Source organism: Phodopus roborovskii, unplaced genomic scaffold, assembly GCF_943737965.1.
Source record: "Phodopus roborovskii unplaced genomic scaffold, PHOROB, whole genome shotgun sequence".
Taxonomy (NCBI): domain Eukaryota; kingdom Metazoa; phylum Chordata; class Mammalia; order Rodentia; family Cricetidae; genus Phodopus; species Phodopus roborovskii.
This window is the reverse complement of record NW_026125283.1, coordinates 16,606-87,336: the sequence shown is the minus strand read 5'-3', so window position 1 is coordinate 87,336 and position 70,731 is coordinate 16,606. Positions and strand designations below refer to the sequence as shown.

General features: G+C 42.8%; 2 protein-coding genes, 11 non-coding genes and 1 pseudogene across 13 annotated transcripts; 11 read left to right on the top strand and 3 right to left on the bottom strand.

Moving 5' to 3' along the window:
• The first annotated feature begins 2,741 nt into the window (after positions 1-2,741).
• Positions 2,742-2,836, top strand: Trnay-gua (transfer RNA tyrosine (anticodon GUA)). The gene is made up of 2 exons: positions 2,742-2,778; positions 2,801-2,836. It is a non-coding gene; the product is annotated as a tRNA-Tyr (tRNA).
• An 825-nt stretch (positions 2,837-3,661) lies between these two features.
• LOC127233834 (small nucleolar RNA SNORD22) lies at positions 3,662-3,781 on the bottom strand. The gene has a single exon (XR_007835528.1). It is a non-coding gene; the product is annotated as a small nucleolar RNA SNORD22 (small nucleolar RNA).
• A 530-nt stretch (positions 3,782-4,311) lies between these two features.
• Trnay-gua (transfer RNA tyrosine (anticodon GUA)) lies at positions 4,312-4,400 on the top strand. Its single transcript is given in 2 exon segments — positions 4,312-4,348; positions 4,365-4,400. It is a non-coding gene; the product is annotated as a tRNA-Tyr (tRNA).
• A 793-nt stretch (positions 4,401-5,193) lies between these two features.
• Trnay-gua (transfer RNA tyrosine (anticodon GUA)) lies at positions 5,194-5,278 on the top strand. Its single transcript is given in 2 exon segments — positions 5,194-5,230; positions 5,243-5,278. It is a non-coding gene; the product is annotated as a tRNA-Tyr (tRNA).
• Positions 5,279-7,375: 2,097 nt separating this feature from the next.
• LOC127233812 (activator of basal transcription 1-like) lies at positions 7,376-10,138 on the top strand. The gene is given in 5 exon segments (XM_051200448.1): positions 7,376-7,688; positions 8,169-8,365; positions 8,518-8,607; positions 8,609-8,761; positions 8,763-10,138. Coding segments are annotated over 5 exon segments (873 nt in total). The 3' UTR covers positions 8,883-10,138.
• An 8,548-nt stretch (positions 10,139-18,686) lies between these two features.
• Positions 18,687-18,759, top strand: Trnaa-agc (transfer RNA alanine (anticodon AGC)). The gene has a single exon. It is a non-coding gene; the product is annotated as a tRNA-Ala (tRNA).
• A 794-nt stretch (positions 18,760-19,553) lies between these two features.
• Trnav-cac (transfer RNA valine (anticodon CAC)) lies at positions 19,554-19,626 on the top strand. Its single transcript has one exon. It is a non-coding gene; the product is annotated as a tRNA-Val (tRNA).
• A 4,872-nt stretch (positions 19,627-24,498) lies between these two features.
• On the top strand, positions 24,499-24,571 carry Trnav-aac (transfer RNA valine (anticodon AAC)). Its single transcript has one exon. It is a non-coding gene; the product is annotated as a tRNA-Val (tRNA).
• A 6,782-nt stretch (positions 24,572-31,353) lies between these two features.
• Positions 31,354-31,427, top strand: Trnav-aac (transfer RNA valine (anticodon AAC)). The gene has a single exon. It is a non-coding gene; the product is annotated as a tRNA-Val (tRNA).
• Positions 31,428-31,638: 211 nt separating this feature from the next.
• Trnaa-agc (transfer RNA alanine (anticodon AGC)) lies at positions 31,639-31,711 on the top strand. Its single transcript has one exon. It is a non-coding gene; the product is annotated as a tRNA-Ala (tRNA).
• Positions 31,712-32,434: 723 nt separating this feature from the next.
• Trnai-aau (transfer RNA isoleucine (anticodon AAU)) lies at positions 32,435-32,508 on the bottom strand. Its single transcript has one exon. It is a non-coding gene; the product is annotated as a tRNA-Ile (tRNA).
• Positions 32,509-36,271: 3,763 nt separating this feature from the next.
• LOC127233817 (chromobox protein homolog 3-like) lies at positions 36,272-36,737 on the top strand (annotated as a pseudogene).
• Positions 36,738-57,560: 20,823 nt separating this feature from the next.
• Positions 57,561-58,809, top strand: LOC127233807 (zinc finger protein 322-like). Its single transcript, XM_051200436.1, is given in 2 exon segments — positions 57,561-57,668; positions 57,671-58,809. Coding segments are annotated over 2 exon segments (1,197 nt in total). The 5' UTR covers positions 57,561-57,610.
• Positions 58,810-68,157: 9,348 nt separating this feature from the next.
• Positions 68,158-68,230, bottom strand: Trnam-cau (transfer RNA methionine (anticodon CAU)). Its single transcript has one exon. It is a non-coding gene; the product is annotated as a tRNA-Met (tRNA).
• Positions 68,231-70,731: the final 2,501 nt, after the last annotated feature.

Here is a 70,731-nt window from a genome sequence, read left to right as displayed (position 1 = left end):
AACATGGCAACTCACAATTGTCTGTAACTCCAGTGCCAGGGGACCCGACACTCTTGGAAAAACACCAGTGCATATAACGTAAAAATAAACTTAAAAAAGCAAACCTAGAAATGTGAAAACAAAAACAAAACAAACAAGCAAACACCAAAACCCAAAAAACAAACAAACAAACAAAAAAGCAAAAAAAAAAAAAAGAACTTCATATGAAAACGAGAAATAGGTGAATAAAAAAGATTAACTATTGGAAGTGTAGGCGTGCAAGTTCCTTTGAAAGTAACAAAACTCCAGCTCTCCAAGTCGTGAGAGAAATCTCTAAGAACTCAGCCATTTTCTATAGAAAAGCTTGTGACAACAATTATGCTTTTCCGGGTTGCTGAGGGAACCCGCGAACGTAAGAAGCGCCTTTTGAATGAAGTCTGGTGTCTCTAGTAGGCTGCTCTTGCAAGGTATTATGGGAAAAGAATGACCCCCCCCCCAAGAAAAATTGGAGAATGCGGGCATCGATCCCGCTACCTCTCGCATGCTAAGCGACCGCTCTACCATTTGAGCTAATTCCCCACCTGGTGTCACGTGGCTGCTGCCTTGCTCCCCTTGATATCTAGATTTAACTCACTACCAGCAGTTTCGATCCACCAAGTAGAGGTTTTGTTTGCTTGTTTTTTTTTTTTTTTTTTTTTGTGGGTTTAATGTTTGCTTTTAAAAGCCCAATGAAATCTGGACAAATGACAAAACTGAAATGGAGAAGGTGAGATATCGTATTCAAGAGAGTTTTTTCTTGGGCTGGGTGTGGTGTTCCGTAATCCCAGAGCTTCAAGGAAGGAGGAGTCCTGAGTGAGGCAGGATAATTGCCCCTCTTTGAGGCCAGTTTGGGTTACAAAACAAAATGAAGCTCAGAGGTTGTGGTTTGGTAGTCGCGGGACAGCCCCGGGTGACTTCCACCCTGTGCATTAGACACAGCACCGCCTGTTCTGCGCAGGTCACAGGGATGCGGACAGGGGTCCGGGACTCGCAGATCGCTGAAACATCAGTGCTGGGATTGGTAAGAAGTTAATTCCAGAAGCCTGTGTATAGACACCAGATGCCAGGTGGAAATTAAGCTTTCAACGGAGAAAAACACTCTAGTTCTCCCGCCGTCGAGGCTGGGCTTTGGCTCACTCCTGTGTCCTCATCAATCCTCAAACCCTCTAACTTCTAAGACTGTGTCCAGACATCGATCGACTCTTCCGTCCCTACGGTTCAAAACAAACAAACAACAAACAACAGCAAAAACAAAGGGCTGACCTTAAGAAGCGAGCCCTTTGTTTTTTGTTTTTGTTTTCTTTTTTCAAATCACTGTCGGAGGTCACATAGCCAAGAGTGCGTCTGTATTGGTTAATTTCTTAGTTAATTCCTTTTGGTTTCTTTAGGCACGATTTCAAGGATTTTCAAAATTAGTGTTCCAAAGTAAATGCTGAAAAGCTGATAACTTGAGGTAGCCCTCAATGACCTTAAATTCACTGTGTTGTCGAAGATGATCCTTAAATCGTGATCTTCCTGCCTTCTTTCAGGAATATTTCACCACCTTCGGCTAGAAGTGCATACATATACGGGTTCAGACTAGAGAAGTCTTTGTAGAAAGAGAAAAGAAGTAATTGCTTTTTCATTCTGGAGTGCTCTCTTTTGGTGAACTTTCCGGAGAGTTCACCAAAAGAGACTTCCTCTTGTGAGCTTAAGGTTTATTTTTAAAATTCAATAAAATCGGAGCAAGATATTAAAAATCTAAAGGGAGAAAAGGCACGACATATTTAAGTCAGTGATTCTAGAGCCAGTTGTGACTGAATTGGAGGCCTGCGTGGGCTACTTCATGAATACCAGGCCAGTTGGAGCTAGAAAACCAGATCCTTTAAATATGAATAAATAAATAAATAAATAAGCAAATAGGAAAAGAAAAAGAAACACACTCATCCTAAAACCTGATCCATGTCTCTCTGAGCTGTTCAAAGTGCACACAACACACAGGCCTTTTCAGAGCCCTAGACCCCAACACAGGCCTTTCCTGGCTCTTTATACCAACCTTAACTTTTGCTTGTTCATTATAGTCAGTGTTGACACAAAGAGAATGACTTTCTGCGAAAGGAAGCTCCCCCCACATAAAAGATTTTAAATCTCAGATACTAACCTTGCATTCCTATTTTGCTGAACTATCATTCCTCTCTTAGACACAGTCAGAAGGTGAGCCCATTCAGAAGGCATAGATCCACATGCTGGCATGACTACACTCAAGGTATGAGATCTTCAGCAGGAACAAAGCTTGGGCTTCTAGTAACACTGGATGGGGGGTTAACTTTCCAAACTGTCAGTTTCCAGGGGTACTGGAATATTTTACAATTCACACTGAAGTTTTGACAGTTGTTAAATGGTGCCACTTCCCGACTTTCAGGAAGAAATGCCAAGCTACGAAAGTGACCAAAAGTCATTGCTGTCCACAACCCACAACTGTCTTCCTCAGTTGTTTTGAATTTAATGCAACCGTATCATTTATCTAGCAAAACTCGACAGACCTAAGAGAAACAGGGCAGCACAGAACAAATCAGACAGGAAGGGCAGGGTACAGGATATATATCCAGGATATATACCCATGAAACTATCAGTCTCACTATATAAAATATGTCAAATGTCTGAAGGGATTACTTTAAAAAGTTACACCTTTAACATAACAAAATCGAGATCATATAGTATTACCAAGGAAAGGTGTAATATCTCCTTCGATAGCTCAGTTGGTAGAGCGGAGGACTGTAGTGGTGCTCCTCATCTTTGAGGTATCCTTAGGTCGCTGGTTCGAATCCGGCTCGAAGGACGAGTGTTTTGAAGGAAACGTACATGTAATTTCTCAACAACTCTCCTGAAACGTATAAAGGTTAAGATATAATAATCTGTCCCACCTTCTGCGTTTGCTCTTTAGACCCACCAGAAGTGCAGAGTGTCAAAGGTCTCCCTAACCACAAGTCTTCACCTTTTGCCAGGAATGAGGACATAGGTGACAGACTGTGGTGGTCTCCTGTGGTCGGCATCATCGGTCTCGACGCAAAAAGAATTTTATGAGTCCATAGTAAGCCTTCCCAAAAGCAAAACGTCACGAACCATTTCCCAGGTAAAGCCATCAAGTTCAGCGTGTCCCCAACACACTCTGCCCACCTCTGACAGTTCTGCGAACACAAACCTAAAATGTGCAGTCCTCTCACTGGGGGCGGCAAAGGTTCGAGTGAGCGAAGACGACTGAAGGAGTCTTTCAAAATGACAGGTGATGGATGGAGTTTCACGCTGGAATCCCAGCAACTGGAGAGGTTGGAGCACGAGAATCTAGACACAGCTCGTAAAAATCTGAAGTATTTGTTTTTGCTGTTGATGTCTGCGCTTTGGTTTTTCTTTCTCAGAGGCTTTCTGGTACACCTGGGCTGCTCCAGCTCCTTGCAGCCTTCCCCTCACTCCCCCACCTTCTCTTCTCCTAGCCGAAAACTCTCTGGAACCATCGATGTTGCTGTAGGAGCGTGCAGACCTCCAGAAGCTGCCCACTCAGCCCCCCAGCTCAGCCCACTCTACCTGCAAAGATGCAGCAGCTTCAGTAGACGAGCGGAGGATCCTCATGAGAATGGTCTTGAAGGTCTCTTCAGAAAGTAGGGTAACCCCTCAGGAAATTCCTTCTGGAACAAATATTCTCTTTTTCCGCCAGCCCCCGTACGTTTGTCTTCAAAAAGCTCTGGGGCTAGAACAGGAATCGAAGTGCAAGAATTCTTCACTTTAATTTTAATGTGATGATCTTTCAGTTAAAGTACTAGAAATATTTCCATAAACGTTACTTGCTCTCTTTACCTTTTATAACTAATACACTTTAAAATCTGTAAATCCCCACAAATCAATAAAAGCTTCCCTAGATGGCTTCCTATGTTTTCCCCACGGTACTCATTGTTCTGTCTTAGGCACCAGAAAACTGAGTGGCACCGTAGGTGGTCGCTAGCCAAGCATAACAGCATGCTTAAACATGCAATGATTAAAATGTATCACCTTTGAGGTATATGTTATGTTTTGTTTATTTGTTCCAGTATAATTGTTCAATATAACATGGGCCACTCCATTCCTAAACACATGCAGTTTTTGTCAACTTTATACAAGCTAGTCATCTGGAAAAAGGGACTTCAGTTTTGAAAATGTCTCTGTCAGATTGGGCTGTACCTTAAAAGACTTTCCTGGCGGTTGTCTGCTTTTTAAACTTAATCACAAAGAAAAACCACCAGCTATTTTTTATTTCATAAATCAACAAGCTGTTGACGCCTCCCTTCGATAGCTCAGTTGGTAGAGCGGAGGACTGTAGGTGAATTTCTCTGGGTATCCTTAGGTCGCTGGTTCGAATCCGGCTCGAAGGAGGAACATTTTGGTTTGTTCCAATTAACAAAAGATAGTATAAAATACCAATATTTATTAAATCAATGGTCTGAAGAACTTTAGAAGTTCAGACCTACAATTTAAATGATGGTCTTTTAGAGATAAACATAAAAGAAAAATTTTCATACATGTCATAATTCATATATTCCATAAAAAATATCCCTGGATGACTTATTTTCCCCAATGGTACTCATTTTTCTTAGTATCAGGAAGCTGAATGCACCACAGGTGCTTGTTAGTCAAGCATGACAGCATTCTTATAAATGGAATGGGTAAAATTACTTTTTGAGTGTATGTGTAATGTTTCATTTATTTGCTCCACTACAATTGTGCAAACTAGTATGTTCACTCCTTTTCTAGATCCATGATAAAGGCATCTCATGCATTTGTATTTTCCTTGTCCAGAAAGGAGAATCATGCGCTTCTCTGGTGAAAGGGGCCTATGTTATCACTGTGGTGCTAAGGAGACTGGGAGAGTACAGCGGGGAACGTCAATAAAAGAGAATGGATGGTTCCGTCTGTAAGGATTCAGTGCATGAACATTCCTAGGAGCATTATCGGGGGGGGGGGGGGAATCTATATGAAACACTTATACATTAAAAAGCACACATCTCAAGCATGTTCTTAATTACCTGTTGTGTGATCACTTGCTAATTTACTTTTAAAATATCCTCAAAAACATTTCCTAAAAACATCAATTTTTTAGATGAATCAGAGGAATTGCAACAAATCCATCAGCTATTTTATAAGCCTTAAAGAAAACAACATTGTCTTCCTTCGATAGCTCAGTTGGTAGAGCGGAGGACTGTAGGTTGACATAGTGATCCTTAGGTCGCTGGTTCGAATCCGGCTCGAAGGAGAGGCACTTTTGAAACAATTTCACCAGCGCTAGCTAGACTTCCAAGATTTTTTAAGAACCCTGTGGCAACCAACGTCATGTGAATATATACAATTATCAAAGTTGGGGTGAAATAAGCAAACATAATTCACAATCAAGTGCTGTTCAAGTTCAAAGAAACCAAGCAAGGTTTTCTTCAAGTTTCGGGAAGAAGTTTCTCTTTTCGAAATTCAGGAGTGTTCACAATGGGCTAAACCACGATTTTGCATGTTCATTCATTGGCTAGTCAACGATTCTTCACGATCCTTTACTATATCCATATTTTTAAAGTTAATTAAATTTTAAAAGTCTCTTGTAGCCCAGGCTGGTCTCCACCTCCCAAGAACTGATGATTACATGGTTGCCACCACTCGCAGTTGACTTGGTACTTAACGTGTATTTCCCTAACAATCCCAAGCACACACAAAATAGAGAAATAACGTCAGGTGTTGCCATTTAGCTACAGCGTTGAGACACCCTGGCATCGTCTTCACGTGTGTTCCTCCTCCAGCTCTCAATGTTTTGTAGTAACTCCAGCGTCGCCACTGCTGTTAAAAATTAAAAGCAGGGCTCTGTTCACCCCACACCCGAAAAGAAGCAGAGGTAGCCAACAGAAAGCCCTCTCCAGTGAAAGCAGCAAAACAAACTCACGATAAATCCAGGCTTAATTATTAGGCCTTCAGATGCACCCGAGCTTTACAAATAACACCCGGGGCCTGACGACTGTTGTCCCGGATTCTGTCTTCTATAATTTTCGTGGCGATGGAGGATAAGAAATTATGTGGGGCCTCGGCGAGAGAACACTTAAAGCCTGGGCGGGCTCCCTCCGCAAAGCAGGATACTGGTGGTTCACGAATTGCAGCAGCATCACTGGAGCCTCACCCGCTGGCCTCAGCAGTCTGGGGCACAGAGCTGCGCCGGCGCATGGCCCGGCGCCGCAGGGCAGGTCCCAATAGCAACACCTGCCGGCCACTTAGCGGCGCCGGCGACCAGCTGGTATGAGGACGGCGCCCCTGGCGGCAGTGCCGAGGCTGAGCAGGCTACTGATCGAAGCGTGGCCAGAGAGCAGAACTGAGTGTTGCTACCCCACACCCTTCGCTCATCAGCTAGGAATAGAAATAGATTCGAGCACAACAGTAGGCAGAGAAAGTTCTTTAAATAATACTTTTAAAGATTTAAATACTCTGCCGGGCAGTGGTGGCGCACGCCCTTAATCCCAGCACTTGGGAAGCAGAGGCCGGCGGATCTCTGTGAGTTGGAGACCAACTTGGTCTACAGAGCTAGTTCCAGGGCAGGCTCCAAAGCAATACAGATAAACCCTGTCTGGAAAAACAAAACAAACAAACAAAAAAATAAATAAATATTCTCAGTTTATAATCACTAGAGGCGCGTTTAAAATTTAAAAGTACAAATCCAATTAAAGTTCCAAAATTACATGTGCAAATGTATAAACTGCTTCAAAAACTTTAACTTTAAAATGTTTAAAATTCAGTTGAAATTTCAAATAACTAAAAATTCAAAGCTCTGACTGAAATTTACCAACTGAACTTCATAAAGCTTTTAAAAGAGGGGTTCTCCTCCCTCAGCCGCATTCGCACCATCGTCCTGGAATAAAATACTGTTTTGGTCTCCACAACATAAACTTTCCCAACAAGTTCTCCAAAAACCCCGCGAGACGCACCAGGACACGCATTTGGTGCATGCAGGCAGAAACATTCATATACATTAAAAAAACAATTTAAAAAAAAAATAAGAATATTCCCCCAGAGCTCGCCTGAGGTCACGGTTGCACCTGGCGGAGGCGTTTCACAGGAACCTGTGGCTCCGCCTTAGTCCAGAGTCGTCTTTTGGCCTCGCCCCGCCCCGCCCCGCCCCGCCCCGCCCCGCCCCAAACCCGGACTCTACCTCTGAACGTCCATTCTCGTTTGCATTGACTGCTCCGCTCCCCCAGCAACTGACCACGCCACCTTTTTATTGGTCTTCACGGGATTGTCCCATCCCCCACGCCACAAAACAACACACAGGAATTACGTCATAGGCCACCTTTAGTCCCTTTCCTCTTAGATCGGCTCGCAGGATATGCGTCATCGGGTGGCGACGGGTTTACGGCTGTCGTGCTCCCCCATATCCGCCATCATGAAAGCCGCGGAGTTGGTGGGAGAGCAAAAGGCGCCGATGGAGGGAGAGCGGCAGGAAGAGGCAGAGCTGGATGCAGAGGCGGCGGAGGAGCAGGAAGAGTCCGAGGAGGCGGCCTGCAACAGCAGCAAGAAGAAGAAGGTAGTGCCGGGAATTGTGTACCTGGGACACGTCCCGCCGCGATTCCGTCCCTTGCACGTCCGCAACCTGCTCAGCGCCTACGGCGAAGTGGGACGCGTGTTCTTCCAGGCCGAGGGTAAGCCCCGCGATGACTTATTGCAGGCTGAGTACGGGTGAGGCGTGGGTTGTTGGCTTTTGGAAGGTTCCGACTCCCTACTGGCTGTTAAATTTGTGGCATTGATGTCTCTTGGAAGGCTGGGGGCGGGGTAGGAGAATGGAGAGGGTGGGCGGATAGAGTGCAGTAATAAGGCCCGAAAGATAGCCCTGATTTTCAGATAATCCCTGAAACAGCGTGTGATAGCCTCCGTCAGCCTCTTCCACCTCTTGACAAACACAGTTTGGAAACGGAGGTGGGAACTGGTGCGGCTATTGGTGTTCAGGGAGCTGTCATTTGAAGACAGGAATGAGTTAAGGAAAGAGTCTGCACCTTACAGGTAGTCCTTTTCCATCCACAGCTGTGAACTAACACCCGAGCTAACAGGTTTGAACTTCTGGCCAAATAGAGGTGTGTCTCAGTGGATGCTTGACCAGGATGTTCGTTGTTTTTGGCCCACAGACCGCTTTGTGAGACGCAAAAAGAAGGCAGCGGCGGCCGCAGGAGGAAAGGCGGCTAAATACAGCAAGGACTATACAGAAGGCTGGGTGGAATTCCGTGACAAGCGCATAGCCAAGCGAGTGGCAGCCAGTCTACATAACACGCCCATGGGTGCCCGCAGGCGCAGTCCCTTCCGTTATGACCTGTGGAACCTCAAGGTGAGGTTCTGCGTTTCTCTGCCACACTTTGATTACTCCCTCCAGCCCTAGCCCAGGCACATTGTCTCTCTTGCTAACTCCTAACAGCTCCCAGTTTCTTCTCCCGTTCTGGCTTTCCCTGTCTTGACCTTTTCCTATTTTCTGGTCCACAGTATTTGCATCGTTTTACATGGTCCCACCTCAGCGAACACCTTGCCTTTGAGCGCCAGGTACGAAGGCAGCGCCTAAGAGCAGAGGTTTCCCCAAGCAAAGCGAGAGACTGACTTCTATCTTCAAAGTGTAGAACGGGGACAACGCTTCCTTGCAGCTGATGGGGATGCTACTCGCCCTAATAGCTCCTGGACATTTGCACAACGTCCCACAGAGCAGGAGTTGAGGGCCCGGAAGGCAGCACGGGCAGGGAGGGCGGGAACGAGCTCGCCTGGCTCACGCCCAGGACCAGGCCAAATCCAACAGAGGGCTCCTTGCCAGGATCTTTGGAGCCCCTCCACCTGCAGAGAGCAAGGAAGAATCATAACCAGCAAGGGACTCCTGGTGGAAAAAGAAGCTGCTTGTAGTTACCAGCTCCGCTCTCTTCAGGTCTGCCTCCCGCAGAGTGTAACCGAGTGTCAGTCCAGGCAGATGTTTTCATGTTTTCTCTCTATTCCACAGATCAAGAGTTTGGTAAAAGACTTTTTTTCCCCCTTGGCCTCTTTTACCCACCATGATCAAATCCTGTTACGTTCCCAGCTGAGAACTTAGGCTTACTATCCAAGATGATTACTGCTGGAGGAGCCAATTGTATTTTGTTTGACTTCTGGTTGCCTGCCTTTCTCAGTGTGCTCCTAACGGTTTCTGGCTCCAGGAGTGGATTTCCCTTCTACTAGAGCAGCAATGACACACCCATGTGGTCTATGATGTTCATCCACTGTGGTGGGGGCAGAATTAACAGGAATTGGGTTAGTGGCCCAATTTGAAGTTTTTGTTTGAAAATAAAAAAGAATTGTTATACACGTTTTAGTTTTCAGGTGGGAATCATTGAGTTTCAGTTTCTTTTGAAGCGAAGCGTACTACTCAGTTATTGTAGCAGATATGTTCCCAGTGCTCCTCATACCTTTTTCAAGTGTCCAGGCTAGCCTTGAGGTTATTCTGTAAGTTGCTCAAGTAAGCCCTGAACTTGAAATCCTGTCTCAGCCTCCCAAATAACTGGGATTATAGGTTTGTGTCAGCCAACCTAGTTTCAATGTTCTTAAATAAATAAACAAGTAATTTCTTTGTTCAATAAATTTCTTATCTTGAAAAGATGTGTACAAGCTGTCATGAACCCTGTCTCTTAAAATACTCATTTTGGTTCATGTCTTACGTACAAAAGTTGCATGTGTGTTAAGAAATTTGCTACTAGATCTAAGGCAAAAAAAAAAAGACTTTGCCAGTGTATAAGCTCTTCATGGATCCATTCCACCTGCCTTTGCAGTCACTGTTCCGTATCTCCATTCCCCTTCCCTCAGTCCATCCCTCACTGTGGTTCTATCACATATACTACCTTCTTCAGCAAATTCTGAAGTTCTTTTCCAATAGCCTGACACCCTGGCCCCTCATTCCCTTCCCTACAAGCTCAGGTGCGTTCTTTGAGATCAAGTCAAACAGCATGTCAGCTGTCTGCCCCACCTAAAATGGGTGCTCTGTGGGGTTGATATTTGCTTCTCCGGTGTTATCAGGAATGAAGATCGAACTTTATCTTTGACTCCTTATGGTTTCAGTTTGTTTGGCAATAAAAATTCACTAACTCTTTGAGTTACTGTGAGGAGAGATTTTATAAAAATCCTAAATAATATGCTCTGGACTTTACCCATGATGTTTACTTTGACAACCAATTTGGGAACTATCATCTATTTGTGACAATGATAAGGAGTGGCAGAAAGTTCTTTCTCTAAAGAGTCATATAACTAATAAAAAAGGAGAGTTAATCTTCATCTGGGTCTTGTAACGAGTATGGTTTTTCTGCCTGCCGCTTGGTCTTGTCCTGCTGCTGCGCCAGCCCCAAATAACACACAGAGACTCTGTATTTTATACAATGCTGTTGGCCCTGTTACTTGTTTCTTATCGGCTAGCTCTGCCTTAATTATTAACCCATTTCTGCTGATCTACGTATTTCTCTTACCAGGGAGCCGGCGGCATACTGCTTTCTTCAGACTCTCCATCTTGATTCCTCCTTACTACTTCCTCTTCCTCCTTGTCTCCTAGTCCCTCCTATCTTCCTTTCCTATTGGCCAACAGTGCTTTATTTATTAACCAGTATGAGAAACATATACAGAATGACATCTCCCATCATGGGTCTCTGTTTAAACATACTTTTTCCACATTAAGCCTCTTCTACAGGAACAATGGTAAGAACAGAGAGTAAAAGGTTCTGCTGTATGACTAGAGCCAAGTAATGAAACACTGACAAAACCAAGTGTTAGTGGGGCTTTGTCAATGTAATCTCAGTACTTGGGAGACAAGTGCAGGCAGGTCTCTGTGAGATCAATGCCAACCTAGCCTACATGATGAGATCCAGGACAGCCAGGCCATATTGTCTCAAAAAACAAGAAGAAAGAACCAGATATTACTGGAAATGCTTCAAAAATAAGATTGGGAAGCAATAAGTATTTTCTATTTTGTAGATAAATTTCTGACTTCCAGGGCTGGGTATTTAGGGCCCCTACCCTGTGCTGTGGTGGAAAGTAGAGCCTGTTACCTCAACTGACTTAAAAACTGCAGTGTGGAGTCATGTGCATTGTGCCCCAGCTGAATCTCAGCTGGCTATACAGGATATGGACTGGCTTGCTTTTGCTTCTATGATGGCTTTCCCTGGAAATTAGTTATAACCTGATGTGTGATAAATGTAAGGAATAGTGCTTTCACTTTTTTAAAATGATCTTTTTAAAAATAAATTATTTTTATTTCATGTGTATTGGTGTTTTGCCTGCATGTATGTCTGTGTAAGGGTGTTCTGTCCCTTGGAACTGGAGTTTATTGCCGCAGACTGCTCAGCAGACCACTGGTCTGTGGGGAGACTTAACTCAGATACTTAGGTCAGGAGTGAATTCGGCGCGACAGACAGTCAAATGCAAGAGAGGTTTGCTACTGCTGCGAATCTTTACTTCAGAGCATCAGAATATATACAATCATTTTAAGGAACAAAGTCTTTGGCAGGAGTCCAAAAGATTACAGTCTTCAGAAATCATTAGTGCTGAGACAATGGGAACATGAGAACATTAGACATAGACTACACAGGAAGAGAAAATTCTATTTTATGCCTGTCAGTGGTCAGCTCACCAGACATCTAGTTTTTGCTAGTTTTGATATTTATGATGCAGCCCTGCATCTCTACCTAAGTCCTGACTTATAATTTTTAGTATTTCTTCCTAGGTTCTGGGGTGGCCAAAAATATTATATTTAAGATGATCATGACAAGGAATTTCCCGATTATTTCCAAATATCAAAAACTTATATACTTGCCACCTCAGTTGCCATTGCTGTTCAGAGAGGGCACACCATGGTGCTTGAGCTCTCCTGATTCTTTCCCAGATAGATAATGTATTGAACTTAACTCGATTTCCATTCACCATCACATCTAAATAGGTCCTTTATCATAAACACCTGTCCAAGGGAGTGGAGCATCTGTGGGACTGTAAATGTATGGGCCTCTATATCTGGGAGGCTGTCACCAGGAATCCTTAGTCAATATTTCTAGGGAATTGTTTATTTGCCTGTCTGTTAATCCCTTTTTCTGTAAATCCTCCGTTTCTAATTGCACTTTGTCTTTACTTTTAGTTTCTCTCTTATTTCTAAATTTTCCTTCTATTCCTAACTCAAGTTTTTGCACAACATCTATAATCTTCCCAAATGATTCATTAAAACTTTGAAACAATTGTAACAGCAACTGCTGCAGGTTATGATTCCAAAGACTAATAGAAAAACATAGATCTATGCACTCACGAACCCAACACCCAAGCCAAGCTGATTAAAGACCTTTTTCTGGGATCATGCCAGGGACCACCAGGAGGGCTAACCACACGTGGCGTGAACCTCGGGACAGGCAGCCACAAGCTCTTTATGCTCCATGCTGCACTGTCTCCACAGGAGCGAGTGTGGCAGTTTATAATCAGTTACGGGCTGCCATGTGGGTACTGGAAATTGAATACTGGGCTCTCTGGAGGGACAGCTCATGCTCTTAACGGCTGAGCCATCTCTCCAGCCCCTTAGATTGATATTTGAAATCTAAGGCTACCTTCATGTATGTCTGTGCACAGAAGGAATTACATCCCCTGGTGCTGACAGTTGTGAATCGCCATGTGAATGTTGGGAACCCAGGTCCTCTGGAAGAGCAATCGGTGCTCTTAACCGAAGAGCCATCTCTCCAACATCAAGTACTAGCACCCTAGTTTTGATAAGGGGATATGATATGATAGGATAAGGGCATAGCACCAATGCTTGATTACATCATCAATTACCAAAACTTCCCATTCTTCCAGCAAAAAAGTGATTTTATTCCAGTCCTTCCTGTCCTCACAGACATATGCACAGCTCCAAAGATGTTATTTGATTAATTAATCTTAGGATTTCCTCTTGGTAGTAGTTGGATGAGGTGTGCAATCAGATCTACACAGCGATAGAAGGGAAATGCACTCAGCATGTAATTGTTCTCCAGATGTGCAAGTGAGAGGTCTGTTGCTTTTCCTCTGGACTTTGTCAAGAGCTGGTGAGGGTTAGAGGAACTTCAGGCAGCACAAGAGTGTGAGGCCGGTGTTGGGGATGACAGCAGAGACATTATGTATGTCTGAGTAATAGAGGGTGCAGACATCTATGAATGTTGGGAACCTAGGTCCTCAGCAGCAGAGAATGACATAAGAAGGGCTGGTGGGACAATAGGCAGCGGCCCTGGCTATGGACCAAAAAAATTCTTCCTATGGCTTGGATGAGGCCAGTTGAGAGCACTTGTCTATCAAGAACACGTTCCTGGTTTAAAATGTTCCCTTTTGCCGGTGAGTTGGGGCTTTGGATCTGACCATTATAATCTACTCAGGTCAAGAAAATCTTCAGAAAGCGTCTTTCTGAAAAGTTCCTCAAAAAGCTCGGTTATAACTTTCTTTAGGTCACCACCCACTTAGGAGGTGTGCGGGGAGGTGCAAAAGGTTGCCCAAGGAGAAGATAAGAACCTGCCACTGGTCCACCAGCAGCAGCTGCTTTACCACCCCACTTTACAAGGAGAGCGTCCATCTAAGGACTCTAGGCTCTGTTTTAAACCTCCCTCCGGGAATGGACACTAAAACAGCGACGCATCCTGCCCAATTTTCTTTGATAAACAACTGCAGTCCACATTGGAACAAGCTACCTCGGCCTCATAACCAGTAGGCAACTGGAATGCACCTGGTCAGACCCAGTTGCAGCCCAACTGCGGCAAGTAATCGTCCCTTCTCGCCGCAAGGGGGCAATGTAGGTTGTGTTTGGGCCCAGTGATTGGGGCTGAGGTCTCTGGCAAGATGAGCTGTGCTTTTCCTTGATCTCTTCACCAAGGCCCCGTGGGTCCGGAACCCTACCCTACTCTGCAAGCGCCACGTCTGCAATCTGGGTTCCCACAGCTGGAAGGACTCTGGATTTGTACTTAGGGAGGGTTCCACACCTTGAGAGGATCACCAATGTACGGGAGATCGGCTCCCTCCCAGTACTCACAGGACATGCCCAGACCAAATTCTCAGCACAAAGGAGGTTTATTACCCCGAGGGTCAAGCAGGGGTGGGGATAGGGGTGGGGGTTGCAAAGGCAGCAATAGCAGCAGCAGCAGCAGCAGCAAATGCAAGGAGAAAAGCAAGAGAGCAGGAGCAGATTTTTCTGCAGGAGTGAGTTTTTATGAGAAAAGGGGCGAGTCTGTGCCAGCATGAGCTGGAAAATCCTGGTTGGTCATATTAGCCAAATAATGAATTTTGATTGTTAGACGTTGGTATTTTTGTCTCAGGAATGAGTCAGTGGCCAAATATGGGAATGGGTCTTGGGGGCTAGCTTTAGGAATGGAACAGTTTTTAGCAAGGGAGAGGAAGAGGTAAAGGGAGAAAAGATGCCTGCAATTTGCTGAGTTCAGGCCTGTGTTTGGCATGCTGGAGCCTGCTTGGGCTCCTTCAACCAAGGCACATACAGGCCAGAAAAGGAAGCTGGAGTTTGGACCTCTGAGCAGGTCTTCTCTCTTCCGGCTGTTTTGTGACCTTGTAGGGCGGGATAGCTCAAGATTTATTTTTGTTTTTTCAATTGGGAAGACTTTTAGATTATTTTTTTTTATTGAATGTTTCTGTGTGATGTAGTTCTTTGTACTACAATAATGTATTTTATTATTTAAAAAAGGCATCTTAACAGTTTGAATTACATATTATGAAGAGTGTTGGGAGTGTGTTAAAATGTCAGAATTTTGAATATTTTGATGATACCTGCAATATGTTGTCCTGAATCTCAAAAAGTAGCATGCCAGGAATCTATCTGAAAATTCTGAGAAACTTTGTTTTTGTAATTCTAAATTGTATCGGTGTTGGTGAATAAACCTACCGTGTGTGTGTGTGTGTGTGTGTGTGTGTGTGTGTGTAGGGGTAGAGTGGGGGGGCATAGTCAGGTAAAAGTAAGATTGGAAGAGGAAATGTGCTCCTGTGGTAGAGATTCTGAGATCAGTGCCATTGCTTGGAGCTGTCTACTCCCATCTTTCTACCAGCCCTGGTGTGGCTGGTCCAGGGGCAAAGATCTATGAATTGACACTCTTGTTCTCTAATGTGTTCAGACACATTGGTACCAGGTCTTCTGTTAGCATTATGCCTCCACTGTCTTAGAATTGCTATAGTTAAACATGGCCTGACCTGTTGAAAGGAGGCAGGTGAGCCTCCAAAATCCTTCCATCTTTGGATCTCTAAAGCAACATGATGGATGTTGAGCAATAGCCCTGCATTTAATTCCGTAGTCCTCATATCCATTAGGACGACTCCTAATATAATCTCCTCCTCCTTTTAGCCTGAGACTTCAGCCATTGTGAAACTGTAGTGAGAAATTCCAGACGTCACCACCTGCCTGGGGATGACTCATGACAAAATGCAACTTACCCTGTGATGTCTCTCTCAGGGACACAGTTTCAGGGACACTCTTCTGTCCCTTGAACAATTTCAGTATTAATGCTTCGTGACCTCAGAAGCTGACTGAAGATGGCATTATCCCTTCATCAAGACAACCATGTTTAACAAATGTGGAAAGGGAAATTATCTCAATTGTCCCAGCCCTCTGCTCCTGACCCCCTCCCCTCCCAGCCTCCCCTGCTCTATGCACAGCCCAATGTCCCGCCCTCACCCCATTCTCAGTCTACCTGCATTCAGTTTTGCAAGAGGAAACAATGTTGATTCTCCTGAAATGTGAACTGACCTCAGGGGTTACCCTCAAGTCTTCTGGGTGTGGAAGTGTGTTTCAAGGTGTTTCCATTGATTTAGATTCACTTTCTTCTCTGTGAAGTAAAGTATGTACACACATTAAAATCAAATTCACAGTGAAGACCCACATTAGAACTTTCAGTAGGAAAAGCTTAACCATCTCTCTATCAAATGGGAGGGGAAATTGTTGCAATCAAGTTAAAAAGCTTAGTGGGAACAAGCATTCTGTTTTTAATTTTATTTTGTTGTTTCACTTATTCTTTTGTTTGTAGAGATACATGGTATATTCCCATGACTATCCTGGAGCTGGCTACATAGACCAGGATGGCCTTTATATACCACAGTTCTGTATGTCAATTAACTCATTTATTTTATAGAATAACTTGTGTTCTACTCTCAAACTGGAAATAGACACAATTAAGACTTTTTTCTTTCCTTAAATTTACTTTTGAGACATGGTTTCACTATGCAGCTCTGGCTGACTAGGACTTCACCATGTAGACCAGGCTGACCTTAAGCTCACAGAGCTCCATCCCCCCCTTCACCCTGACTCCTCTAAGTATGCCCTGCTATCCCAGTGTTGAGATGAAAGTCATGTACCACCACACCAGACCCAATTAAGATCTCTATTACTTATTTCATAGTTTTATTTATTTGTTTATTTTTATTTATTTTTGGGCAGGGTCTCACTCAGAAAATCTGGCTGACCTCAATCTTCAGATTTTCCTGCCTCAGCCACTTCTGGGAACACAGATCTGGCTGCTACAATAGGGGAAGTTGATGAGGGAGGCCAGCCTCTTTTCTTGGTCTTGTCAATAAAAGAATTTAGAGAGAGACAGGGAGTCTAGCAAGCAAAAGTGTCCACCTACAAAGCTCAAGTACATGCTGGGTAGAAGAATGGCAACCTCGGTGGGGACTGAGGAATCCAAAACACAGTGAAACAGACAAATTCAGGTAGGCTTTAGCATTAGCACAGAGACTAGCAGCATTTCTAAACACTAGCAACAAAATGTCTGAGAGAGTGTCAAAAGTTCCAATTACAGTAGCTACAAAATAAAAACAACACAATTATCCAGCTATGAAGCATTTGAAATGATATGAAAGTGGAAAAAAAATGATAGAAGTTTCAGTTAAAAAAAAAAAACAACAACAAAACTAGATTCATCATACTATCTGACTCAACAATATATTCTACAAAGTTCTAGTGACAAAAACACTATGGTACTGACATTAAAAACATATGCGGACCAATGAGATGAATAGAGAACCCAGAAATAAGTCTTATAAATGTATAGTCAGTCCATTCTTCAAAAGGTTGTCAAGCCCCGGTTGGGGAAGGGATTAGCTCGTGTTTGCAATCCCAGCACTCAGGAGTCTGAGGATGGAGGACTGACAGGAGGTTCAGACAAGTTTTGCCTATACAGTGAGTTCTAGGCAAGCTTGGGATGTAGGGTAGAACCATTTCCAAGGAAAAACAAAACCTAAAAGAGAATAAAAATCCCAGAGCACAACAGGGAAGAATGCTCTCTCCAATGCACAGTATAGGGATAACTGGATATCTGCATGTATAAGAATGAAACTGAATACATCTCACACATCAGGTGCAAATACCAAGTGCATTGAAGACTTTAATATAAGACTTGAGACCCAAAACTATCAGGAGAAGGTAGCAGGGAAAGCATAATGGCCTGAGTCTGGCTGTAATTTTGGATGCAGTTTTAAAAGCACAGACTACCAACGCAAAGACAGAAACCCAAGCTTCTTAGCCTGAAACACAAACTTCTGCACAGACTGGAAACAGCCAGCAGAGCCTCAGGCTGCCTACAGAGTGGGAAACGTTTGCTGGGACAATCACACATCACATGAGGGTTTGCTGCCCTAATACACACCCAGCACCACAGCTAGAAAATAAATAGCCTGACAAAATGGAGCTAAGGACCGGAATAGGCATTTTTCAGAGAAGACACATGACAAACTGATCTATGAAAAATGTGTCCCGGGAATGGAGACTCAAAGCCCTATGAGGTATCCTACCAGAAAGAAGAAAGAGCTGGTGTTGGTGGGGTGTGGAGAAAAGAAGATGCTTGCTTAGTTTTGATGGGATGTAAATTATCACAGCCATTAAAGGCACTGGCAGAAAATTCCTTTAGAAATTCAGCAATTGATTGATGCACATTGCATGGACTCACGATTGCTCTGAGAAACTGGTTTCTCCGCATTCACAGCAGGGTTATCCCCAACAACCAAGATAGGGAATCAAGCTACTCTCCTTCAGTGGACAGATGAAAACACAGCGGACTCACATAGAACGGAAGCTACTCGGCCTTTCATAAAGCGGCTCTGTCACCTTCAACATCTGGAATGAAACCGAGGTCATGGTGTTAACCAGCCACCGGGGACAAGTTCCACAGGACTTCACTTATAGCGTGGAATCTGAGTGCTCGGCTGTCAGCAAGGTCACCAAGAGCGAGGTCACCAACGGCTGGGGATGGAGGAGGTCAGTCACCTTAGTTACTTTGCTTTAACCCATGATATAAGTCTATACAACAAATGCTATCATTTCAAAACAAGTTTTGAAACTAGGAAACCGAGGCTAATAGAGGTTTCTGTAGTGTAGTGGTTGTCACAATTGCTGGACACACGAAAGGTTCCCGGTTCCCCAGTTCGAAACAGGGTGTTTTGTTTGTTTTTGTTTTTTCTTTTTTTCCACTTTCTCCTTTGTTTTCAGACTTTCAGCTCAGTCCACTCCCTACATTTTGTAGCAGTTAGGACATAAGAATCTCGGCTCTTTGTTTCTGGCTTTGACTGTCTTGTTTTCCTGGGAATTAGATACACGGGGTAGCTTTGTGAGGACCGGTTTGATACAATAGCCACACAAAAACTTCCAAAAAAGACCATGTAGTGTCGGGGGATTAGCTCAAATGGTAGAGCGCTCGCTTAGCATGCGAGAGGTAGTGGGATCGATGCCCACATCCTCCAGTTGTCAATTATGTTACCTCCTACTGAAAATCTGGAAATGCAACTCCACTACATTGAGGAGTAAATTTCATTAATCGTACACTGTCCTGTATAAACTTAAGTACACCCTTGAGTTTCTCCCACACACATCGTTATTCTGTGCTAAATTTTAGCAAATGTTTTTAAGCGTCCCTATTTGTTCCTCCACTCTCCAGACATTGAGTCAGAACCTCTGTTTGCCACCACCATTAGGATTTCCCATTAACCCACCTTAACCCACGCCGTCCTGTGAGTTCTCTGCCGGCCTCTCTGGAATCTTTTTCCCCGGTCTATTTGCCCACTCTCGATTTCCCATTTCTAAGCTCTGGGATGGGGGTACGGCGAGGGGGGGAGGGCGCGACTTTCCTTAACTGATTAACGCATTGCTTTGTGACGTTTTGCATCACCTGTCCGGGCTCTCTCAAAAGCTCTCCAGCCTGGACAACATTCTCCTCCAGCGTCTCCGGGTGATCAGGCTCTTCCGTTTTCCTTTCCTTTCCTCCGTTTCACACACGCGCGATTCCCCTGCGATTCACGGTGCGTCTCCATGCGGAAATTCCTACTCCCGCGCTTCACTCTCGCTAGAGCTCTCTGCCCTTGGCGCACTGCCCAAGCCACCTCGGGCCATATCGCCTCTCCACTACGGCTTTTACCTTTAGCTTGGTTGCATTCTCTGCGGTTCTCTCTGCTCGTGTGGATCTTTAACTCCCGGATGAGACTTAGCAAGAGTGTGAAGTGTCTTGCATTGTAAAGTGACATTAGAGACACTAGGGCAGGTTTCCGTAGTGTAGTGGTTATCACGCTCGCCTCACACGCGAGAGGTCCCCGGTTCGAAACCGGGCGGGAACAGTGGTGTCTCATTTTTCAAGACTCTGAAGTTCTCAGATTTTCAATAGAGCCCACACCCTGAGGTACTCCTGGAGGTAGTCTCTCCAAGACTGTTATCATCGAGTGTTATTTGATACTATCAAACATCCTTTATACATATAATGCAATGGTGATGTTTTTGTCTTTCAATTTATTTGTGGGTGGATTATGTTTATTGATGTACATATATTGAACTATCTCTGAGTCTCTGGGATGAAGCCTTTTTAATCATGGTAGAAAAACATTTCATGTGTTCTTGGATCTTGTTCGCAAGTATTTTATTGAAAATTTTTGCATCTATAAGTGATATTGGCCCTTAATTTTTGTTGGGTCTTTGTGTGGTTTTGGTATCAGGGCCTTACATATCTGGCCTTTCATATTTGTTTTGTTTTGCTTGATTGGGGACTTCTATTTTTCTAGAGGTTAGGTATATGTCTAAATTGATTTTGATTTAACTTTGATAGGTCATATATACCAAGAAATTCATCCATTGCCTGTAAGCTTTCAATTTGGTGAAATACATGAAATACATGTGAAGTATGTCCTTATGAGTCTCTGAATTTCCCCAGAGTCCACTGTAATGTCCCCTTTTCATCTCTACTTTTGTTAATACGGATCTTCTCCTGAATATTATTTAATTTAGCTAAAAGTTTGTCAATCATATTGATTTTCTCAAAGAACTAACTAATTTCATTGATTCTTTAAACTGTTTGTTTCTATTTCACTGATTTCACCCTGGAGTTTCATTACTTCTTGCCATCTACCTTGCTGGGGTGCTATTCCTTCTTGTCATTGTCTAGAGCTTCCAGTGCAACACTGTGTCACTGAGTTACTATTATGAGATCTCTCCGGTCTTTTGATGTAGTCATTTAGTGCTATGAAGTTACCTCTTAGAACTGCCTTCCTTGTGTCCAACAGGTATGGGTGTGTGGTGCTTTTATTTTCATTCAATTTTTAAATAATTTATTTTCTCCATTTTTCATTCAGTAGCGAGTTATTCAGTTTCCATCACTTTGTATACTTTCTGTTGCTGTTGACATCCAGCTTTAATTCATGGTGATCAGGTAGGAGGCAGAGTTTTTCAGTTTTCTTATATCTGGGAGAACTTGCTTTGTGTCCTGGTATGTGGTCAGTGTTGGAGCAAGTCCCATGAGTTGCTGAAAAGAAAATGTGCTCTTTAGTGTTCAGCTGGCATGTTCTGTAGATGTCTGCCAGGTCCATTTGACTTATGATGTTATTTAACTTCAGCATTTCTGTGGCTTCTATCTGGATGACATGTCTATTGAAAGTGGGGAGTTGAAGACATCCATTATCACTGTGTGTGAATAAATATGTGATTTTAGCTGTGTAGTATTTGATGGGGTGTACCCTTGTGTTTTGCGCATAACTGTTTATAATTTCAACATCTTCTTGGTGGGTTATTCCTTTAAAGACTATGTAGTGTCCTTCCCTATCTCTTCTGGACAGTTTTGGTTAGTGGTCTATTTTGTTTGATATTAAAGTAAGTACACATTCTTGCTTCTTGGGCCCATGTGCTTGGAATTCATTTTTCCATTCTTTTATCCTGAGGGGATGTATATCCTTGATATTGAGGTTTGTTTCCTGAAAGTAGAAAGATGAATTCTATTTTCTAATCTAACATGTCAGTCTATTATCAATGAGCAATGTTTATTGATTCCTGTTTTTTTTTTTTTTGGTTAGGATGTGACACACACCCCCACACACCACCCACCCACCCCCGTTTTGATGAACTGTTCTGGGATTATTTTTTCCTTGTGTCTTTTTGGATGTGGCTAATCTCCTCAGACTGAAGTTTTTCTTTTGTTTTGTGTAGAACTGGATTAGTAGGTAGAGATCACTTAAATTTGTATTTCTGTCCCCACTGATTGTGGTTGATAGTTTTGCTAGGTGCAGTACTATGGACTGGCATCTGTAGTCCCTCTGAGTTATGGAACTTCTGTTCAGGCCCTACTGGCTTTCATAGTGTTCACTGAGAGTCAGGTGGTATTCCAGTGGACACATGCTAATGTGGATCTTCTCCTTGTTTGTTATTTAATTTGGCTAAAAGGTTGTCAATCATGTTGGTTTCCTCAAAGAACTAAATCATTTATTCTTTGAACTGTGGACAGAAGTTTCTGTCCCACCCTGTCCTCAGTCATCAATCCCAAATAAATACATAGAGGCTTATGTAAGGAGTAAGGTTTTTTCCACCCGCTGCAGGTCTTATCCCACCGCCGCCAGCCCCAATTAACACACCTAGACTCTGTATTTGATATAATGTTGTTGGCCAGGTACTAGTTTCTTATTGGCTCTGTCTTAATTATTAACCCATTTCTGTTAATCTACATATTTCCACATGGTCTCACCGGAGAGCCGGCTGGCTTCCTGCTTTCTCCAAACTCTCCATCTTGACTCCTCCTTACTACTTCCTCTTTCCTCCTTGTCTCCTAGTCCTGCCTATCTTGCTTTCCTATTGGCCAACAGTGCTTTATTCAGTAACCAGTATGAGAAACATATTTACAGACTGACATCTCCCATCAGGTTTATATAATTTTTATGAACTATTTGGCCTGCTTGCTCAGGCTTCTTATTGGCTAGCTCTCTTAATTATGAACCCATTTCTACCTCCCCATGGTCTTGGCTTACTGTTGATGCCAGGTTCTTTTGCTTTTCAGCAGCTACATGGCATCTCCCTGACACCACCTACTATGTTTCTCTACCCGTTTGGATTTCCCACATGGCTAAATCCTGCCTGTTCATTGGTCGAAACAATTGTATTCATCAACCAATAAGAGAAACATGTATTCACATCATACAGAAGGACATTCATCATCACCTTTTTAAGACTGACCTTTTCCCCTTAAAATTTTTAATATTGTTTCTTTGTTCTGTATACGTAGTGTTTTGATTATTATGGGCACTTTCTTTTCTGGTCCTGTCCATTCGGCGTTCTGTATTCTTGTATTTGGAGACATCTTTAGATGGGGGAAATTTTCTTCTATGATTTAGTAAAAAGTAGGACAAACATGGTACTCATTTATAAGTAGATAGCTGTGAAGTAAAGGATAATCATGCTGCAATGCATAGATCCAGAGATGCTATGCATTGGTGAGCTCAAAGGGGGCATGGATAGATCTCCTAGGAAGTGGAAAGAGAATAGATTTTTGTGGGTTGACAGGAATGAACAGGTAGTGGTGAGTATGGAGGAAAAGAGCCCTGGGTGGGGAACTATTGGAATTCCAATGCATTTCAGCGCAAGGTACAACCCTAGTGCAATGGGAACTCCCAAGATTTTATGAGGGTGACCCTGGTGAAAACTCCTGGTAGTGAGGAGATACCGAGACTAAACAGGCCATCTTCTGTAACCAGGTAAGGATTCTAATGGAGGGATTGGGATATCACCCCACCCCAGCCACAAAACCTTCACACATGGTGCTGGGAAAGGAGCTGAGAGTTCTACTTCTAGATCCACAGGCCGCAGAAAGAGAGAACGAGCCACTGTGCCTGGATTGAGCTTCTGAAAGCTCAAAGCCCAACCCCAGTGGCACTCTTCCTCCATTAAGGCCAGATCTGCTACCACAAGGCCACAGGTCCTAATCCTTTGAAATAATGACACTCCCTATGAGCTTTTGCGAGCCATCTTCAATCAAATTACCATGTTCATTCAACTGTTTGTTTGGTGAGCATTCATTCAGATCCTTATTAATTCAGATCCCTGAACATATTCATAATGGCTCTTTTGAAGTCCTGGTCTTCTGCTGCAGTTTTATTGCATTTCTAAAGCCTATTGCAGTAAGGGTTTCTGGCTTCCTGGGGAGACATGACGTCTTGCCTGTTCGTGTAGGCAATGGAGATATGATATTTGGTGTATTTTTTGGGGGGTAGATATCTTGATCAGGTCCTTGTAGGATGGGTATTCTGTTCTTTGGTTGCTGCTGACCACTCTGGATACTAGGCAAGTGTGGTAGCTGTGGGGGTTACTAGCAGGGAGGACTTCTGTGGGTGGGTACTTGACACAAGAAAATGGAGATCTATGAGAAAAGGCTCACAGGGGTAGTGGAAAAGAACTAAGGAGAGTCTGGATCCCCACCAAAAGACAATGTCCCCAGGGTGGAGTAGGAAGGAGGGACTCCTGTATTTCAGCCCAGTGAGGCCAATGGAAGTCCCTGGAAAAGGGGGTTCTGTTTGTCATTGGCTGACACAAAGGAAGGGAAGGCTGACAGGATTCACAGTAAAGAGTGTGATTATTGACCATGTACGGGTATTTGCATGCAGTGCCCCATGTAGCCAAAAGAGGGCGACAGATGCCCGAGTATAAAATGCCTATGAGTCGCCATGTGGGGGCTGAGAATCAAAGCCAGGTCTCTCCAGCAGGACAATCCCTTTAGAAATTGAAAATAGATCCACAGAGCCATCGCTCTAGTGGACACGTGGTCACAGTAGTAGAATGAAGTAGTTCGGCGACATTTGCTTGTTCACTGAAACGGATCCCTGTCTTCTGAGATTCTCACCCCTTCACATCCACGGAAAGATGATTCCGAGGATTATTCGCGGGAGGATTAATATTATAAAGCAGGTGTGTTACTCGAAACCAAAGAAGCTTTGGACGTTGTGTTAAGTGAAGTGAACAAATCACGAAGGAAAAACTCTTCAGGACGTCCTTACAGTGTGGAAACAGCGTTCATCTGACACTAGCAGAGTAGAGCAGGGACATGAAGGGCTATGAAGGTGGTAGTCACCTTAATTATTTTGATTCATCCAGCCTGTGATAAAAGCATCTTCAAAGAATGCCATCATCGAACAATTTACGTTGAATATATGTCTCCAAACTAAGAAAACATTGTACTGTCAGGGGTTTCCGTAGTGTAGTGGTTATCACGCTCGCCTAACACGCGAGAGGTCCCCGGTTCGAAACCGGGCGGAAACAGGTTCGTTTTATTGACACTATTATTTTTTCAGATTCTCAGTTCACTCTCTAAGGTTTTCAGACGTTAAGGCAAAAGAATCTTTCTTGGCTCTACGAGTTTTTACTTGACTCTTAGTTTACCCGGGCCATAGATAAAGCAAGAAACTGTGACCACCAGTGGATTCCCCGGGCATAAAAGAAAGCACAAACAAATCGAACAAAATAAGCAAATAAAGGGGAATTAGCTCAAATGGTGGAGTGCTCGCTTAGCATGTGAGAGGTAGTGGGATCGATGCCCACATTCTCCAGTTGTTACTTTTAGACCTCCACTCCCCTTAATGACTAGAAGTACACTTTGGGTTCTTTGACCCTACCTGTACCCGTCACTGTCATACTCAAAAGTATGAGTTTTGGGGCTCCCTTGAGCACCCAGTCTTCTGCGCATCTATAACAAATGATTGTGTAACCAGATGCAGACTTTCTCCTTAAACCTCTACACCCTATTCTTTGCTTTAAGTTCTCTGGAATCTTTTCCCAGGGCTGTCTAAGCCTCCCAGGCCGAAAGCATGGCACCGCCCTGCACTGCCACCTACAGCATCCGGTGTCAAACCTCCACGCGGCCTGAGTGGGACATAGCTCCCTCACCACTAGTATCTGTTTCCCTTGTCTAGGCTCAGTGAAAAACCGAGAATTGCATTGCTCTGACCATTTGAGCCATCTGCCCTGGTTCTCTCTGAAGCTCTCCAGCATCTACAGCGTTCTCCTCGAGATGTCTCCGAATGTCCAGGCTCGTCCATCCTCCTCCTCTCAGTGAGTTTTATATGTGCGTGTTTCCTGTGAAGTAACACATTTGTCTCTACCTTCAGAAGGTAGTGTGGAATGCCTTACACCCTATGTCTGCCTTCTCCCAGAAGTTCTAACTGGGAATGCTCCCTGAGATTCCTAGTCTGAAAAACAACCACTGAACCCTCTACGGACACCTCCTCCACGGAAGCTGGAACATTCTGGGTGGACCATCTTTGACCTGTATGTATTGCGTGGACTATCTAACCCGAGACATTCCCCGTGGAACATCCAGTCCTAGATGGACTCTCTTCTGTTCCAGAATCTGAAATGATATTGCGGACAGTTGTTTTTTTCTGGAAGAATGAAGCAGCAGACAAGCCTTGCTTGGTCCATCAATAGGAGACTCGCTCTAGATAGCAGTGCCTTGGAGTTGAAGGCCAAGTCCGAGGCCTTAAGACAGCATAAAAAGGACAGTAACTTTTAGGCTACAGCCTAGTGAGGGTGAGGAGAATGGATGCTGGTGGCAGAAGGGCAAAGCTCCGGCTTCCGGTTCAAGGGCACAATCTGCAGAGTTACCTCTGTACATCAGTTCCTCACGTGAGAAAACCTCCAACCCATGTAAATAAGACAACAGTGTCTGGGCACAGGGCTCAGGGTCTGGGTACAGGGCTCATTTGCAAGCTCCTCTGGCACAGACGCAGTCCAGGATAGGACCTGCTGACTTTGGGTCTGGAGCTGAACACTTTGCTCTCTTTCCTCCAGAAGTTATGATGGAAAGCACATACTCAGCTGCTCTTTCCCTGCAGGAGAATTTCTTCCTGCCTCCTAGACAAGAATGCCAACCTTGTCTGGAACTGTTCTGGCAGAGACCCAGAGTGATAGAGCCCCAGCTCTGGGCCAGGAGACTACAACCAGGAGCCCAGACTACATTCAAGGCTGTGGAGGGTGGGAGATTAGAAACTTGGTGTGTTAATAGGTGAGTTGCTGTGGAGACAGGCAATGACAGGGTGACAGGCGAGCTGGGGCAGTGAAAGAACTCATTCTTTGCTTCTCAACCTGTTTTCCAATTGCTACTTCCCAACTCTGAGACCCCTAGAGAAATACTGAATTGCCCTAAGCCTTCATTGCATGGGGAAGGGGCAGGTGTGCACAAGTCCCTTTTTTTGTCAAAATGCAACTGCATTCCATGGAATACATTTTAAGAATCTTTCAGAGTGAGTAGGGACATATGGAACTTTTCAGTTTTGGGATTATAAGGGAAAATCTGTAGATGTGTAGACACAGACAGATGCAAAGGACACAACAGGATAGTGTAGACAGAGCACAACCTTGAGTACCACATACTTGCTTTTCAGCGAAAGGAGAACCTGCTGTGTTACTTTTCAACACAGGAGAGCAGGAAAGACTCCTGAGGAAAGAGAATGTCAGAGCTGTGAAGCAAGTGTGAAGACAGAGGCAAAGGGCAGGGGTAACTGTCCCTGCACCCTCAGTTCAGACGGTCTTGTTCAGATGAAAACCAGAGGGTGTGAACGCCATCATTCTATGTATGAGATGCTTCAGATTCAACACTAGCCTGTATGGTGTAACCTCCAGGTGATGCTATGGTCTTTAAAAGCTGCACATGGAGGCAGGTGCCTGGAGACTAAGACTTAACATTTCTAATGTGAAGTTGCAATGGAAGGAGCTATTTGAGTGCAACTGCAGGTCTGTCAGTCTCCTCACTAGAAGACCCTGAAAACCAATCTGAGAGAGAGGAGTCCTCTTTCTGTACCCAGGGTCTGTTACATGCTTGTGCAGCAGGTCCACGGAGGGTGACAAGGAACAATTCCAAGTCATATCTGAAAAAATAAAATCGTAACTGCTGATGGTGATCATGTTGGAATCAGTTCCTGGCTGATTGGTCAGATGGGTAGTGAAGAGATTCAGGCCACATTGGACACTGCAAGTATACATTTGGCCTTCCTCCCTTCCTGTGGTGTGATGGAGGAGGCAGGAAAAATGCCTTCTCAGCTTGGTGCTCTTTGAAGGTGCCTGTCTGCAAGGCACAAAGAGGGTTGTGAAGTCATTCCCTGATTTATTCCTCTAACAAATGAATCCTGGGGATCTACATTGTGCAATGGTACTCATGGCTGTAATGCTTCAAAAGTAACACAATTCATTAATATTTCAGAGCTGGGCTGATTATCTGAGGCTTTCCCTGAGGCCCTGATGTATGGAGGAGGAACATAGCTCCATCTCAAAACCATCTGGCCTTCTCCATGTTCAACTGCAAAAGTGTTATCTTCAGTGGTATGGCTTAACCATCAGACAATAGCCTGTGATGTTTGTGGGTTTCCATAGCGCCCCTTAGGCCAATGTCTCAAGAAGATGTAAGCCACTCCTGTTCCTCAAGGTTTTGCTTAGTGTCATTAGGTGTCTACTTAGGGCACTGTCTCCCTTGTTTTGGTGACTCCATTTAGATTCCTTTCACATATGAATATTATTTAGGAAGCTTCTACAGCAGTACTGCTAGTTGTCCTACCCCATATTCCCTCCTTTACCCTTATCTCCCACTCAACCACCTAGTTAACTTCCTATTCTAATTTTCTCTCTGTCCCTCATAACATTGCAATGTATTTCTCCTTCCTTGGGAGAGCTTTTCCTCTGCTCTAGTCCTATTCTAGGTTCTTAATCTCCATGGTTATTCAGAATACGGTTATTATAGCAAACAACAAAAGATTAAAGGTAATATCCATATATAAGAAAAAACATACACTCTTTTGTCTTTTGTATCTGAGTTCCCTCAGATTATTTTCTTTTTGGCTCCATTGATTTAGCTACAAATTTCAGAATATCATTTCTCTTAATAGCTGAATAATGTTCCATCATGTAAACATACCACATACTCATTAATCATTCATCAGTTAATATTAACTGTTACTGATACTAACAGCCAGACTATTTCTAATTTGTGGATATTATAAATAAAGCAGCAATGGGCATGAATGAGCACATGTGTCTGTAGTAAGATGTGCAGTCCTTTGGGTGTATGCCACAGTGTGGTAAAACTGGATCTTATCAGCTTCTTTGTTGTTTGTTTGAGGCAGAGTCTGTTTGCATAGCACTGGCTGTCAGGAAACTCATTATGTAGATGCCAGACTGTCCTCAAACTCACAGAGCTCTGCCTGCCTCCACCTCACAAGTACTGGGATTAAAGCATGCATCACCATGCCAATGTTATGTACTTTGAGGCTGATCAATTCCCAGCTTCCTAAGGAACCACTACACCAATTCCCATATCGGCTGTATGGGAGTTTAGACTCCCAGTAGCAAGGAATAAGTAAGTGTTCCCCTTTCCCCATATACTCACCAACATGGGTTGTCATTTCCTTTATTGATCTTGGCCATTGTGACTAAGGTATGATGAAATCTCAAAGTAGATTTGATTTGATCCAACTTTTGGTGTTTACACGGTGTTTGGTAAGACATTTCTCATTTCCTTTTGTAAGGTTCTTGAGCATATTCGTAATTGCTATTCCGAAGTCCTTGTTGTATTGACACAGTTCAGCTCCAGAAAGGACAGAGGAGTTCAGCTCACAGTGACTCTTTCCACCTTGACTTAAAGTCGGAGAGTTCAGGCTTGTTTTTGCTCCTAAAGGCCAAATTAAAGGATGACTGGCCAAAGGCCTGGATTAATAGATGCTTTGAGGATTAAGGAGATGATTAAGCTTGTTTTTTTACTTGAATCACGATAAAAGAGCTATGAGAAATAAATTCCACACGGCTGCTGTATTTCCTGAGAGCCCTCTTGAATGTAGCCAATATCTTCTCTCTCTCTCTCCTCTCTCTCTCTCTCTCTCCTCACTTTTTTTTCTTTAATTCCCACTCCCCTATTCAGGTACTGTTCCACACATTGCCTGGCCCTGACAAGGTCTCAAAGAGGAGTTGTGGATTCAGCAAAGAGAAGAAACAGACTGACAGATCTGAGAGTCAGGATGGATGCTACTTTATTGGAAAAAAAAAAAAAAGGCTACACCTTTTCTACTCTGTAACTGCACAAAAGTTTGACTATAGGCAAGATCGAAAGCAGACTTGTTGATTCAGGGATGAAGCCCACCATTAACTTTATTACAGCCTTTTTCCTGAGACAAAAGCAATCCAGCAAGTTTCCAAATGCCTGTTGTTCTCTGCCTGTACCAGGAGCCTTCTTATTCTCATGAAATGGTCACAAATTCCTCCTGCCAGAGGTAAAGAGAATGACTGCTTTTAGCAAGAAGTAACTTTCCTCAAGGCCCGAGCAAATGGAAGCCCTTATCCAAATGCCTGACCTTGGGAAAAGAACTTCTTTTGGGCACAAGACACTCTACTATACTTAGGAACAATTTTTACCCATTTTGGGGCATGATGCAGTGTAAGCACTGAGCTGTGCCTTATTTCTTCCCTTCGTGTCTTAGTCTTTTATATGGACCTGATTCCCCCATAAACTCCCCAAAAGGTAGGTCCTGGTGTCTTACTCTTTTTCGTAAACTTTACCATTCTGAGTCCTCTACACTTATTAAATGAACTCTTGCCCTTAATGGCCGCAGGCTCTGGAGCTGGATTGTACACTTCATCCTTGGGGTCAGTTGTACCAATTGTAAATCTCTAAATTTCTTGTTCTTGATGTATTCAGGGGGACACAGCACAGATTCCTGTGTGCAGAGTCATTATGCTATATGGTTCCATGGTGGTGGTGGGTTTTTCCAAAGAATATTTTGCTTAAAGAATCTGTTGTTGTAATCATTTTCATCTAGGCACCAAATTTTTTCCTAAAGAAAGAGGCATAAGAAACTCCCATAACAGAGTGAGAATCGTTGAAAACTAAAGTAAAAACTTTTACTGGAGAAGTGTGGTCTGCAATGTCTAATGCTGGAACTGTGTCAAGAAGCAGCGGTGGCCAATCACCATGCAGTCCACAACATCTGATGCTTCAACTTTATTGCATTTCTAAAACCTGTTCCAGTGAGGTTTACTGGCTTCTCCAGGAGACATGTTGTCTTGTCTGTCCATGTAGGCAATGGAGATATGATACTCGAGATGCTTCTTGGGGTATATGTTATCGGGTCCCTAATGGGTAGATTTTTTTGTTCTTTGGTTGCTGTTGCCCACTCTGGATCCTAGGCAAGTGTGGTAGCAGTAGGTTCTTAGTATAGAAGGCTTCTGCAGGAGGGAAGGTGACACATGGGAAGAGAGATGGGCTATGAGAAAATGTTCACAGGGGTAGTGGAAAAGACCTAAGAAGACTCTGGTCCCCACCAAGAGGCAAAGTCCCCAGGATGGAGTAGGGAGTCGGGGCCTCAATATTCAGCCCAGTATGGCCTCTGGGAGTTCCTGGGAAAAGGGGTTTCTGTGTATTCCTGGTTGACATGAAGGGAAGTCTGAGAGCATCCAAGGAAAGAGTATAATTTATGTGTGTATGGGTATTTGCATGTGTCCCATGTAGCCAAAAGAGGGCGGCAGATGCCCGAGTACTGGAGTTTAAATTGCTGATGAGGCGGCATGTCTCTCCAGCATGACAATCCCTTTAGAAATTGAAAATAGATCCACAGAGCCATCCCTCTAATGGACACGTGGTTACATTAGTGGAATGAAGGAATTCTGAGATATTTGCTTGTTCACAGAAACGGATCCCTTGGAAGAGACTACTTCACATCACGGATGGAAAATTCCGAGGATTATTCGCGGGAGGGTTAATATTATATAGCGGCAGTGTCACTTGTCCCTCGAAACCAAAGAAGCCGAGGCATGACGTTAAGTGAGGTGAAGCAGCCACCGAGGGACAAATTCCCCAGGATTTCACTTACCCTGTGGAAACTGATTTGTTTAGATGACACAGAGTACTGTGGGGTCACCAAAGGCTTGGGATGAAGGGGGAGACACCTTAGTTACTTTGATTTAGCTGAGTCATACTGCAAATACAATGAATGCCATCATCAAACCGTTTGAGAAGCAAGATCAGTATATCTTTCCAGAATCTATTGAAGAGACTGTTTGTCCTGGTTTTCCGTAGTGTAGTGGTTATCATGCTCGCCTAACACGCGAGAGGACCCTGGTTCGAAACCGGGCAGGAACAAGTTAAGGTATCACTTTCCCTATTTTAAGATTCCTAGCTCACTCCATAAACGTCTCAGGAGTTAGCACTTAAGCATTTCGACGTGGATATTTTAGACCTTGACTGGCGTACTTTCCATGGCCCAACAGACCAGACAGCAAATTCTTTTGTGAAGGCCAGTAAATTCGGTGGGCACACAAAGAGGTATAAGAAAACGGAACCATGACGGCCTGGGGGATTAGCTCAAATGGTAGAGCGCTCGCTTAGCATGCGAGAGGTAGTGGGATCGATGCCCACATCCTCCAACTTTTGTGTTTCTGGGGAAACATGTCTCCCTACAGAATCGGATGATCTTTGGAGATCATGTATATAGAACTTTCAAAATACGTAATGTCTGGAATATGGCTCAGCGGCTTTGTCCTGTTGTAAATCCAAAATTGTACTCACGTCTATAACTAAAGTTTGGAAAACGATCTGAGTACTCCTGCATTGTTGCATTACTCTCATCTTGACACTTCCTTTATGATGGAATGGGGAAGGTTCACCAAAAGGTCACTGTAAATATCACAGCACAGATCTCTGCCAGGCTCCCTGGGAGTGCGGGAGGGACAAAGCTCAGACTGAGGATACTGTCAGGAAAGATCTCTGCCAGAGATCTTCGGACCTGACTAAGCTGTTGGACATTGATGAATGGCTTGGGGTTCTGAAGCCTACCTTCCTCGGTCAGTGTCTCTAGATCAGCAGGAGGCAGGAAACAAGCAGGAGTTCCACGCAGGAAGTCAGGTGGTGAAGAGTCAGTATGGCTGGAGAGAAGGCATGCTGAAAGAATTGTGAGGTGGAGAAACGCACTGGTATCCTGTTGTTTTCCTCTGCTTCAGATTGGATTCTTCTAGAACACGACTCCCTCCATCTGTGCTCTCAGGACACTTAAAACCACAGAAACAATACACAGCTAGAGGACATGGGTCAAAAAAAGTTGCAGTTCTTTAAAAGTGTTTTTGTTGAACAAAAAGACGAAATCATTAGCTTGGCCCGTACGGGGATCGAACCCGCGACCTTGGCGTTATTAGCACCACGCTCTAACCAGCTGAGCTAACCGGCCAATCCAGGCCATGGTTGCTGCTTCTTTTCTACAGGAAGGTAATCCTGAAGATTAGCAATTGTCAATAGATTTCCAACGTGTGTGTTTAAGTTTTAAGGTTTTCTGAAAACAGCCTTGACCCTCACAATAGTCTAAGGTTGAACAATGAAAAGAATGTAAACATCACATTCCACTGCTTGCCGACCCAGTTTTCTCGCACCATAGACAAGCCCCATATGCTTGCTGAGAACAAGTCGCCCTCCCTCCAGCTGCAGAAGGGAAGACTAGAGAGCAGGTTGAGCTGAGTGCTCTTTAAGGGGGTTGTTTAATTAGCTTCCGGGAGATCTCAATTGCAGACTTTCTTCTAAAACTGAAGCTTTACTTGGACCGCAGGAAGATAAAACACAGGACATTGGTGTTATTAACACCACAGTCTAACCAACTGAACTAACCTCCCAGCTAAGTAGTATTCTACAGACGACCTCTACAGTTAGGAAAGAAAACAACTGCCAATTGAGACTTTGGTTTTGTTTGTTTGTTTATTTGTTTGCTTTGTGTTTAGGGACCCCCCCCCTTTTTTAAATTGTACTTTTTAAGCTGGCAACGTAAAAAACAAGAAGACAAAAACACGCGTTGCTGTAAGTTGAAAGTTTCTGTGAACAGAAGACAATTTTGTACGAGGGCAAGTAATGCCACGATGCAATGATTCCTGACCGGACAGACTGGCCCTGGACAGCCCAGTCCACTCGCTCAGTGGCCACCCAGGCTGCCAGGCTCCCTCTATTCTCACTGAGTTCGCCTCCTGCGCTGTTCTGCCTGTTGCCTCCAAGTGACATTTGATAGCCTTCCCAGTTTTACCGAATCAATTCGTCAAAAATATTTGTATAATGCTGTCGGGGGTTCCTCCGCCGGGTCACGGGTCTCTGCTGAGCTGCTAACGCATCGCCCCAGTCTTGCAGAAGCCTGCGCTCCAGCGGCCGGGAGTTCGTGCCCAGAAGATCCGTTAGTTCGCGGCCGGCCGGGCTTTGCACTCTGGCCACTGTCGAGGACCTGAGAGTCCTGTGTGATGAGTGAGTCCAGGACCAGCGCGCCCCAGCTCCTCATAGGACGGAGTAGTCTCGTTTGTCTTAGGTCTCTGTGAGGCCAAACTCTGCTCAGCTCAAACTTGGATTTACCGTCGGCACTGCTCCAGGAGTTTGGGGGGGGGGGCGCCTGCTCTTCCTGGCCGTTCATAGCTGTCTCAGCGGGGGCACGAAGAGGCCAGAGCCGGCTGTCCTGTCCTCGGCGACTGGAATCGGGGAAGGGCTCCTGGGCTCATTGCGTCCTCCTTTAAGGAAGTCTCGGAGGAGTGGAAAACTTGAGATTCTGAAATGAGGATTTTCAGGTGGCCCAAAAAACATTGACCCTGGCCGTTTCAGTCTGAGAGTCTGCAGATCCTCGGCGACACATGGAACAAACACGAGGCGACTCTCTCAGTCCTGGATGCAGCCGGCGCTGACCCCTGTAGGAACTGATGCCCTGGGGTCCTCTGATCCGGAGGCTGCGACGGTGCTCATCCTGACATCTGAGACAGCCCCTGGTCGCCGCAACCACGAGCTTCCGTGACACGAAATATCTGTGACAACGAAGTCGCCCGCGACCTCGGAGCCTCTAATCGAGGACGCCAATGCAGGGCATCAGCCTCCACCTTCCCAGTCGTTTGTTCTTCCACCCCCTCTGGTGCAAGGAGTCTGTTGACCCTGTTCACGAGGGACCGACCCGCAGAGCTCCGGTTCCCCATCTGGTAGCCTTGCTAAGGCAACAACCACAGAAGGAGACACAAACACAGGCGGCTTCGAAAGAGCGCGACGCGTGACGCACAGCTCCGAGAACGTCACAAGCCACTGCACCACTCTAAACTCAAACGGCTTTACCGCGGGTCCCAGGGCCCTGTGTGCGGGGTCTTCATTTCAACGCCGTCCCCGCTGTTGATCCAGTAAGTCCACCGTTAGGAAACCTGCAGCGTGCCGCAGCCGACAAGGACCTTACAAACTTTCTCTGGTTATATAACCCATGAAAGCTTCACCCCGAAAGCCCCTGCATTGCCTCTCGGGTCCTCTTCTTCCAGTTTCTCAAAAACTACTGAGATTCTGCGGAGGTGGGGCTCTTGAACACAGCGAGCTTGGTTAGGACATTTTAGCGGGACAGTTACTTTCTTTGGGAGAAGGGAGAAGAGTTGACACCTGTCCCTCCCTGTTCGCGATGTCATAAATAGATATTCTGGTCCCACTGGCATGTGTTAGCACAAATCCGTTCTGTCTGACTACCTGTACAGGAAGTTAACATTCCAAAATAAGTACTCCATTTCCGTTGAGTTGTCTCGGTACTACTAAACTGCTTGTTAAATCGCATCTTAAAAGGGAACTTCGGATTCCTGTCTGGGATTCTCCATCGGGGAGACTGTAGAAACCTCAGATTCGGACTTCAGGAGGTCCAGATCGCAGACAGTGAAGCCTTGTAGTAAATTCCTGGGTGTGGGAAAAGCCCCGAACGAGGCCGGTGTCGCTGACCTGATTGTAACAAGCATTTCGATAGTGAGCAGTGTGGGAAAAATTAAGGCAACTGGCTTCTTTGGTCGAGTTATTTCTGAGTGAAAAGGAACCGGCTCCATGTGGTGATTTAAATCTGAAAAGAGGATTAGCCAAGATCTCAATCCTCCTGACAGAGAAGCCAGGCATACCAGATAAAGATGGAGTGACCACCCAGGGCAGCTGACCTGGCATATGTTATTCTCTGGATTTCATCTGCAGTACCACAGTCAATACATCGTGTTTAAAGCCAAAGCCTTGTGGAGTGATTCGCTAAAGCACAGAGCAGTCAGTGATCTAGAATGGGGAGAAGGGTGAATGCCAGCTATATCCAGTTCTTCCTTCCTAGTCATTGTTGTGGGGTACTCAGCAGAGAAGACTACTACCCCACACATGGGCTTAAGCTCATTGAAAGTCTTTATTAGCTGGCCGGTGTCTACACCGGGTGTCCTGATCCCAGTGTAGCACTGGGTCTTTCTCAGAGTGAGCTTTTAAGAAAAAACCATGTACTAGGTTGACATAATTCTGTTACCGAAAACAGTTAGCCAGAAGCAGAGCTGCAAAAACCAAAAAGCAAAGTTAGTGCATTTAAAGACTGTCCCAGAACTATGGATTTGGATAGATTAAGTCTTTGTGTTAACTTTTGGCAGGTGGTGCTTCCTATGTACTGAGGTTTACAGCTGAGTATTACTTCCATCGTGGAGTCTGTAGTGGTAAGGTCTGGGGGCATTCTATGGCCTGGTGTCCTGTTATAACCCTAGGTTTCCATGGCCTCTTCTCTGGTAAATCCCTCAAGGGGTTTACCTTTCTTTAGATCAGCACCCTGGGGTGTATTTGATGGTTTAAAAAGCAAATGGACCAGCTCTCAGGAGGCAGAGACAGGTGAATCTCTGAGTTCTCTGCCAGCCTTGTCTACAGAGCTAGTTCCTGATTTGTTTCTTGTCTGGCTTTGTATCAATAAGATCAGAATAACGATATATAGACTCATGAAAAAGAAATAAGTTTCAAGAAATGATGTCAACAAGATCCTTACTGAGCCCTCCCTTCAGATGTGACTGAGCTGAGGTACTTAGCTGAGAGACTGAAGAATCCAAGGCTTGGAGTATCATCTGATCCATGTACTCTTCATGTCTTTGATTAAAAAAGAAAGAAAGAAAGAAAGAAAGAAAGAAAGAAAGAAGAAAGAGGGGATTCCAATGAAACAATATTGCAAGAAAATGGCAAAGAAACAGAATAGAAAGAGTAAAAGAGTTGAAGAGAACCTGAGGACAATGGGAAGGTGGAGTATTTCAAGTGGAAGGGTTCACAGATATCAATAATGCTTGGAACCAAAAGAAAATTTAGGTTGTCCAGAATGAATTGAAGCATTTCTTAATTCTCAAAAAGCTGGTGAAGAAAAAGATGGTACAAAACAGGAAATCTTTATCTGAATCTGCTCATAGCACATCGAAGAGGAGAGATGCCGCTGACAAACAAGGGGTTTTTCCAGAGGCTTGATTCTGAAGGAATAATCAGTGCCACAGACAGCAGTGCAGAATCAATGATTCTCATGAAATGGAAGGACTCAGATGAGCAGACTTGGTGCTGCCAAAGTAAGCAAATATGAAGTTTCCTCTTATTGTCCTTGTCTTTTATGAGGAGAGGCTGACTTGGCATTCTTGTCCATAAGATGAGGTGCAATAATTGTTTGCATTTTTAGATGTGTTCATATGTAACACATACAATCTGGATCTTACATTTCAATTACTCGTGTTGAAAAATAGTGTTCCAATGAAAAGAGTTTGATGTGTTGGTTTTGAGAGTATTGATAGTAGTTGGGATAGTTTTGGTTTTTGTACTGCATCAAAAAGAACTGATTCTTTTGAGCAGATAAAAGCTTTCTGTAGTTGCTTCCTTTCACAATAGAATATTTGATACCATGTTGTATTTTCTCTGCTTTGAAGACAGCTTTTCTTAAATGCTGGGGAGAGCTTATGGTCAGTAGTCAACTAGAGCTTACTTTTAATGAGACACAGAAGGACCATTCTGGTTTTTTTCTTTGTATTTTTGTGTATGTATAAACACTTATGTAACTGTTTTTCTGTTTTTTTTTCTTGTTTTTAATACTCAAAAACAAAAATTGTAGATGAAAACATGTTGATAAGTTTCCATTATTGTGAACATTTTCCTGAAACCATAACCTTTTAGATTATAAGTAGAGTCTCTAATTGATTGGATAGTTTTACAACAAGCACATCAGAATTTGTGCATAACCACATACAGTAGTTTCTGTAGTACAAATTTTTGTCATTGCAAACTCCCCTTTTGGAAAATAGAATTAGACAAAGTTGTAGCATGATTTAATAACAGGACTAAGCTGGGTGGGGTTGTACATGCCTTTAGTCCCAGAACTCTGAAGGCAGATGGATCTCTGATTCAGGCTAAGTCAGTCTGGACTACACAGAGAATACCTGTCTCTAAAAAAGACTTAAATAGGCATGTAAAGGTTCCTCTAGTGAACCATTCTTTCATGGAAAGTTGAAATCTTCTAAAAGGTTATGATTCATGGAATATCTGTTTGCTGTAGAGATAAAATCATACTTAGAGATGATGTTGACAATTTCAGACATGCTGACATAATTGAACAAAATTTGGCAATATAAATTAATGACTTGCATGCTTTTTCTTTACCCTGACTCATTCCTTTCTAGTAGGATCATTCTTTTCAGTATTTGGGTTCTGGTTCAATGATCTAGAAAAGTAAATTTGTAGTATCAGAATGTCATCCAACTGTATATTTATTTTATTGTAAATAATGGTGAATAAATAATGGTGGTCAATAAATGGTTTTATATTCCAAAAAAAATCCGTTATCAACTTTTGGGTAATAGATTTTGAAAAGAAAAAAACAAAACAATCAAACAAACAAGCAAAACCCCACAAGAGACCACACTCTAATATCATTGTGTGACATTATCAGGAGAATATCCAAGACAACATGGTTGGAACTGCAACTTTTCATATTCTGTCCTGCACACCTGTCTCCCAAATACTTCAGAGAACGATCAGCTTGGTGGGAGCTGTTCATTCTTTAAATATTTGTTAATAGGCACTGTCCCAACGTGGCACTGTGAAGGTTGGGTGGCAAGACTCACAACAACAGAAGTGAGAGGAAAGTAGGAGCAGAGACTAGGCATCCTGTGTAGTGAGGTAGTCCTTCTGTAGCACTGACCACGCCCATTGGGGGGTGGAGCGATGGGCGGAGGTGACCTGAGGAAGGAGGTCGGAGGGGGCCAGGAAGGCGCTCTCTTTCTGGCGTGACTCGGACAGGAGAGGATCGGGTTGAATTTCCTGGTGTTCATCTGTCTTGGTTGTAAGTTATTTCTCCCTGAATAAACATCTATTCGGCCTATTTGTTTATCCTGACCCTTATTTACCGCAATATCTGGTGTCAGAAGCGGAATTTACCTGGGTTTTGCCCCCAGGCGGCAGAAGCCGCCCCCCTCCCCCCACCTTCCCCAACGGGCAGGGTTTAACCAGGTGGACTCACCACAGCTTTGGGACATTTGCCTCTTCCTTACTGCAAAGGAGATCTTTGCCGCTAAAGCAGACCTGAGAAGGCACTTACCGCTTAACATTTTTTGCCCATTTCCGCACGGGACTTTGCATTCGCGCAGAGCCTCTCGGCGGCACCCGCCCGGCGGCACCCGCCTGGCGGCACCCACCCGGCGGCACCCGCCCGGCTTGCACGCGTTTCGTCTTGTGTTACAAGTAACTCCAAAAGTCCCCTTTTAACAAAATTCTGCTTGCCATAGTTTGTTAAGAACTTTTTACAGGAACCGGGATCAGACGAGCCTGGGCGGCTAGGCGCTATTTGATGACACACCTCCAGGCGTAGGAGCGGAGATATACAACTAAAAGCATCAAAGTTCCAGGACAGCAGAATTACACCTAAGGTAATTGTAACATCCTTTGCAATTTAAGCTGATATAAAATCTGAGATAAATTGTTCTATAACTATGGCAGATAATTTTACTATGCAGAACTTTAGGAATTATTTTACTTCATATGTAGAAGGGATTTTAGCAGAAGAAACTTATGACTGGACCAATATATACTTTTATTTTGTAATAGCAATGGGTTTCATCATTAACATGATATTCTTAAAGAAATGGTTTGAGATTACAGCAAACAATAAGGAACTTGTACAAACCATGGGAGACTTAGTAACAAAGATTCGAAACATTGAAAATGATAGAATTCAAAGCATAGAGACAAGGATTCAAAACATTGAAAATGATGGAATTCAAAGCATAGAGACAAAGATTCGAAACATTGAAAATGATAGAATTCAAAGCATAGAGACAAGGATTCAAAACATTGAAAATGATGGAATTCAAAGCATAGAGACAAAGATTCAAACATTGAAAATGATAGAATTCAAAGCATAGAGACAAGGATTCAAAACATTGAAAATGATGGAATTCAAAGCATAGAGACAAAGATTCGAAACATTGAAAATGATAGAATTCAAAGCATAGAAAATATAGAAAGAAAGATTCAGAATATTGAAGATGGCGCAGCGAGCAATCTATTTCTCTCTATTATCTAGTATTCCTGAAGTCCCAAATTTTGTAAACCAATGCTGGCTTTGGAGTTGGATTTGGCTTTCCTTCTCTAAATTCAAGCATGTTGTTAAGATTAAATTCATGGTTTCTGCCTTAAATCAAGAAGCCAATTGGTGTAAGGCAGAAGAAACAAAATCTGGGGACTCATATCTTATGCAATTTTCTCTCTGAAATCCTAATTTTCTCACATACTTTTAATGCTTATTGTTGTCTTTCCCTAATGCATACCTTAAAACTTGAAAATTTTACTTTAATATTGATGTGTAACTTTTCCACAAGGAATAATAACGATTCCTAACAGCAGTCTTTGAACTTTCCGGAAAGAAGATGGGGCCCCCACATCATCATTTCCACTTGACTCAACCTGATGCATCGGAACTACAAACATCACCCTAAAACCGGTTTGAGACTGTTTTGCTCTAGACAACTCATGACTAGCTAGCTGTAATGGTGCACCTTTTTATTACACCCTGGCCAGTTTCAAATAGAACTACAGTCAAGAATTTTCTGCCACACAGTGACTAACTACATATGTCACAGCCAGTTCTGTTGAGAAATTTGGTTGCTAAAAATTTTCTTCCTACAGGATCCATTGGAGCAATCATCGTCCCATTTCAGCAGGAAGTAATCTTAATATGACTACGCCCCCTTTCCCTACCCTTGGAAATTTGGGATAATAGTCATCGTCTTTGGGTTGGTTTTAGTTATTTGGGATTGGGTGATGCTTACACTGGTTTATCTTTTAGACAGGAATAGGGAATGGTGGGTAAAGGTATGGTTTAGATGGGATATAAGTAGATTAGCCTATTTCCTTGAGAATTTGAGTTTGAATGAGATAGTATTTTACAGCTTACATTGTTATGCATTCCTATGTGGTAAGCTATGTAAAATTAAGTTTATATTTTGTTATATTGTGTTAAATGTTTCCACTTATAATATTTATGCACATTATTTTTTACCATATTCTATGTATGTATACTTTTCTTGTGTTCAAGACATTTTGTATATTGATACAATTTGGGATATTTATCTTGCTGCCCTTTATAGTTCTACCTCTTGTCTTGACACTTATACTCTACCTCTATTTTTAGGGATTTACATGTAGGTATATGTAAATAGTTATATTGTTTAAGTATTTGTTCCTGCTTTACTCAGGAAAGTTTTAATCAGTCTTTTTAGCTAAGTTCCCGAGTATTATAGATTATCTTCACTCACATTTCCTGTACCTATGAGATTAGTCAGATATAGATGCTTAATCTTCAATCCTTCATAGACATGCAGAACATGGCATTTAAATGTTTTAATATTAGTACTCCATTGACATGAGACACTGTTGCTCCTGACAGCACCGTGCATTTTCCCGAAAATATGTTGGACACTGTTGTTGCTCCTGCTGGAGTTCAATCTCGCCTCAGCTAATGGCCTGTTGGGCATAGAATAGCCCCCACCTTGACCACTGATTTGGACATGCAGTCCTATGTGCTTGCAGGAGACAAATATAGAAGACTGCTTGACCTTGCCAAGTCAGGGTAAGACAGCCATTCTATTTCCCTGCTGTTGTTGTGGTCTGTCAAGTTCTCTTGGCCTTAGCCAAATCTGGGTGTACCAACGTCGCTGTGAGACCTAGGGTGACTGTTCAGGTGGCTTGCTGTTTCTGTCCTTGCTGCACCGTTTTGGAAGTTGTCCATCCGCATTTCCTGTCTACTCTAGTATTGTTATTTTCCTTCTCAGGTCTTGATGAGGTTGAAGATTAAACTATCACAACTATTATTCTCTCTTCCTAGTTAGATATATTAGGTACTAGACTTACGTTTTCCAGCTTAGGACAACTCTATTGTAAACTCCATTATGCCCCTCACCCTAGGACTAGATATGTAGGTCATTTTGTTCTCGATTTTCCTTTTCTTAGAGCACACTTGTTATTCACTGTTTTGTATATAGTTTTGTATTAAGCCTAAATCTTTTCTTTAGACTAAAAGGGGAATTGTAGTGAGGTAGTCCTTCTGTAGCACTGACCACGCCCATTGGGGGGTGGAGCGATGGGCGGAGGTGACCTGAGGAAGGAGGTCGGAGGGGGCCAGGAAGGCGCTCTCTTTCTGGCGTGACTCGGACAGGAGAGGATCGGGTTGAATTTCCTGGTGTTCATCTGTCTTGGTTGTAAGTTATTTCTCCCTGAATAAACATCTATTCGGCCTATTTGTTTATCCTGACCCTTATTTACCGCAATAATCCTGCACTATGGTTTCCCTGCGTGTGAGGCCTTCCAGAGCCCAGGGTGGGGTGAGGTGGAAAACAAATAGAAAATAGTGAATATTTCCTGTAAGACCTATCCAGAAGCAAGCTCCCATAGCTCTCTATTGGGCTGACCAGGGTAATGCCAGACAATCTCTCTGTGGTGACAAATGTCCCACCGTAGGCTCAGCTACTTTGAAGACTTGGGTCGAAGTTGGTGGAGCTGTCTGCAGAATCAGTGCAGCTTTACTAAAGTGTCCTGGGTCATCTTGGAGACTCCATAGACTCAGCTTACCTCCAGTTTTCTCCGCTTGGTGCTTGCAGTTGGTGTGGCTTGACTTCCTGTTCTACAGCCAAGCCTGTGGCTTGCTTACCAGCCTCCCACAATGTTGGCCTTTTAACGATGCCCTAGAACCCTAAGCTGTAGTTCTGTGGTGGGGCAAGACCTTGAGATTGCCTCTGAACATTCAAGAAGGCAATACAACATGACTTAATATTGCTGATTTATCAATGTACTGTTCACACTCACTCTACAAAACAGTTCAACTCTACATTATTATGAGAAAACGTAAGTGTTTTTGATGTACTATGAAGACTTATAATTAGGAATAAGCCTTTGAGATAAAGAAAATGCAATAATTAGGACTGAGGAGATAACTCAGCAGTTAAAATGGTCTGCTGCTCTAGTGCAGCAGTTTGGTTCCCAGCATCTACATCAGGTAGCTCATTACCCCAGCTTTCAGGGATCTGATGCCCTCTTCTAGATTCTAGAAGCACCTGCACTCATATATGCACATACTCCCACACAGACATATCTACACATGTTTACATAGTTAGAAATGAAAAAAGAAAACTAAATTGATTTTTTTTTCTCTAATTTTGCTGCTAAGGATCAAAGTTTTTTCTTTTTTTTTTTTTTGAGACAGGGTTTCTGTGTAGCTTTGGAGACTGTCCTGGAACTAGCTCTGTAGACCAGGCTGGACTCACACTCACAGAGACTGGATTGCCTCTGCCTCCCGAGTGCTGGGATTATTAAAGGCATGTGCCACCAACATCTGGCTAAAGCCATTGTCTTGAGTATTGTGGGAAAGTACTCTAATACTGAGTCACATCCCAATTTCTTTTGGCTGAATTTTTAAGATTCTTTGTTATTTCTTACAATGATATTCTTAATATCCAAAGTATTTCAAAATAATTCCTTAGTCTATACCTATTAAATTCCATATTTTTCTAAATAATTTTTCCCAAAATAAATATTATACACCAACAATAGCTAGTCCCTTAGAAATGTGAGCATCCTTCTTACTCATATGTGGCAGTGTTGGACCCTAATTCCGGGGTCCTGATGGGCCGATGGGAGAGCCCTACGACACAAACATCAAAACCAGGAGATGCAACAAGCAAGAGGTGTTTATTGAAGGACTGTACTTGGGTGTCAGCAATCTCTGGGAAAGCTGCACACACCCCAAAAGGTTCAGGCTCCTTTTTATAGAGACAAGCTGCAAATCAGCATACATGCATGAGGCACAAGGTGATTGATTACAAAGTATGATCTCATGTTTGAGAGATCACCCAGGTATGACCTGTTCTTATTCAAGGGATAAACCATAGAATGACTTGGAAAGTCCCCAGACTGTCCATTGCCAGGAGTGACCCAGACAGGGCTGTTCATCTGGAATCATTTGTTGCAGGGTTGGGGACCTATTTCCTTGTTGTGGGCCAAGACCTGTGAGAAATTTTTTTCATATTCTGGCTTTCTCTTGGCTGTACATTTAGAGCCTTCAGTTATTCCACAAAGGTTTGATGATTTAGTAACTAGCCCTATTTAACAAGATCAATCTAGCATATACCCACTAGCCCCATCACCATAGTAATCTTTCTTGTTCTCATACTTCCTGTTCTTCCCCCCCCCATGTCAATGTTCATTCTTTATGATTTTCTATATTCTGCTTGCAAGAACTATTTTCTTGCCCCTTTCCCTCATCCTTGCTCTGCAAACTAAAATCAACAGGAGCTTCTTGAAAACTAAGAGTTTCTCTAAAGAAATGATTTTACATACTACACTTACTCATTGTTGAGCTGTTAAACCGATGACAGCCTCTTCCTTTATGACTATCACCATTGGAAAAAATGGTTTCTTTTAAAAAATGCTCTTGCTGTACCCTTGGGTATATATGAAGCAATAGCAGTCCAACAAAACTAAACTGATACAATCTTCTCCCCTATAGACTAGATAGACTTGATTAAAGCTGTTTTAAAGCCTAGATCACAATTACAATAGATTACCTGGTTCAGAGAAGAGACTAAGACCATTGAACAATGCACTAAAGCCAAAGGTATGGATATATTCTAAGATCAAATTATTGGAGAAGGAGACTATGCTTCTTTGGAAAGGCAATGTCTATATGATGGCCACCTCTTGGCTTTATGCCATGCATCAGCTTTGAATGCTTGGGATAGAACTGGTGAAATAGGAAAGAAAATTGAATCATTTACAAAAAGGGAGCCTTCACAAATTTCTTACAAAGACTGGCATTAGCAGCAATTAGAATTGTACCAGATTCAGAAGCTAGACAAATAATAATTGAAACTCTGGCTTTTGAAAATGCTAATTCTCAATGCAAAATGATAATTAGGCCTTTAAAGGCAAAGTCAGCAAATTTGGAGGATTGGATCTGAGATACAATTAATATTGAAGCTCAAGACCATGATGATGATGATGCATGGATGGGAGAGGTGATTTCAAGAGGTTTGAAGAAAACCGGCAATGTCAAATGTTTTAATTGTGGCAAACAAAGTCATCTTAGAAGGGACTATAAACAAGTTGTCTCTAGAAGCAATGCTTTTTTATAATCCAAACGCCCCTCCCTTCTATGAAGAAGGTGTGGCAAAGGCAGGTCAACAAGAGACATTCAAGGCAATCCTTTACCGTTGGGAAATGCCTGAGGGGCCTCTCAAAGACCCCTATGCCAAATCTGGTTCAATCATTCCCTGTCATCATAGAAGAAACTCCTTCTCAGAGAAATTAAAGAACCTAATGCCTATTATAAGAAAACATACTGCTCTGGATGATAGAAGAGCTTTAGAAGATAAAAGAAAAAAATTCAAGAGAATTGCAGTTGCTGAATAGGATAGGTGTAGCATAAAGGTGGAAACAAGCAAACCAACAACAACAACAAACAAAAACAAAAACAAAAAACAAAAAAGGAAAACAAATAGACCTTAGTGGCTCTGATAAGCAAGGCTCAGCCACCTATCTTCAATATGTCAAAAAGACAAGCAAGGCAAAGCAGAAAAAGGAGATTTTTCTCAGTGAGGACACATAGGGAAGAGGAACTAGTAAAGACATTCAATGACACCTCCAAGTCTATCTTTGGGGGACCCTAACATGAGGTTCAGGTTGTTTTTGTTGTTGTTTTTTAAGGGCATGAGATTAACATAAGTAAGCAGTCCTGGCTAAGGTGCAACCCCCTTCATCATCATAGTCAGAACTGTGTGAAATCTTGCTCAAACTTTTCCACTGGCTGGCACCAGGGCCCCAATCTGTAACTGGAGTTTCTTTCCTTCCTGGTTCCACAGCCAATCAGCCCATATTAATTATAAACTTTTTGGCCAATGGCTCAGGCTTCTTATTGGCTAGCTCTCTCTTAATTATTAACCCATTTCTATTAATCTAAGTATTTCCACGTGGTCTTATCTGACAGGAGAAGGGTCTGGCCCTGTTACTCCTTCCTCAGCTACATCCTCTCCTGGCAGCCTCTCTGTGTCCTCTTCCTAGAATTCTCCTCTCTGGTAGCCCAGCCTATATTTCCTGCCTGATTACTGGACAATCAGTATTTTATTTATCAGCCAATAAAGGAAACATATATACAGAAGGACATCCCCCATCACTAGTCCTTTCTTTTTCCCAGCATAAGACTCATTTATTTGGAGTCCATTATCTCAATAGCCTCATAGCTGAAGGGAGTGGCACAAGTGTCTCTTCTTAGAATATCTTCCCCCCTGCAATTGCATGTGTACATTTCCTCCCACTACAGTCATACACAGCCCATTCCATGAAGTGACTAGAACTATGTTTGGTATATATCACACTCAAAAATGTTAATAAAAGATATTTAAATATTGGAATGAGGGCTAGAGAGATAGCTTAACGGGAAAGGTCCCTTGATCTTGCCCTGCTTTGTTTCCCTAGCCAGAACCCATAAGGCAGCTCACAAACAATACATAATTCCAGTTCTAGGGAATCTGATTGCCTCTGAGAGCACCAGGCACGAAGGTACATACATGCTGTGTGTATATATGCTGGCAAAACACTCATACAATCAATAAATTTAATAAAAAATTTAAATGTTAGAATGACCGTGATAGGATATTTTTGCCTTAGAAAATTTCGTTTAAAACCATCAAGCTACATTCCAAAACAGTTATAAGTGAATCCAGAACTCTCAGTTCCTAACTCTAGAATGTAACCAGCCAATCCAAATCCTTCGCCAGACCAGAGAATTCTGGTACTTATCTCCCCTCGTGAGGGTTTTTATTATATACATATATGTATGTCAGTATAAACGTGTTATTTATTAATGTGTGTGCGTGTCAGACAGCTTTTGTGGAGTTGGTTCTCTTTGCGCCTTTTACATGGGTTCCAAGGATCAAATTCAAGGTCTCTAGCTTTGAGCAGTAAGCACTCTCCACGCATTTCCCACAATGAGCCATCTGACCGGCCTACATACATTTTTTTTTTCAAGTTAAGAGCATATTTACTGTGTAAAGTTAAGAGCATATATATATTAGTTCTTCGTTGCTTTTCTCTGAAAGACCCCCAGAGACCCCAAGAGTTTGGAGCCTGTCAGGGGGAAGGCCCTTGCCCCCAAGAGACGAGACCAGACCACTGGATGCAAGTGCAAGAGGTTGTTTATTGTTTACACAGGTACCTGTGGACGCTTCAGTCTTTCGGGGGACTGAGCGTGCTGAGGTTAAAACTCAGGCAGTTTATATAGGGTTGGGGTGGCAAGAAGCAGGCTTACAGAAGCAGAAGCATGGTTACAGGGATTTCATTGTTTCATCTAAATGTTGCAGTTGTAGTTAACCAAGGACAGTTGGTTATTCGGGTTGGGCACAAAGAATACAAAGAATTCAGTTATGACTATCTCAACATACTGGACACTGTCTTGCTGACCTTGCTTTAGTCCAAGCTGCAGACCACAGATATCTGGTTGGCGTTGGATGAGAGCAGCACCTGGTTCCCTCCTGTACTTTTCTCATAGTTTGACCTTGGCAAATTAGCAAGAGCAATTTAAACAGGCAATAGCATAGTGGGGGTCTTTCATTCCCCCTTTTTCTATAAAATGAATAAAACCCTTTATTCATGGTTTTTCAGTTTTCATTTGTTTTAATTGCTGGTACTGCTGGGTCAAAACTAGGGCCTGAACAACTGACAAGTGTGTGTGTGTGTGTGTGTGTGTGTATTTTTGAACAGTACCAGTCTATTTAAAATGCATCCAGGCAGCAATCCTGTCTACTTTCAGGGCGGTGGGAGTTGTCAGGAGCACAGTGTAGGGGCCCCTTCCAGTGGGGCTCTAAGTTCTTAGTCTGATGTCTCCGAACCCAGAAGGAATCGCCAATCTGGAAAGAGTGGGGCTGACAAGAGGTTCTTTGTTCCTCCCGGGATGCGGCGCCAGAGGTTTCCAGACCTCTTCTTGGACTATCTGTAAGGCTCATAGATGCACCTGTATGGAAGGGGTGTTTGCAAAATCAGAAATGTCAGCATCAAAGAATGATACAGCTGGTGGTGGACTGTCATATAGTATTTCAAAGGGAGTTAGGCCATGAGGGCCTGGAGTGTTTCTGGCCCAATAGAGAGCCAGAGATAGAGTTGTACCCAGTCCCTAAAGCCAGTTTCAAGCGTTAATTTGGATAAAGCCTCCTTAATGGTTTTATTTATTTTTTTTTTACCTGTCCTAAACTCTGGGGTCTGTAAGCACAATGTAGTATCCAATTTATCCCCAGCAACCTGGCCACCAACTGACTTACCTGGGAGATGAAGGCAGGCCCATTGTCTGATTCTATTACCTGTGGCATCCCATATCTGGGAAAGATTTCTTTTAATAGTTTCTTGGTGACCATTTTTGCAGTCTCATGTTTGGTAGGAAATGCTTTCATCCATCCTGAAAAGGTGTCTATAAAAACCAGTAAATATTTATAACCATACATTCCAGGTTTGACTTCAGTAAAGTCTATTTCTCAATGGACATCAGGCCTATGGCCACAAAGCCGGGTCCCAGAATTCAGTTTGGTTTTTCCTTGGTTTATCTGGGCACAGGCCAGACAGTTAGCAGTTACTTGTTCCAGTAATAAATTCCGATTGGGAAGGTAAGTTCCAATTTCTTGTTTATCTAGCAAAGTTTTCATCTTTTTGGCACTTAGATGAGTCAGTTTATGGAGGTGGTCTATTAACATTTTTGCCATTTTTATAGGCAGTATAGTCTTTCCTTGGTAGACCCAGCATTGCCGATTGGGGTCATAATCTGCACCTAGTTTCTGAACAATGTCCAAATCCGTTTCATCATAGTCCCAATCTGGAGTCTTAGCTGTTTCCTTTTCAGTCAATATGCTAATAGTCAATAGTTGGGGGCTTAAGGCTGCTTGTTTGGCTGCTTCATCAGCCAGGCGATTTCCCTTTGCCTCCAGGCTTTCCCCTTTTGATGTCCAGGGCAATGCATTATGCTCAATTTCTTAGGAAGGAACAGGGCCTTTAATAATGTTAAGATTTCATTTTTATTTTTGATTTCTTTGCCTTCTGATGTTAAAAGGCCCCTTCTCCGATAAATTTTTCCATGGACATGGGCAGTGGCAAAGGCATACCGGCTATCAGTGTACACATTAAGCTTCTTACCTGTTGCCATCTGGAGAGCCTGAGTCAGAGCAAAGGGTTCAGCTCGCTGAGCAGAGGTGCCTCCGGGGAGTGCAGTGGCCCATATGACCTCTGAGGCATTCGTCACTGCAGCCCCTGCCCGTCTCTCACCATTTAGCAAGTAGCTGCTGCCGTCCGTGAACCAGGTGTAGTCTGCATCTTTCAAGGGCTGATCGGACAGATCAGGCCGTGTTCCATGCATCTCTGCAAGTATCTGCTGACAGTCATGGGACACTGGTCCCTCTGGCAGCGGTAACAAGGTGGCTGGGTTCAGGGTTACTATTAGGGGTGGCTGTTGTATGGCCAGCCCATGCCCCCTGTTTCTGCCCAGGCCAGGGGGTATTGTTTTAACCATAAGTCCATTCCTTCCTGCTGTTCAGGAGGCTTTTTAAAAAGTCTATATTTATTTTCCAATTGTAAAGTTAATATTTGAAGTGGAGCCCCTTGTGGGCCAGAGACTTTAGCTCCTGGTCCTTCAAAATGGATCTGGGCTTTTAATTTAGTCAGTAGATCTCGACCCAGTAATGGATATGAACAGTCCGGTACATGCAAAAAGGAATGTGAGACTTTACCTGATGCGAGATGAACTTTTCTCTCCGTGGTCCATCGGTATTGTTTTTTTTCCGGTGGCTCCTTGTACCCAAGCTGTTTTGGTACTCAATGGCCCGTTCGTTTCAGTGAGAACTGAATGTTGGGCTCCAGTGTCCACCAAGAAGGTGACTGGCTGCCCCCCGACTCTTAAGGTTAGCCTGGGCTCAGGGGGGGGGGGCTCCTGGCCCCGACTGCCCTAGTCTTCATCTAGGGCTAGAAGCTGAGTTGGTCTTTGGGGTCCGTCCCCATGCCTCTGATTTTTAGGTCTCTTAGGGCAATCTTTGACCCAATGGCCTTTTTCTTTGCAGTAGGCACACTGGTCTCGATCTACCCTGGGCCTCCTTTTTTTTTTTTTTTCTTTCTGACTTCCTGCACTATGATTATTCTGAGCTACAGTGGCCAGGATTTTGCTTAATTCTCTCCGGTTCCTATGATCCCTCTCTCTGTCTCTCTCTCTGTCTTTTTTTCTCTCTTTTTTTTTTTTTTTCCCCTCTCTCTCTCCCTCTAGCTCCTTTTTAAACTTGTCCTCTCTTTCCTCCTGCAACTTTCTAAGTCTTTCTTTTTTTTCCTCAGGTGTTTTTTTCTTATTAAAGATCTTTTCTGCTTCCTTTATCAGATCCTGCAGGCTATAATCTTGTAAATTATCTAATCTCTGCAACTTAGTCCTAATATCTGGAGCCGACTGCCAAATGAAAGCCATAGAAACATTGCCCCTTTGCTCGTTACTATCAGGATCAAAGGGTGTATACATACAGTAGGCTTCCTTTAGCCTCTCCAAAAATGCAGTCGGAGTTTCCTCCGGTCCCTGGGTTATCTGTCTTACCTCAGCCAAATTCGTGGGACGGCGTCCCAGGCCTGCGGAGACCCGCTGTGAGTAACTGGCTATAAAGTCGTAGGTGTTAAAGTCCCAGCAGGGACGATTTAGGGGAAAAATTTCCTCAATTTTATTTGGCAACTGAGTGGGCTTTTTTATCATCCTCTAAGACGGTTTCTCCCAGGAAGATGCGTTGTTATTTTTTTTTTCCCCCCCGAGGTTAGGAGGACCTGCAAAAGCCATATTCAAGTAGGTTAGAGAGCTACAGGGTCTTTGGAGAAGGAGGGGTTGTTAGATTTTTCAATTATAAAGGTTGGACGCCAAGAAAGACCAGTATTGAAATTGAAATTGGCCTCCTTCCAGCAGCCTGGTGCAGGGGAAAGGCTCAGCAGGTTCCTTCGGTGGCTGGCTCCCTTTGATCTCGGAGTCAGCTGGCTACCGGGGAGTCCAACACAGTTTTTTTTTCCTTTAACCAACTGATTGTGAGCTCGGCTCTGTACATCATCAATGATCTAAAATAAACTTAAGGGGGTGGTTAAATATTGTTTCATATTTTTTTCGAAATAAAGAATCAGACAGATAAACAGAACAGACAAAACACATAGACAGCCGGCATAAGGACACGCTGCGCGTTTTCGGCCGTAAAACCGAAACCAGATACTGAGTTGGAGGCACAGAGGATCTTAAGCCCCCTGGCCCCCCCAAAACCACGAATCCCTGGGACTCGTGTGGGCCCCGAAAAATCGGGCACCCCAGATCCCTGAGACGTCTCCCAGGGTGGCGGGTAGAAGTCCGAGCTCGTCAGCTCCTTCTCAAGCCGCCTACAGACTCGACTAGCCTCAGCCGATTACCGATCGCTGCGCAACAAGCAACAAGTAAAAGACATATGAACAAGACAACAAAGAACAGAAATTAAGCGCTGGCCAGCTTACCTCCCGGTGGGGTGTCAGTGTCAGTCTCTAGGGGGAAGGGTCTCCAATCTCGGTGGAACCTCCAATGAAAGACCCCCAGAGACCCCAAGAGTTTGGAGCCTGTCAGGGGGAAGGCCCTTGCCCCCAAGAGACGAGACCAGACCACTGGATGCAAGTGCAAGAGGTTGTTTATTGTTTACACAGGTACCTGTGGACGCTTCAGTCTTTCGGGGACTGAGCGTGCTGAGGTTAAAACTCAGGCAGTTTATATAGGGTTGGGGTGGCAAGAAGCAGGCTTACAGAAGCAGAAGCATGGTTACAGGGATTTCATTGTTTCATCTAAATGTTGCAGTTGTAGTTAACCAAGGACAGTTGGTTATTCGGGTTGGGCACAAAGAATACAAAGAATTCAGTTATGACTATCTCAACATACTGGACACTGTCTTGCTGACCTTGCTTTAGTCCAAGCTGCAGACCACAGATATCTGGTTGGCGTTGGATGAGAGCAGCACCTGGTTCCCTCCTGTACTTTTCTCATAGTTTGACCTTGGCAAATTAGCAAGAGCAATTTAAACAGGCAATAAGCATAGTGGGGGTCTTTCATCTCCACGTAGCAAGGCCATGCCGCCGCTGGCGTTTCAAAACCTCTCATCCTTCTCTGTCCTTGGCTTGCATGAATGACAGCTCCGCGGTGCCTTGGAATTACGCACTTCTCCGTTTTTTAAGTCTGGGTTCGCAGCATCTATCCTTGGGACGCTACTCCTGGCTCCTGATTTGAACAGCCGCCGGGAAAGAAAACAATGCGGGACTTGGTTTCAGTTCGGCGGGCACCACTGAAAAACCCAGCTCTCTAGCCTTGCATTCCAGGGGGCTAAAAGCAGGCGCAGCTGGCCCAAAAGGGCCGGTGCGCAGGCGCGCCCAGGCTCCTCATTCCGGAGGCTCGGTGCCTATTGGCTCAGAGCCTTGGCGGAGCCCTATGGGATGGTTACGTGCTGGAGGCGGGCTACGCCGCCGTGTCCCAGCTGGCGAGAGCTCCCGGTGTTGGCTTTGTGGCGCCAGTGCCTGGGTGCGCCTGGTTGGTGTCTTGCAAACGGCTAGCTGACCTCTCGGCCTCACCCTCCTACCTGACAGACGCTGGGACCGAACCCGCCGCCGCAGAGTGAGCTGTCCCGGAAGCTGCGGCTCCAGGGTCCAATTCACCGGAAGTGCCGCCTAGGGCGGCCGGGTAAGCTTGTGGCCCGGCAGTGCGGCTTTTGGCGATATGAGCGAGGGTCGGGGCCCGGGCGCAGTGACGCTGATGGCTGATGCACCGTCAACGAAAAGTTAGGAGGAGAGCCTGTAGGACTGTCTTGGAGGTAGTAATGAAGCCGGACGTGGAGGCAGTCTGTAGCCTTCCTGAATGTCCAGAGAACCAGGGATGTTGGGAGGAACCCCCCTCCCCAGTCTTGGGGGGTCAGAGATTAGTTAAGCTGCAGTGGAATCTGTTTGCTCAAAACATTCCATAGTCAGTTATTTTTAGGGACCTTGGTTATATGGTACTTCGCATTCATGTATCGTATTCCTATAGTTTTAAGTGTGCAAAGAATGAGTCTTGATTTCAGGAATGGAAACAGTACTGCATCTATTAGTCACCTCAGCGTTTGGGAGGTGGAGGCAGGAAGGAGAATCGCAATTCTTGAGGTCAGCCTGAGCTACATGAGACCCTGTGATACAAAAGGAATTGAGTGTGATACAAAGAAAAAGAAGTAGGATGAAAAGAAGGCCTACGGTTTTGTTGGGAAGTTACCATTTCTCAGAAGAATTCTTGTTAGTTTGTGTAGAGCAGATCAGAAAGGGACTGCTTCTTGAAGGAGGAACTAGTTATAAGCAAACGTGAGAAGCAGCAAGATTTGGCTGAAGGATGATGTTCAGGATTGGAAAGTGGATGGAACAGTATTTAAATGGCTTGCTGTAAAAATCTGTAAGCTTTGCAGCTATGTTTAACACTGTTGCTTTTTCCTCTAGGAGAGGGAAGAATCCAATATTGAGTATTTGTGAACTAGAGACCTTGTGGAGCCAAAGGGAAAAGTCGTTCAGTTCTTGTTATGGTAAGTGGCATATGTTTGTTTCTATATAAGTGTGAATTTTGAAGTAGGGGATGGAGTAAGAAAGAAGGTAAAACATACTTGGGAAAAGGAAATGGATTTGTTGCTAACATAGTAATGACAAAACCGGGCCCTGTCATGCCAGTAAAGTGTACTTTACATGTCCAGCAAGCATGCATATATTCACAGCAGGTGTGCGGCAGTCGCCTCTCTTGATTTGCCATACAAAGAAGGCAGTATGCCCAATGCTTGCACAGGCTCTGCTCTGGAGGAGATGGATATTTAAACGCTGGCTCTGTTGTGAAACTATCTGTGAGGCCTTGGGTAATTAACTAAACACCAGTAGCAACAGGTGTCCTATCTACAAGATGCAGATATTGGCTGGTTTTACAGTGTCCTTGGGAGGATTAAATGTCCATAATCTGTGTAATCAATGAAAATTAAGTGAGGCAATCTGTAGCCTAGGGCTATACAGCAAGTATGGATTTTCAGGTAATACTTTAAATATTTACTGTTTGATTGTTCCATATATCCTTTAACATAAAAGATTCTTGAGCTCCAAAGGTCTGTTGCTCAGCTTGTTTATTTGGACTTTTGTTGCTCTTATGGAATGCAGTCTTGATGTTGCTCATGAAAAGGGAGAAGTTGCCCTTCCTCAGAGGGGTAAGAAGAAGCATTTTAGAAACAGTAACTTGGAGTTAAGATTCAAAGGATGCGTTTGTGTTTGTGTTTACCAAATGGACAACTTAGCTTGTATTATTGTTGGTGACCCAAGGATAGTCCTTTTTTATTCTGATACTTGTTTCCTTGTAGGCTTTTTGTTTAGCAGATGTTTTCTAAATGTAACAGATAAGATATTTTATTAACCAAAAAGACAGTGTTGTAACCCTAGTAGATGTTATCTTATAGTAGAAGAGACAAACAATGCAACATATATAAAATGTATATATGGTAAAGTTGGTGTGATATTGAGAAGGAAGGTGGTATGAGAGGACACAAAGTCTTTTAGATAAAGTAGTCAAGATATGCTGCTTTTTAAAGTAGTAAGTTTCACTCTGCTCCATGATTCAAACAGTGGAGAAATCTGCACAGAGGAGCAGCAGTTAAGTCAGAAAAGACAGTGTTAACTTCCTGAGTAGCCTGTGGGGATGATGATGGCAGAAATTCCATATTATGGAGAGCAGTAAAATCCTTGGATTTTAATCTAAATATGGTAAGAAACAGTATTTTAAACCTGGGAAGTGTCATGGTCTGTTTTGAAGTTTGACAACCAGATTTTATTTTGTTTGTGTAGAAAAATTGTTTCCTAGTTTCAAATATTTTTGTTTGTTTGGTTTTTCTTGTCCACTACACATTCTTGGCAATTGTGATGCTTTGGATTGGTGGTTTAATGAGGTAATCTGATCCATTTCCCAAGCTGTGAGCAAACTCAGTTAAAGAGTTAAGGCAAGAGGATTGCAAGTTACAAAGCTATCCTGGGCAACGTAAGGAAAGTCTTTCTCAAAATGTGAAAAGGATAGTGTATGTAGCTCAGTAGTAGAGTGAAAAATTGTTACAGGCCTTGGGTTCAATCCCAGTTACCACAAGACAAAAAAAAAAAAAAAAAAAAAAAAAAAAAACCCAACATAATATATTTTTGTTTGAGCACGTCTACATTATGGCTCAACAAAGATATTCCAGGCTGGTTTGAAAACTCAGTTATCTAACATGCCTCTTATTCCTTTCAGTGACTAATGGTATCTAGAACCTAGATTCTCAGTGTACAATAAGGACATTATTGCTGGGATTGCATTTCTGTGACTTGACAGATGACATTCTTAGGATAAAAAACACATTTGTATGTGTACACACATATCTGTTTTCTCTATAAAGTACAAACTGTGACCTCATTCTGATACTGCCCTTCAATTCCAGCTAATTGCAGTACAGAGTTCATTCTAATCTTATTCTTTTCTACTTATAATTTCCCTCTGTGTGTGTGTGGGAAATTGGTAGTTCATTATCCAACTCTGGTAAACACACGAGCTAGTATGTACTATGAGGAAAAGTTTGGAAGACTGTGTGTTCCTGTCATTTCAGTACTCTAGGATGGAGAGGCAAGGAGATCAGAGTTCAAGACCTGCCTCAGTGAGCCTATGTTTAAAAAAAAAATAGTAATTGTTTTTTATTGTTATTGTCTTTAACTTGAGTTAATATAGTCTCATACAATGTCAGAGTTAATTTTTCCATTTTCCTCTTTTTTGGGTGGTCATATTATTTGTTTGAAACAAAGTATCTTTTGGTTTGTTTTGAAACCGTCTCACTTTGTAGGTTAAGCCGGTTTAGAATTTTATAGCCCAGAGGGGGGCCTCAAACTTAGGACAGTTATCTTGCTTCAGCCTCCAAATATTGAAATTATAGTTGTGAGCCACCATACTTAGCTGTCATTTGCTTTCTTTGTCATTTTACAGCCCTCCTCCAGCCCCACATAATTTTTTTTATAATCTTAACATTTATAATTGTGCTTTGTTGCATATTTAGGAAGTCATAACCTGGAGCTGTCCAGATGACTGAGAGGTTAAGAATACTTGCTCTGAAATTCTAAGGACTTCCAGTACCCACGTAGCAAGCTGGGCATCCCTATAAATGTCTATAAACCCAGCTCTAGTGGGGCAGAGACAGGAGGATTTCTGGAGCTTTCTGGCTCCCATCCTAGCTGAGAAAACATGAGCTCCAGAGACCCCACTTTAAGGAAAGAGTTGCAGAGTGACACAGGAGGAATCTAACACTTTCTTCTGGATTTCATGTTTGTGTACAAATGCATGTGTACATAGACTCACATAAACAAACATACATAAGATCCTAAAAAGATCATAACCTTACCCAGAGCTGTACAGAATTTCTGCTATGCTGTATTTAGGTATAGGGATTTAGTTATGTGTTGTAATGTGCTTGATAATGAAGTGTGTATTTATGTGTATGTACACACATCCTGTAATGGTTAAATCAAACTATTTAACTATAAGCATTGTTTATGACACTTAAAATCTACTTGCTTAACATGACTAAAAAATAAAGTCAGCACTAAGGAGGCTGAGGTAGGAACATTGTAATTTCAAGACCTGATTGGGTTACATAATGAGATTCTTAATCAGAATATAAAACAAATTTAAAAGATCTGTTTGGAACTTTTTATATAACGCTGTGTTATTAACTCTAGTCAGCGTAATTTCTTTTTGCTTTTTGGCTTTTTGAGACAAGGTTTCTCTGTGTAGTTTTGGATGACCTGGAACTCACCCTGTAGACCAGGATAGACTTGAACTCACAGAGATCAGTCTGCCTCTGCCTCTGCCTCTGCCTCTGCCTCTGCCTCTGCCCTAAAGTGCTCCTAAATTTGAAATAGTTAAGAGTGTCAAACTGATGTTGTGAAAATTTCACATAATAAACTTTGTTTCATTCACATAATTAATTAGCAGTATATGAGGGCTGGTGAGATAGTTCATTGGGTAAAAGTCCTTGCCATAGAAGCCTGAAAACTTGAATGTGTCTCTAGGGCACACATAAAAGTGGAGGAAAAGAACAAGCCCTTAGAGTTGTTTTGTGACTGTAGTCACGTTCTGTGGCACGGGCATAATAACAAGTTTTTTTTTTTAATTTAAAAATACTTTATGAATTTACCTTCAGGTCCTGTGTAAAAGTTGATTATGACTGGTATTGGTGGCTCACGCCTTTAGTTCCAGTGCTTGGGAGGCAGAGGCAGGCGGATCTCTGTGGTTTGAGACCAGCCTAGTCCACAAAGTGAGTTCTAGGACAGCCAAACCTACACAGAGAGCCCTGTCTCCCAAAAAAAAAAAAAAAAAAGCAACAAAATAATCTCAAATCCAAAAACTTTTGTTCCAGGCATTTTGGATAAGGGACCCATGCAGACTATACTGTTTACTCCCCCTTCCTCCTTTTCGCTTCCTCTTTTCTCTCTTCCCCCTGCCTCCTCTTTGCATTTTTTCAGTGTGTATGTAGGAGGTGGGTGGGTGCTATATGGTACCAGTGTGGATATTGGAGGACAGTCAGTTCTCAACTTCTATTATAAGATTGATTATAGGAATAGAACTCAGGTTTTGCAGCAAGCACCTTTATACACCAAGCCATTTCTCCAGCCCCAATAAAAGCATCTATCAGTCTTTCCTGCAGTGATTTTGGCTTTGAGACTTCTTAGTGATAGAAATATAAGTAATATGTTTACTTTGTCTCATAGGTTTGGAGGTTCCTAGTAAGAAATCAATATATATGATGCTGCAAATTTGTAAAGGCAAACTGCTAATGAATGAAAGGCTTGAAACAGTTATGTGTGTGGAAGTTACCAGTAAAATGATGATGAAAACAAGGATCAAGAAGACCAATGGGAAACCACTTAGGAAGGAACCATAGAAAATGTACACTTCAGAAGAGAGATGTAACCAGAGAACTCAAAAAAGAAAAATATACCATATACGCCCTCAGAAGGGAAAAAGATTTATATCCGTGTACATGAGATTACTCAAATAGATAATCAAATACATCAGTGCCTTGAACGTGAACAAAACTTTTGTGAAAACTTAGCACGTATGTGTGAGAAAACATATACTGGGGAGAAACCTTATAGGTGTGATATGTGTGAGAAAACCTTCATCCAAAGTTCAGATCTTATTTCGCACCAGAGGATCCATAATTTTGAAAAACCTTATAAGTGTAGCAAATGTGAGAAGAGCTTTTGGCATCACTTAGCCCTTTCAGGACACCAGAGAACACATGCAGGTAAAAAGTTTTATACCTGTGACATCTGTAGCAAGAATTTTGGTCAGAGCTCCGATCTGCTTGTCCACCAGCGAAGCCATACAGGTGAAAAACCTTATCTGTGTAATGAGTGTGATAAATGCTTCAGTCGAAGTACAAATCTCATAAGGCACCGAAGAACTCACACAGGTGAGAAACCATTTAAATGTCTGGAATGTGAAAAAGCTTTTAGTGGGAAATCAGATCTTATTAGCCACCAAAGGACTCACACTGGTGAAAGACCCTACAAATGCAATAAATGTGAGAAAAGTTATCGACACCGTTCAGCCTTCATTGTGCATAAAAGAGTTCATACTGGGGAGAAACCATACAAGTGCGGTGCCTGTGAGAAGTGCTTTGGCCAGAAATCAGACCTTATTGTACACCAGAGGGTCCATACTGGTGAGAAACCGTATAAATGCTTGGAGTGCATGAGGAGTTTTACCAGGAGTGCCAACCTAATTAGGCACCAGGCAACTCACACTCATACTTTCAGATGCCTTGAATATGAGAAAAGTTTCAGCTGTAGTTCAGACCTTATTGTACATCAGAGAATTCACATGGAAGAAAAACCACATCAGTGGTCTATGTGTGAGAGTGGTTTCTTCCTAGGTATGGACTTTGTTGCCCAGCAGAAAATGAGGACGCAGACAGAGGAGCTACATTATAAGTACAGTGTATGTGATAAAAGCTTTCATCATAGCTCATCCCTTCTTCAACATCAGACAGTACACATTGGTGAAGAATACATCTGTAATGTCAGTGAAAAAGGTCTTGATCTCAGCTCTCATGCATCAGAAACATCACAGACGTCTTGACAAGAAGTCACATAACCTTAAAAAACAAAAAGGTATTTACACATAACCCATTAAGAAAAAGGAAAACGTCTCCTAAGTAAATTTCAGAATTCCCTCAGATCTGAAACTTCATTGAGAACCAGAGAGAGAGAGAGAGAGAGAGAGAGAGAGTCTACAGTCTTTGGAACTTTGGAACTGTAAGAAAAACTTTATGCAGAGAGTGGCCACACAAGGAGACCGTTATTAGCCACATTTGCGAAGAACTCCACAAATGCTCTGGGGTTTTGGAAAACCTTCCACACTAGAAGGTTCATAGGAAGCCTTACATGTGCAGTATGGGAACTCTCCAGCAGTGTTAAACCCTCATCGTTACAGGAGAATTCACACCAGAGAACAACTGTTTACATGCTTTGTGTCAGTACTTTGGACAGTGTGTATGCCTTATTGGATATCAGAAAATTCATCCTGGGGAGAAACCCCAGAAATTACAGGAAAAGCTTCTAGCAGAATTCTGACTTTCTTACCCATCAGAGAATCCGTACTGTATAAGTGGATATTTACCTCGAGTGTGGCAGAAACATTTGTTGGAGAGTCTTACTTGGGTTTGCATCCTTCTAAACAAAAAATCAGAAGAAAATGTCTAAATGAGAAAAGCTTGTTAATTTTCATCTCTTGGGGTATATCAGGGAACTCACATCCGTGAAAACCCATAAATGCTTTGTGTCTGAGAAGCTAGAAGCGCTCATCTAATCGGGCCCCAGGAATCATGTCTACAGAGGAGTTGCTCCAATAAGAGATCTAGTTGTGGGTGAGAATCTGTACATATACTATGTATGAAAAGAGTTGTTCTCATAGTTGAACCACATTGTAAAAAACTAAATAGAGTTGTTCGGAAGGAAAGAATGTCTTAGCGACCCAGAACCTTGTTCTGGAGGAACTGGGACAGGTCAGTGTGGATCTGAAGGGTAACTCAGGTAAAGACACTTTTCTTTTGTCTGAACCGCTTAATGATTGCTTTAGTTTCACTTCTAAAAATTCAGAAATCCAATAAAGGGGCTGTAATTTTATGTATAAGGTAAGGCATGAGTTATTGTTGGAAGAAAGGAGCACTTTGATTTTTGCTTCCCCCTCCCTTTTTTTTTAATTCTCTTGTCTAGAATGGGAATGGTGTATTGATAGCAGGCTATGAAATAAGAACTATGAAGCTAGGGAGTACTTAGTTTGGGTTAAAATTCTCAGTAGTAGTTTCCTCTTTATATGATCAACCTCAGCAAAAAGCAGAATACTCAGCTCTTAGTGTTGAGATCTGTCCTCAAAATTGTCCCTAAAATACCTTTTTGAGTTATCCCTGGTCCTTGAAATTTCAAATTTAGAGGTTCATTTCTTTCCAAGTCAAAGTAACAACTGGGATGATGTTATAGTATACAGGTTTTGGGGACTTGCTTCATCTCTTTCAGTAATAGATACTGTCTCACCTGGCTCAGAGCAGAAGGAATAGGGGAAAGCTGTAAGCCAGAGAGAGCAGAGGAGAAACACAGTGAGGTATTCTTAATAGTGGAACAGGACACTGATTTTGAGGGTCCTGACTGCAAAGCTCACGTTCTTCTTCATTCTATTATCCTGATGCTTGCAGCAAAATAAGCTTTATAATGACACATTTTTTTTTTCCATTTATTTCAGTTCTGTCAAGGAAAGAAAAATACAGTTTAATCCCAGGGAAAGGATTGCAATCAGCACAAAACAATATAAGGTATATTCTTGGTTTGGAATGTAGGATTCTAAGTATTAGAAAAGTGGTTGGCACATTCACCTAAGGTTTAAGGATAGCATTTGTTTCCAGTATGTAGGGTAACGATTGTCTTTAACATTTTTTGGCTAGCTCATGACCCAAGCATCTAATGGTCACTTCTTGTTGCTTTTCTGTCTTTGGCTTAAAAGACTTTAATTGAAATATTTCAAGTTCCTATAGTATTTGGGATTCTGTAGAATATAATTATTTTGTTGCTAATCACAGTCCTCTGGTTTTAATGTCATTTGTTCAGTGAACCCCTGAATTAGTGTTTAGAGTCATGAAATTGATCCCGTGATACCGTACATGTGGCTATAAGCTCTCAACCTGATAGTTGTTTGATAATCATAATCTTTAAGGACAGTGAATTTAGCTCAGCATAGAATCGGGTTCCAATGTTTTTCCTTTTAAAAAACAGGTTGTATCAGTTTTAATCTGACATGGTCTAGTAATTTTTATAAATAACTTTAGTACTATGAAAGTTTGTTCACTGTGATAAACACACACAAGATAGGTATTTTTCTCCTTGGCAGTAAAAAATAAATTAGTCATTATGGCTGCTCATTAGGCAATGGAGAAAGAGACAAAGTTTAAACCATTAATAGGTTGGTGACTTACCCTTCCTTCAGTCTGTCTCACTGGTAATTGTCTATAGTCTCTAAGTAAACTAACAGTGGACCATTCCTCAAACAGAACTTTGAGGATGTAAAGCAGGCCTGAGGCCTGTTAACTATGGTGAGAAGGTGTTGGTATTACATAGCATAACCTGAGGTTGGAGAGGATCACTTGGGAGCCTGTAACCAAAGCTAGAAGGTAACTTCTGGGATGGATGGAGGTTCCCTTGAAGCAGTGCCAACCCAATTCTACCTCAGGTAAGTAGTTAGAGTAACTTTTTTAAGATTTCAGACCAAATGAGATAAATTGTATTCCATCCATGTACTCCTCTATGCTTTGTTGTTTTTGTTTACTTTTAATTCTTAAATAAATGTTCTGAAAAACATTGTCTCCTCTGTACTATGAGAAATTATCAAGTCCCCTGCATTTACATTGGGATATTGTACTTAATGATGCAATGTATAGGTGGTAGCCATAATCACTGGACAAGGGCAATTTCTTTGCCAAAATATTACAAGAAAGATCTCTGGCCAAATTGCTAGTATTCTTCTCTGAAGTCTGAGCTTAGTTTCCACAGTCTGTATAGCTCTCAGTACAACTGCCTCCTTCTAGGCTCTTAATATGATGGCCCATTAAGCTCTGCTTATAGAATTCAATTGCTTTTCTACTCCAAAATCCCAAAGTCCTGCTACATTCCTCCAAGAAAACCACATGGTCAGGTCCACAGCAATAGCCCACTGTCCTGGTTCTGTTTTAGTTACTTTTCTATTACTATGATAGCACACCATGTCTAAGCAAGGTATAATAGAAAGTTTAATTTTGTTTACAGTTTCAGAGGTGTAAGAGTCCCTGGAGGCAAGGAACAGCCGAAAGCTCTCACCTTGATCCACAACCACAAGACGGAGAGGGATAACTGGAAATCAAGTCTTTGAAACCTCCAAGCCCACTCTCAGTGACACACACCTCTTCCAATGAGATTACACTTCCTAAATCTTCCAAAACGTTCTGCCGGCTGGGGGCTATATATTCAAATAAATGGGCTTACGGGGGCCATTCTCATTCAAACCACCATAGCTGAGATAACCCAAATGTGAGTCCCCAGTATCTGAAAATCAGGCACAGTGGGGCTTTTAATCCTAGCACTGGGGAAGCAGAGAAAAGAGACTCTCTGGAGCTCACAGGCCAGCCAGTCTAGCCAAATTGGTAAGCTCCAGCTTCAATGACAGACCTTGCCTCAAAATTTAGACAGATTGAGAAAAACACACAACAGTTATTTGTGGCCTCTGCATAGGAAAACATATGTCATATGTATGTATATATACACACACACACACTAAGGTGAAGTAGGAATAAGGTGGGCAGGGTGGCTTACTGTCAGTACTCAGAAGGTAGATATGGGTAGGAGGATCAGAAGTCTATCAGCCTGGGCTACGTGGATGCCCTCAGCCAGCACAAAAGTCAAGATAGAAGGACTGTTGGCAGTGACTGGTGACATCAAATTGATGATTAAAACCTAACAAGAAAGTGAAGACTCTTAACATAACTATTTTTAACTTATTTTGTACTTACTCTTTCACAGTATTTCAGGACTTGATCTTAAAATTGACAAATTGAATTATTACTATTATCTGAAAATGAGAAGCCTTTTAGTGCAAAACTCTGTAAATGGACTCCTTGAATCCCACATCTTTTAAACGGGGCCTTAGTCTTACAAGTGAAGGGCATGGAAACTGCTTTTAAAGGCATAGGAGGTGGCTCGAAGACAGGAAGGCCTTAGAGGTTTCCTACTATAGCTTAATCAGAAGCTTGTTTTTTCCCCTTAAGGAAAGGGGTGCTAAGGGAATTGTATAAAATAGTTGCTTTCTCTGTGTTGATGCTACAGCCTGCATTTATTCAGCCATGTGCACCTACTCATTTATTCTTCCTAGTTAACTGTTCCACCAGGAAATAGTATCTAGTAGTCACAGCCCTCCTGGCTACTTCCATGATCTCTGTTGATTCATTTTCTTCTTTGAGGTTTTTCCTGTCTTTATAATGTGTTTAGATGGCCTTTAATTCCTGTTGAAAAAAAATTCATTCCTATAGTTTACCCTTCCCGAAAGTTCACTAGCTTAAAGTATCCGTGGTCTTCCTTCCTAAAATATATTACTGTAAATATGGCTGCTAGCTGCCTTTGAATCCAAGTACATCTCTGTTGCCTCCACCCTACCCACGCCTCATTTTCAAGTACTTAGCAACCTAGGATCATATAGATTCTTTGCATCTTAAGCCAGAGTTTCAGCTCAGACTGTCTTCAAACTCTCTTGTCTAGGATGGCCAATGAACTTCTTTAACTATTTCTTTTAGATTTTTAAAATTTTTGTGTTAAGTGTTTTACCTGCATATTGTGTGTGTGTGTACATTATGTGGATGTCTGGTGCCCGAGGAGTTCAAAAGAGGGTATTGGATACTCTGGAGCTAGGATTAAGGATAGTTGTGAACTACCATGTTGGTGCTGGGAACCAAACTTGGATCCCCTGCAAGAGCAACAAAAGTTCTTAACCATTAGCTCTGACCATGAACTTCTAATCCCTTTGCCTCTGCCTCCTCAGCGCTTGCCACCACACTCCATTTATGGTATGCTGAGTCCCAACCCTGGGTTTTGTGCATGCTAAGCAAGCGCTCTACCAAGTGAGTTATATTCCAGCCCCACTGACTTTTCTTAACTCCTCTGTTAGCCCCTCCCCATCTCAAAGGTTTATGCTCTCATGCTCCATTCTCATTTTTATCCAGAATCACTGAAGCCCAGAAGCAAACTCAGAGGTGTACATACATGTATCTGCACTCTCTCTCTTTTCCCCCTTTATCCTCTCCTCTCTTCCCTCTCCCCTCTCTCCTCCCCTCCCCCTTTCCAGATTCTGTTCCACAATGAGCTTTGCAGGGGCTGGAGTTGGGTGTACATGTTCTCTTTAGAGATGAGCATTTTAAGGTCTATTATTCTCTGCACCTTGACCAGTTGTCACTATGTCAACCACCATCTGTTGCAAAATAGAGGCTTCTCAGAGGAGGGCTGAGAGGTGCATCAGTGTATAAGTCCTTAGGAGTCAATTTCATACTTTATCAGTTTAGCAATATAATAGTAGTAGGTTCTTCTCTTGGGCCTATGACCTGTCTAGCCATAGGTTCTTTGCCCAGTGATGGTGCAGGTATGGGTTTCATCCTGTGGAGCTGGATTTAAAGCCACTCAGATTGGATACTTATTTCCATGGTATTCATCCCACCACTGCACCAGTAGACATGTCTTGTCAAGCCAGGCATTATTGTGGCTTGCATGGTTCAAATAGCTGGGTGTTAATAATGATCATCTTTCTCATCTAGTACATTTTTCTCTTCTGGTACTATGAAAGCTAGAGATGAAGTTTCTAGGTCTGTATCAGCTTGAACTTGTCATTTTATGAATCAAGTGGTATTTTCAACAGTAGGATCCTATTGTCAAATTCTAGAGGGTAGCCAAGAGCACTGGCAGCAACTTGTACTGTTAGTGGTCAGTGGGAGTCATCAATTCTTCCATGGGCTTTTTTTAGTCTCTGGTTTGTCCATGCATAATAATAAAACAGAGTCACCCTTTAATGGCCCCATTTTTGTTTTCGTGAGTGCATCCTTTGTGCTGAGCCTTTGAATACCTCTCTTCTAGTTCTACGTGGAAATGCATAGCAAATTGTAAGTTGGATTTGCTCTGGTGTGCTATAGAATATTAGACTTTATTCCACCTATAACTTTCATCTTGTTCCATGATGTATGTGTGGTAGGGGCCTCTAAGAGCCAGGGGAAAGAAAACAGAAAACATCAACACAGACTGAGCAGTGACCTTGAATTGTGTGAATTACACCAAATCCCTCCTTGCAGCCATCTCTTTACTTAGAAAATCTCCCCTAGAAGTCTTGGGGGTGGGGGGGAAATAAAGAAACCACCATATGGTTTAGTTTCTGCCAGAATACTTATGTGGCCTTGCTATACTTCTCTAGTAGCACTTTCTTCCTCAAAATATAAGTCATTATCAGAATCTCACTCTATGGGTTTGAACTCACCAATAAAATTATATATTACCATGTATGGGAGATGAAGAAAAACCCTGAATGTGGTGGCACATGCCTTTAATCTGAGCAGAGACACACAGATATTTTGAGTTCCAGGACAGCCAGGGCTACACAGGGCTCGTCTTGAAACAAGAAAGAAAGAAAGAAAGAAAGAAAGAAAGAAAGGAAGGAAGGAAGGAAGGAAGGAAGGAAGGAAGGAAGAAAGCAAAATCCCAATAAAAGGCTCTGCTTTACTAGGTTGGGTCCTCTATAAGAGCAGTGTGAGCGATTTCTTCCACCCCCGCCCCAATCTGATCATTTTACTTTTGGTTGGGAAGCTAGCCTTCAATGGCTCCTTGCTTATTTTAAAGGAGGAGTTTGGTTTGTTTGATTTGCTGCTGAGTGCTCTGATTTCCTTATATGCTGAGGGTAGTGATCAAATGAATACTTTGCCAATGATTTTTTTTCCCATTCTGCAGACTGTCTCTTCAACCAAAGATTTCCTTCCTCATGAAGACGACTTAGTTTAACATAATACCATTTGTCTAGTTTTGCTTTTTTACCTCTGCTTGTGGGGTCATATAAGATTGCCTGTTCCTCTATCTTGAAATGTTTCCAGTGTTTTTTGTTTTGTTTTGTTTTTCCTAATACTTTCATAGTTTCAGGTCTTCCATTTAAGTTAATTTAACTCTTAGAATTCTTGTGGCTTTCTGTACCTGGTGACAGATAGGATCTCATTTCATACATCTGCCTGTCAACATCCATTTGGAAATGATTATCCCTAAATGGAGCAACTTTAAGTCTGTTTTAAAAGTTTTCCTGTTGGTTCCCTCTTTTTTCTTTTAACTTTTCCATGTGGTTTCCATATTAATCTCTGCCTTCCCCCTCCCTGCTCCCCAATACCATAGAAAAGGATATGAGGCCCAACTACTTGGTGCCTCACCAGCTCCAGGCTCCTCTGAAAGCTTTGCTAGATACCTTCCACAGTGCATATGTGGAAATCAGAAGGCAATTGCAGGAGTGTGCTCTCTCTTTCCACCTTATGGGACCTTGAACTCAAACTCAGGTTGTTAACATTGGCATCGAGTGCCTTTATTGCTGCGCCATCTCACTGACCCATTTGCTGAATTTATTCTTAGTTCACATTTTCCCTCCCAGAAGCAACAACTTATTTTATTTTTTTGTTGCTAGGACATATATCTTCAAAGTCAGTGGGTTAAACAATGTAGTAGTAGGATGATGATGCTTTTGCAGATTGAGTCTAGTCCAAGTCTCTCTGGGTTATAACTGGAGTATTGTTGCCTGTATGTATTCCATCAGGAGAATCCCATTTCTTCTCTTCCCATCTCCTAGGTTTCATCTCCCTTCAGTATAGCCCTCTTCCACCATTTTCAAACCTAGCACTGAAGGACCAGCTTCTTCTCTCATACATCTCTAAATCTCCTGTGGTTGAATTACTTTGGATAACATCAGGGAGAGGGTCACCATTTTTGACTCCTGTGATTATATTGGGCTGACCAGGGTAATGCCAGACAATCTCTCTGTGGTGATCAGAGTGACAAATGTCCTACCTTAGGCTCAGCTGCTTTAAAGACTTGGGTCACAGTTGGTGGAGCTGTCTGCAGAATTGGTACAGCTTTGCTAAAGTGTCCCAGGTCATCATGGAGACTCCAGCTTACCTCCAGTTCTCTCTGCTTGGTGCTTGCAGTTGATGTGACTTCTTGGCTTCCTGTTACAGCCAAGCCTGTGGCTTGCTTACCAGCCTCCCACCATTTTGGCCTCTTAGGACCCTAAGCTAAATTAAACTCTTCCCCATTCTGTGACCTTAACACATCTACAGAGCCATGTTTCCATGCAAGGCAACTCCTCACTGGTTCCAAGAATGCAGACATGAGGATATGTGTAAAGTGGGAAATTATGTTGTTTTTTTTGTTTGTTTGTTTTGTTTTGTTTTTGGTTTTTGTTTTCCATTTTCTTCTTCCTACATGGATGTCTTGTTAGAATTTGAAAAACTGTGTTCCCAAGAAATTCCAGGAGGGTCAGGTAACATTAATGGAAGCATTACAGTGCATCCTGAAAAGTATTAAAGTATGTGTACAATTTCAGTTCAGGTGACATCTGGAAGACAGGAATTGCAATTATTTAAAGGGTAGATAATTAACAGAACACCTTTTGTCTGCTTTGTTGGAGCTATTTGAAGACTTTTTTTTTTTCTTTTTTCTTTCTTTCTTTCTTTTTTTTTTTTTTTTTTTTTTTTTTGGATGGACTAAGAGCAGGATGGTTACTAGCTCAGTGGCACCATACCTGGTTGCTACCTTGTCCCCATCCCCTCCTCCATCCCCACCCCCCCATGAGACACAGGTGTTTTTTATCCTTTATCATTTTTTGGCCATCAACATATATATATATATATATATATATATATATATATATATATATATATATATATATATCATATTATCCTGATGTCTTCGTGGAAACATGGGTGGTCGTTTTGTTTCCTCTCAGAAATTTGAAGAATTCTGAGGCTACAGTTGAAATTGATAGATGTGCAATGCGAGGCAATGAATGCCTCATTAAGACAGTGCGTTTCTCCGGATCAGACTTCTCACACTACTGCTACGGGGCCCGCTGCATGTCAGGACCTCCTTAGGACAACAAGAGGTTTCTAGTTCTCCTAGATCCACCTGGCCCAGATCCATAAGGCTCATCATGTTCTAACAACCTGGTTTAGCCTATTCCCAGTTTGTTCCAGTACAAATACCAATCCAGCTATCCACATAGGTGACTTCTGGTCGTTAGGTAAGTACACCAGAGAAGGAAGTTCGGTGTGCGGTACTGTGTCTCTGTCATCCATGGCTCTGAGTTAAAGTTCACAGTCGCCCAGGTTGATGCGAAATCAGCAAAAACTGCCCTCTCTGAGGCTCGAACTCAGGACCTTCAGATTATGAGACTGACGCGCTGCCTACTGCGCTAAGAGGGCCTTAGAAATTGCCTTTGATTTATACATTATAGGAAGCATTCATTCTTTTCTATTTGGCCTCTGTTCTCACCAACCCTCGAATCCCTGCATTTCTAGGTGTTTTGTTTTAAGGATATTTTCATGAGAACCCACACGGAGTCTCTTAGCCCTGGATTCTTGAAGAGCCGCACAAACCCTGAAACCATGATGTAAGGCTGAACAAGGAGTTCCTAGTCTCTTCTACTACTTGACATCTTGTTACTTCATTGTTCTCAATCTTTTTCCCTCTCCGTGTCAACCCTGCCCAGCTGTAACAGTGCCTATCACTGAATAGTTAAAAGTATAAAGAGCTCACACCAATTCTGGAGGACATGTGTGCAGGACAGTTCCTGCAAACTTTCAGGTCTAACCATTTTGTCTTGGATAATCTCAAAATGTTACACAATGACTTTGGTGTAGGGTCTCTGTTTTGTTTCTCCTTTCCCACCTCTGTGACCCTCACGTCTACTAATGGTCTTTATTGACATTTTTCACTCAACCTATTTTTTCCCATAAGCCTGTTTATCGTTATCCTAATCTTACTGATAAAGTTGATGCTCAGTAGAACTAATCACAGACAGGTTATCGACAAAACCAGAAAATAAACAAATCAGGGCTCTACTTTAAATTTTTTTTTTCCTTTGAAAATTTCATACAGGTTTTCCTAGTTAGGGTTGTCTTTATTGTGATGAAACACCAAGGCCAAAGCAACTTTGGAGGAAAGTGTTTATTTGGTTTATGCTTTTACATCACTGTTTATCACCAAAGGCTATCAGGACAGGAACTCATGCAGAACAGAAACCTGGAGGCAGGAGTTGATGCAGAGGCCATGGGGGAGTGCTGCTTACTGGCTTTAATGCCCATGGCTTGTTTAGCTTGCTTTCTAATAGAACCCATGACCACCTACCTGCCCAGGGATAACCCCCCACCCACAATGGGCTGAGCCCTCCCCGATCAATCACTAATTTTAAAATGCTCTACAGGCTTGCCTATAGCATGGAGACATTTTCTGAATGAGGTTCCTTCCTCTGCAACGACTCTAGCTTGTGTCAAATTGACATCTCCAGTCAGCTTAAGGTATACAATGTATCTTTATCATATTCCCTGCCCACTCTCTCTTTCCTACTTTCCCTGCCACTGCAATACATCTCACTCCCAATTCCATGAGTTCATGAGGGTGACACTTAATAGTTGTCATTTTTCAGAAGAAAAACTTCTGTTCATGTGTCAACATAGATCAGAAAGACCTCCCAGAGCAAAGAAAAACAAACTACATGGCAGATGGATACTGCTGGACCTAGAGGCAAGTTGCTGCTCCCTTTCCTGTCTCCACTTACCTTTTTATTTACTACGCCTCATACTCTGCCTAGAACTCCTCACAGCCTTTCTCAACAGCCAAGTGCCAAGGAAGTAGAGGAGGGCAGAGCTCAGTGACTCCCAAAGCTGTTTCTCACCCAAGCAGGATATTTGGTTTAACACTGAAACAGTCATTTTTTTTCCTCTGAGCATAGATGACATCAGAGTAGGGACTTTATTAAGATTTGTGGAATAACAAGGTCAGTCTGGTCTACATAGTGAGCTCCAGGATAGCCAAGATGACAGAGAGACCCAATCTCAAGCAAACCAAACCAAAAAAGATTTGTGGGGTGAAGAAATGCTAGCCAGGTAATTTAGAAACAATGGAAGGGAATGCAGTTTTAGGAGAAAAAAAAAGGGGGGGAGAGGCAGGGTCTGATATACTGTTATCTAGGAAAGAAATGTCACTAGGGAAGAGTGGGAGGACATTGACCTCAGAGTGACTGATGGTAACAGACAGGAACAAGTACCTTCCATGGAACTGTAAGTGCCTGGGGGAGGAGGAATGAGTCTATTTGCTAAATGTGGGGAAAGAATTATTGTATAGACTCACTGAAATAATAGAATGCGTCTTCTGTTATGAGTCACATCCCTCAGTTGAGAAGAGTCAAGTCAATTGCATGAGATAGGATGGGGGAAAGACCCAGGTGCTAAGGGCAGGGCCAGGGGCCTGCAGGAGCTCCTGAAGCAAGTCAGCCCTCATGAACATCTAAGACCCTCTGCAGCACACTGGCTGCACTATGAATAAGTGCCCTAAGTCACATGGCTTGTGATTACATCAGAATCTCATGCAGTTTCTTAGAACAGGGAACAATGTGAAACTGCATTGTAGAGGTGCTTACCAGTATATATTTCCAGCACCCAGTCAGGCAATCAAATATCCCCCTTAGGCCTCCTTATGCATTTGCACTCACATGTACAAAGATACACATAAAATTTATAAAATGTTAAAAGAATAAAATAACATGTACACATATTAAATTATATTGTTTATATACATATATTGGGCATAAATGTATATATCCAAAAAAAGCAAAAGTTGAATGCATGATATATTATCTAAAAGATGATGAGAATAGTCAAAACGGCATTTACAACTCAGGTTTAGAATTACTTAAGTTTCAGTA